This window comes from Lactuca virosa, chromosome 7 (genome assembly GCF_052849685.1).
Source record: "Lactuca virosa cultivar CGN04683 chromosome 7, Lactuca_virosa_CGN04683_v6, whole genome shotgun sequence".
Taxonomy (NCBI): Eukaryota; Viridiplantae; Streptophyta; class Magnoliopsida; order Asterales; family Asteraceae; genus Lactuca; species Lactuca virosa.
In genome coordinates this window covers 36,817,546-36,889,634 of record NC_136432.1, presented here as the reverse complement: position 1 = coordinate 36,889,634, position 72,089 = coordinate 36,817,546, and the positions used below count along the sequence as shown (strand labels likewise).

At 35.2% G+C, this 72,089-nt stretch overlaps 2 protein-coding genes and 1 long non-coding RNA gene across 3 annotated transcripts; all 3 read left to right on the top strand.

Moving 5' to 3' along the window:
* The first annotated feature begins 36,197 nt into the window (after positions 1–36,197).
* On the top strand, positions 36,198–38,987 carry LOC145126549 (uncharacterized). Its single transcript, XM_079061894.1, has 3 exons — positions 36,198–37,003; positions 38,192–38,262; positions 38,365–38,987. Exons 1-3 carry the CDS (start codon positions 36,198–36,200, stop codon positions 38,985–38,987), a joined length of 1,500 nt encoding a protein of 499 aa, XP_078918020.1.
* A 276-nt stretch (positions 38,988–39,263) lies between these two features.
* LOC145126548 (uncharacterized) lies at positions 39,264–40,658 on the top strand. Its single transcript, XM_079061893.1, has 2 exons — positions 39,264–39,907; positions 39,974–40,658. The coding sequence occupies exons 1-2, from the start codon at positions 39,264–39,266 to the stop codon at positions 40,656–40,658; spliced, it is 1,329 nt and encodes a 442-aa protein (XP_078918019.1).
* Positions 40,659–55,510: 14,852 nt separating this feature from the next.
* On the top strand, positions 55,511–56,664 carry LOC145123451 (uncharacterized). The gene is made up of 2 exons (XR_013715144.1): positions 55,511–55,599; positions 56,364–56,664. It is a non-coding gene; the product is annotated as an uncharacterized LOC145123451 (long non-coding RNA).
* The last annotated feature ends 15,425 nt before the right edge of the window (positions 56,665–72,089 follow it).

Below are 72,089 nucleotides of genomic sequence, written 5' to 3'. Positions count from 1 at the left end.
GATGCTTCTATACTTTTGCTTTCCCGTCTAACCTAAAGTTGAGGTATGTGTAGAATCTCCTCCGTAATGGAGAAAAAGACTAGTGGAACTTTGTCACGAAGGATTACTCACCATCAGAGAAGGATGCGGTAACCTGGGAACAATTTATGGAGAAGTTCAGGGAAGAATATGTTCCACTGGTAGAAAGAGAGAGACTAGCTCATGAATTCTTGTCTCTCAAGAAGACAACTGAAACAGTGACGGAGATCACCAAAATTTTCACGGAAAGAGCATTGTTCTCCCCCGAGTATGCATCCTCAGAACAAGTGAAGATGTCTAGATATCGGAGTATGATCAAGGCTGATATCAGGGAGTTTGTGTCAAATAATCGATACAAGACTCCGACAGTGATGAAATAGCACACTAGGAGGAGAGAGATTGAGTTGGAAACTCAGACGAAGGAAAACATTTTTACTTTGAGATGTTAGCTTTAAATATGAAAACATTTTTGTCAATGAATGTTTTCTACATTAAAAACTCACTTGCTCTTGATATTCATACTATAGATTAATCAATCCCATACTTGATTATCATACATGAATGCATATGTGTTTGTTCTTTTTGTTTCTGGTCAACTATTTAAACAAGTTCAATAACTGTTGAAAAACTTGCTAGTTCCAAACTGTGACACATTTAATTTATGGTTCTTTAGCCCTTAAAGTTCCATATTTCTCCCACTTAGAAAAAGAAATTTGTAAGTATACGTCTTCTGGAATGACAATCAGTGGGATTATAGAAACTTTATCCTAAACAATTATTCAGGATAGTCTACATAAATGCAATTAGTGGATGTGAAGTTGAGTTAAGCTTTTGTCTAACATAAGCTCCGTAAGTCTACACCTTTTAGATAAGGATAGAACATAGTGTGATTTAATTATAAATCAAGATGAATCTTGTGTTTTCTACAAAGCTAGTGGGAGAGTAGCAACATTCCTAGTCTTATATGTGATTGACATACTAATTTTTAGAATAAAGATCTATATAGATAGATCATGGCAACTTAAAAGATTAATTAAATTGCATTGATTGTCAAGGATCTTAAAGAGCTAAAGATATAAGACTCTGAGAGAGTTCATCTTGTCAAATACCACACGTCATGATTTTGAGCATTCCTCAAAATCCTAGTACAATGTTTTGAACTAGATAATATGATTGTATTTTGTACGCTGTTGCAACTGGGTTAATCATATATGAGTATGCATGAAGGAAAAATAAGCTGTATGCTTAGAGCATGTTGAATGATACCAGTATAATCCGAGAATAATTCATGGTGTGACTTAAAGGAACATTCTAAAGTACTTGCGAGAACTAGAGAAATATTCCTAATCTATGGAGTATTTGAAAGAAAGCTAAGTTTAAGCTGTTACACATATGTTAAACTTCCAAATAGATTGAGATGATTCTCAATCACAACCAGGCGTGTCCTTATTTCAAATGAAGGAGAAATTTACATGGATAGTGGTTCCATGTAGATTTTAATTACAGTTACACATCAGAGTTAGAGTACATTGTAGTTTGTTGAACCACATACAAAGATGCTTGATGTATAGTTTATTATGACTATGAATAATCTCATTACGCAAGTACTAGTATCTAGCTAAGTCATATTTAAGCATCTGATACATTCTCAAGAATTTTATCTATATATAAGCAATATATATAACTAAAAATGTGTGTATTCTAAAAGTTTATACAAATCAAGTTTGTCAAATCTACTTAACAAAGCTCCTTCATTAGCTAAAGCATGAAAGTCAAGTTGGTGCTATAGTGCCTTATTGATATAAGTACATGTATTTGATTGAAAATTTAGTATTTGGATATTGGAACAGTACAAGCAACATATATTGTAATGAGTTGATATATTTGATATAGTCCTTTATTAAATAAATGTTGTGTTCTATATTAACATGTTTAATCCTTGAATAACTAGGTTATTCTAATTGTGCATAATCGTTCATAGTTGTGGGAGCATCTATGAGGTAAGACTAATATGAGTGGATTGGTTGATTCTCATAGAGATGAAAATAGCAAAAGCTGCTACCAACTTCGTAGGTACTTGATTAGGAGAATAAGTATTAGACCTGACCCACATCAAAATCATTTTATGGATCGTAGTCATGAGTGATGTTTTGATCAAGGTTGTATCTTTATATTCTTAGACCTGATATACATATTTAGGACTTGAACTGTAAGAATTGTTATGCTTTGACATGGTTTAGCATTGTTCCGTAAAACGCATTCATAAGGGCCATCATTAGGTATGACATGAACTACATGATAGATGTATGTAGTCAAGATGTGATTTTTTTTCCTCATATTCATTGAGATCTAGACATCTAAGGCCTTACTAAAAGTTGAACACCAAATGAGATTGATTGCGATCCATATATCATGTTCAACATGAAGTTTGAGACAAAGGAATAACTGATACCACACATTTAGTAACAAATATAACTTAGATCTCCTTGAATTGGTTGTTTATAAGATGTCACCCTTCATATGTTGTTAGGGGAAGTAGCCTGTTGCTAGACGACATCTATTGTCTACGTCAGTCTGTAACGAATCTTGTGCAATTGGGAGATTATTGAATCCATATGCCCAATAATCATTATTGAGTGAGATTGCTAATGACATATGATCCTATAGGGTCACACCTTTATCAAGTTGATATATTTTTTATTTTTATTATTAGTATGATTATTAATAAATAATATCAATTCTTGTATTTAATTAGAAAATAATTATTGTTTTATGAAAAGTAATAATTAAAGAGAGTATATATCTAGTTATTATATCATATGGTATGATATAATAAGTCATGTACAAAGTTTTGAACACTTTGGTTAACCATGATCAAATTAGTGAGTTTGTATACCATGGTTAAATAAACAAGTAAACATTTTATCTCTTTTCTTACATGATAGCCGAAAGTAGAAGAGGTATGGGAGGTTACTTGCCAACCTCCCACCTTATGATCCCCATGCTTACTTTACTAGGAAATACTTTATAGTATTTTATGGGTAGCATTTGACCATGGATGGGACTATAGAAAGGAGTGTTTGCTTGAAAAATCAGTCACTTCTTCCCTTAGAAAATAGCCCAAAACTGTAGCCTCTCTCCATTCTCCTCTCTTGCTTTCTTTTGAAGATTGTTGCAAGTCTTCAGCTCTTTTGAGTTGTCTCCTTTAGTTCTTATTTGAGTTAAGTGCTTAAAGGCTTAAGACACTGAAGAATACAAGAAGGAACTAACATTCCAAGTGCCTTAATCTTGATGGTGGATACTTGTAGAGAAAATCATACTCTTTGATTTTTCTATCTTCATCAACACCCCAAAACCAAGTGGGTTCAAAGGCTCCAAAGGTTGTCACTCTAAAACACTCTATGGTTGTTTTTAATATCATTATAACCTCTATAAATGGATCCTAGATGGTTTGGTTTTGCTATAAGCATGAAAATAAACTAGTTATTTTTAAATATTTCCTTGCCGGTTTTTATGAAAAACTAACTTATATTTTGTATCAAAACCCATCATACCTACCTTCTTTTGGTTGCGTTCTCCTTCAACAACAGTTATCATGCCAACATTGGTATGCCACCTTTTGAGTTGTATGCGAGGAAATTTCGGACTCTGATCTGTTGGGGCAAGGTTGGTCAGCGGGTGATCGGGAGTGACATCCCCAAATTCACGGTCATTTTAAAATTTTTATTTATGCTTATTTGAAAATCAGAGTATTCATTTTAAAGAATAATATTTCGGAATTTGTTCCCCGAAAACATGATAAATATATTATCAAATCATTTCCGAAGAAATGTATTTTCTTTATATTAAAACTTTGGGATGTCATCGTCAATACAGAAACATAAGCATAAACAGACCTTACATTCATTTACACTACTGATTTACATCTCCTTTAATCTCTCAGTGTAATGTAGCTTCATATCGATACCTGTGATACAAATAAACTAAGTGGGTCAGGTTGGGAAACCTGATGAGTACATAGGGTTTTCGACCCACAATAATATAGTTAATTTTTTCTTCACATAATTTATGTCAAACAATTAACTCGATTACCCATCCCTATTTTCTTCATTTAAACTTCCCTAAAGACTCATCCTAAGGGTCATCTCCTACATCGTATTTACCTCTCATCTCTTTACATCACATTTTCTTATATATTTGTTCCTAAGGACTTTTCCTAAGGATCATCGTCTACATCACATAGTCAGTACTGATTCGGGGGTTGCTCCCTCAATACGTGTCTGGTAAGGGTTAGAGTATCATCACATGAATACGTAGTTACAACATCGTCTGAACTCGTAATTCATAGTAAGGGTTAGAGTATCATCGCATAATATGTAGTTACAACATCGTCTGAACTCGTAATTCATAGAAAGGGTTAGAGTATCATCGCATGAATACGTAGTTACAACATTGCTTGAACTCGTAATTCATCACCTACAGGTTATGAGCCTGCTGGTGTTTCCACATGACTGTCTAGAATAGTCGGTGATCGCCACCCATACTTTGGTAGATGACTACATCAACACATCACCACATCGCCGGTCAAGGTTATGGTATCTCCTATCAACTCACATCACTTAGTTATCATTACCTATCTATCATCACCTAATTATCATCACATTTATATCATCGCCTATCTCTCATCACCCGTCGCTATCCAATATATATTTATAAGTATAAAAATACGTATACAGTTTAAATCACGTAAACATGTATAAATCGTTCATCTAACATAGATATCAGGAACACAGATAATATGCACACATAGCACATAATTTATATTAAATACTTCATATCTATGTGTAAGATGAAAGTAACTATGCACTCACTTGTTAAAGTGATGATTCTAAACTCGGGCAGCGCTTCGCTTCTAACGATTCTATTTTCCTTCGACGAAACCTAGTATCATTATCGCTAGATTTTAGTCTAATATTTATTGTGACTATTTACGAGCGATATTGTTTTATAAGTATTAAACAATACTTTTCAACCAGTATGTATAGACAGAGGCCAGAGATGAAACACCGGAGGGCATGACCATTTTGGCATTATAGCACTTCTGAAATCCAACAACCCTATGCAGCCCTTCAAACCAGATTCCCCGTACCGCGAGTAGTTAAAAGATATTATAATAACACTTTTTATATTATATTTTGTAGTATATATATTGTTTATAAGTTCATAATAACATTATTAAACTTAAACATAAGCTATACTTAAAGTAGGGTAAACATATTTCATTTACCGGGGGTTTGGCGAGGAACCAGGCTCTACGGGGGCAGAACCTCCAAGCCAAAAAACTATTTTTTTGGAGCCTTCTGGCACTCCGGGGCTTTCCTCTAGCAATTAGAAGTTACTAGGGCTTTGGGAGAGGTTTAGAGAGAAGTTAGAGAGAGAGAGAGGGAGAGAGAGAGAGAGAGAGAGAGAGAGAGAAGGGTTAGGGTGTGTGGAAAAAGGGTGAGCTTCGCATGGTATTTATAGGCTGAAAAATGGCCCAACTCGGTGAGTTTGAGCCTCCAACTCGTCGAGTTGAGTTCCAAGTGTCACCATCTGGTGGTAAGGCGTGGGGAGGAAGCAATGGTCCAGATTAAGCCACGTTACCCCCTTCGCAGCAGTACCCTTCCCTCTTCTAAATTTTGTAACTTTCACATACGAGCTCCGTTTTCGACGTTCTTTACATCCATGCGTAGGTATTGATAAGATCTACAATTCTCATTTTGACTTCATTGGCTAATTCTCGACCGATTTTAAATTTAATAGTATGAGAATATTACACTATTAACGACCGTGTAAAATTTATAACTTTTAGATACATACTCCGTTTTCGACTGTCTTTATCGTTGAACTCCTATTAATGATATCTTCAATTATCATTTAGGTCGTTTTGGTTAAAAATCACTCGATCTAAAATTCGATTTCCGAGCTGTATACTGCTATGCGAAATCTTAGATAAATCATAACTTCCTCATACGAAGTCAGATTTTGACGTTCTTTTTATGCACGCTCTCAGTTTAATGTATAATTCAACTTTAATTTAGATCTCTAAGGCTAAAAAGTCATTTATCAAAATTCACTTTTTATATTACGCGGTGCCGTGCCGGTTTAGCCGTAAAACTTCGACGGGTCATAACTTATTCGTTATAACTCGGATTTCAACATTCTTTATATGTAGGGAACCCTTGTGACATATACTATAAATTGGTTAAGATTATTCATTATAAATAATCTTCCATAAAAAAGTAAATTTTGACGCTCATTGTCTCTAAATTGACTAGCCCGAATCTGCGGGCGTTACAACTGAGTTAGCGATCAAGACCACATAGTTGATATAACAGGTGTGTGGTAGGCTGCGGATTGTACAAATCAAATAGAAGGGTTATGCATACCGATGTCATTACGATCTCGAGTTTCATGTTGGGGATTTCGTACTTCTGAAGGTGTCACCATGGAAGGGTGACATCCGGTTCTGAAATCAGGGAAATTTGGATTCCAGATACATCGGTCCTTTCAAGATTATTGGTAGGGTGGCCAAGGTTAGTTACCGCTTAGATCTGTCTGCAGAGCTTAGTCAGATTAATAGTACTTTTCACGTCTTACAACTACGCAAGTGTTTAGCTAATGATTTCGCAGATGTTTCGTTGGACGACATTCAGATTGATGATCGCATGAATTAAGTGGATAGACTATTTGCTATCTTAGACATGAAGATGAAGGCATTCCACAACAAGGTGGTGGGTTTAGTTAAGGTGCAATGACAACATACGAAGGATTCCGAATGGACTTGGGAACCCCGGGGAGGAGATGAGAGAGAACTACCACGAGTTATCTGAAGTGACGTATTTCGAGGATGAAATATGATTTAAGTGGGGGAGAGTGGTAACACTTGGTTTCTCAGTAATTATTTTAAACTCTAATTTTTGTGTATTCTGGGTGGCCACGACGTGGTGATGAGGATCACCACGGCGTGACAGCCATTTTGGTGATCGCACATTTTTTTAGTCGCTACGACGTGGTGACGGCTGATTGTAAAACCCTATATTTCCAAGCCTTGAGCCCTATTTAAAGGATGTGATGGCTAGGGTTTCCTCCACCCTCAGCCTTCATCACCCCAAAGTGCTCTTGTCAAAACCTTGGCCTCCTTTCCAAGCTTTTGAGATCATTTTGCTAGTTTTGATGATCTTTAAAGGAAGAAGAGGAAGTTCTAATGCAAGGAATCAAGCAACAACTCATTTTCATCCTTTGTACATCTTCTAGACTCTTTCTAAGTCCTCAAGTTCACATATTCTTAGTTCCTTTCTATTAGATCTAGATTTATTGACATGTTTTGTTCCTTGGTTGAGGTTGGAATGGTTGGGTGGAATAAAATTAGCAACTTTATGATCCATCAAGCTCCCAAGAGCATTGTATCTTCTGGATCTAGAAGTTGAATGAGTTTTTGGAAACCATGCATGAGTTTTAGGTCATTTTCTTACCATTTGACCAAGTTTGAGTGAAGGACATGCTTGGGTCATGCATGTCCATAAATTTTGGATTATTATGAGCCTTTAAGATCACTAGAAGCCTTCTGGAAAGTTTGAGCACAAAGCTTATCAGATTAAGAGCTTAATCTATTAAGTTGTTTTCAGACAGTAACCATAACGTGGCGTCATGTTCACCACGATGTGGCAAGGGAAAACTTTGTGATTGTTTTGTCGGTTTGCTGCCACGACGTGGTGACATGATTGCTACGACGTGGTCGCGGAATTGATCACGACTATTAGGGGTGTGCACCAAACCGCATAATGCGGTTTTCGACGTTCACGGTGCGATTTGTAATTTTTGTAAACTGCAGTATGTGGTACGATTTGTAGTTTATAGCTACAAATCTGCGGTTCAAACCGCACCGCATTGTTTATATATATATATATATATATATATATATATATATATATATATATATATATATATATATATATATATATATATATATATATATATATATATATATAAGATGTATTATTTACAGACAAGTCGCACCAAATTACATATATTTTTAAATGCATTGCATAATTTGTTAAGTGTTGTATTGTATTTGATAAACTCTAGGACGATAACTAGTTCTACAATGTAATCCAAACCACATATATATTCAAAATATTTAATAACGGCTATTAAATATTTAATAAATAATTACGTGTATATCTCTAATTGCAATGGTATCAAACCGGATCTAAATCGTCCATACCACATCAAATCTTACCGAACCGCATAACGTGGTTTAAAGTTTTCACGGTGCATTTTGTGTTTTCTAAAAATGTCAAACCGCACATGCGGTGCGGTTTGCGGTTTTGACTCTAAACCGCACTAAAAAGCATCGTGCACACCCTAGCGACTATGTTGATTAGCCTAGACGTGACCATGGAGTGGCCATGGCGTGGGGACCTTTGACCATTGATTTTTTTAACCTAGTTGACTTTTGGTCAAATTGTTAGTTTTAGAAGGTAGACTAAGGTTTGACCGAGAACGAACCGGTCTAAAACAAGACTGGACCAGAAAAAGACAGGTCCTAAAAAAGATCGGCCCGGAAAAAGACCGGCTTGGGACCGTCTCGGACCGGTTCGAAAAAGACCGGATCATTCCGAGACCGGTCCCAAAAAAGACCGGACCGTTCCGAGATTGAACGAGACCGATTTGGAAAAAATGACCTGTAAGCAAATTTTATAAATATATACAAATTTTAATCACAAATTATCTGACTTATTTTATTTTTTCTTTTATTAAACTTAAATTACCATTCTTAATAAATCTTAATTTATCCTTTTGGTGTTAATCATATACTTTTTAATGGAAAAAACTCGAAACAAAAACAAAAGAATCGAAAAATACAGAAACCAAACAAAAAAAAATCTCGTAAATCGAACCGAAAAAGATGCACGGAAAGACCGTGAGACCGGACCAAAAAAAAGACCGGTCCGAATGAAGACCGGTCCGAAAAAAGACCGAAAAAGACTAGTCCAAAAAAAAAACCGGACATGAAAAAGACCGACGGGGACCGGTCCGAAAAAAGACCAAACCGTTTCGAGACCAACCTCCAAAAGACCGGACCGTTTCGAGACTAACAAAAGACTAGTCCGGGACCGACAATGTGCAGCTCTATCTAACACCTCCGTAATTTAAATCAATGTGTGGTGACTGCCAAAACCCATCCAGTCCACGTATATACAAAAGCCCATAAACCCCATCCAATCCATGTGTATACAGAAACCCAAAACAAGTCCGGCTAAGAAAAAATCTCTAGTCTTATTTTCAATGCAAGAATAAATATATAAACATTTTTATTATAAACAACAATTTATGTTTTAAAGGGTTTGTATATATATATATATATATATATATATATATATATATATATATATATATATATTACAAACCCTTTAAAACATAAATTGTTTTTATATATATATATATATATATATATATATATATATATATATATATATATATATATAAACAACAATTTATGTTTTAAAGGGTTTGTAATATATATATATATATATATATATATATATATATATATATATATATATATATATATATATATATATATATATTACAAACCCTTTAAAACATAAATTGTTGTTTATAATAAAAATGTTTATATATTTATTCTTGCATTGAAAATAAGACTAGAGATTTTTTCTTAGCCGGACTTGTTTTGGGTTTCTGTATACACATGGATTGGATGGGGTTTATGGGCTTTTATATATATATATATATATATATATATATATATATATATATATATATATATATATATATATATATATATATAAAGAATATGTATTTTTTATATAGACAAAATTGCAAAAATGGTCCCTGTGGTTGACAAAATTATGTGTTTTTGGTCCAAAACGAAATGTTGGTGCACCACTGGTCCAAAATTGGATATTTCTATTGTTTTTGGTCTCTATCAAAATAAAAAGACTATTATACCCTTATATTTGTTTTTTATTTTTTATAGTTATTCAAATGTTATTTATTAATTAAAATTGAGAAAAATGTCTCTTTCTCTCTCTTTCTCTCTCTCTCTCTCACTCACACACACACACACACACACTCTCTCTCTCTCTCTCCCTCTCTCTTGAAAGTCAACTTGTTAGATGAAGAAAGACTAGTGAATCCTTTTTTACCTGGTCCACTGTGGTTATACACGAGAAGGTGAAGCAACTGTCTCTTTCTTTTGAACCCATCCACCTCAACTCCACCATCTCTTAACCACTCTTTTGGACAAGGAAACCCACTCAAACACCTCCTCCCATCTGCCTTGCTCCCCCTTTTCTTGTGATAAACCTCCACCCCCAACACCCTCAAAACATCACCATCTATTACCTTCCTCCGGTCTTAGAGTTGTCTCACCGGAAAACCACTAGGGACCACCGGAACATCACCGCCGCCACCACCCATTTACCCTCCTGCCATCGCTGATCAACCCACCAACCATAACCCTTTCCCCTCCTTCCCTCTGGTTGAACCTGTCGGAACAGAAAGACGAAAGTAGTGGAGCTGCCATCTCCACTCACCACCACCATCTTCACCTTCTTGTTTCGCCACTGTTGATGAAAGTCCGACCACCACCTTATACCCTCTACTCTCGACTGAAAATCACCACCAAAAACCATTCCCATTCGTTTTCTCCACTGATTTCGACCAAAACCTAACCAAAACCACTCCCATACGAACACCATCGATTTCGCCATCTTCGTCTTGGAATCAGAATCACAAACAAGAATCAATGGGTCTATATGGATTTGGGGAGCAATGGAATCAGAATCAATCAGTTCTTGGAATCGGAATCGCAAACAAGATGTTAACAAACAAGATGCTTAAGCAGTGATCTACAAAGTGGATGGACGAAAGTCAGATCCGAGGGAGCAATGTAAGCAGCAACAATCGTGCAGGGGAGGACTTTCGGCAGTGGTGCTCGAACGGAGGAGGTGAGGTATGCGAGGGGTGACACTGGTGATGGTGGGGACTGCCCACCACAGCAGCGGCGGCGAGTGGTGGTTGCACAACAGTTCCGCTGCTTCCTTCTTTCCAGTCCAATGGTGATTGACGAGGAAGAGAAACAATAGCAACGATGGATGGTGGTGGAGATGTTCAGGGTAGGGCTTGGTCGACCAAAATAGTGGCGGCAGTGGGTGGTGTTGGGTAGTAGGAAGTGGTGGAGTGTGACCGGAGCAAGGTGGAGGAGGGTCGGTAGTCACTGATCGTCGATGAATCAAGAACTTGAGGGAGTAGGTTGTAATGTTGTATGAAGTCAGATACGAGAGAGAGAGAGAGAGAGAGAGAGAGAGGTGGTGTTATTTTATTTTTTTTAATGAAAATAGTAATAAAAAGTTAAAAATAAATAAAAAAGAATTATTAAAGGGCATATTCGTCATTTCAGGTTGGGTCAGGACTAAAAACACACAAAAATGCCAACTGTAGGGACCAAAATAACACAAGTTATCTAAAATTGGACCAGTGGTGCACCAACATTTCGTTTTGGACCAAAACTACAGAATTTTGCCAACCACAGGGACCATTTTTGCAATTTTGTCTTTTATATATGATACAAAATTGTTACATAAAAAAAACTTTTATTATTTATACAACCATCTATTTTACTAGCCAAAAGTTTTTCACTTCTCACCTGCCTCTGCTCCTTAAAAAAATGACATATCATCTTTTCTAAATAACTAAGTGCATTTTCAGGGGGTATCAAAACATGGATATAATAAATTTGTAGACATTCAAAAACTATTTTCAACAGAATGGCCATTCCTCCGACGTATAAGGCCAGACGAAGTGGGTGCGGTCTAAGTCGCACTCCATTAGCCAAATAAACACAAACACCGCCCCCTGGGTGCGGTCCAGGTGCGGCTGAGATCGCACTATGGCCTTCCAGGGGAGCGTTTCTTCCTTGATTATGATTGGTCCTCATGGTTACCGTTTGCAAACGGTCATTTTTCAAAAAAAAAAATACTTTTTTTTACTAACACTATAAATACCTAATCAAATTAACAAAGAAAAAACACTCACAAACATTTTATTTTTTACCATCTTCTCTATTTTAAAACCCACAAAAATGTCATCCTCCAAAAATCCAACCAACCAAAAAACACCCACTAGAAAAACCATAATTCCAAGACTTTTACTCGATCAACCGGTTTATTCACCTCCTTTCTACCACTACGGGGGTATGCTTCCCTATTTTCCGCAACATATCCAACAACCACAACGTCCTACGCAACCATTTCCACAAACACAACCACAAATTGACCAATATTTTGATCCTTTTGATTTTGGTTCTCAACCAGAGTTTGTTCCACAAACACAATCACAACCACAAACACCCATTTCCGAATCCGAACCAGAATTTGTTCCACAAACTCAACCCTCTCAACCAGGAAATAAAAGAAAAGAAAAGACAGAAGCTAAACCGTGGGAACCTCAAGAAGAGTTAGTATTAGCACAATCATGGATTTACGTTTAAGAGGACGCGAAGACGGGAGGGAACCAAAAAACATGAACGTTTTTGGATGCGCGTTAGAGCTCGATTCCACAAAGGAATGAACCTAGAACCATATCGTACTAAACATCAGGTGTACTCAAAATGGGGAAAGATGAACAAAGACGTCATTTTGTTTAACGATTTATATAACAACATGAAATGGAAATGGAAAAGCGGCGAAAGTGACGAAGTGATTTTGGAGAAAGCTTTTAACATTTATCAAAAGAGCAAAAGAATACTTTCAAGTTTTTTGAAGTTTGGAATCTACTCAAAGGCAACAAAAAAATGGCAAAATCTAAAAATAAGCGACAAGCACATCAATAGTGGATTAAAATGGTCAAGAACTTCCGAATCCGAACACACATCATCGGATGCTCTTGTTGGTTTCGACCTCAACGAGGATGAGTCCGTTCAAGTGTCACCACCCCCGACCAATGGGAAGGGACAACAAAAAACAAAGGCAAGGGCAAAGCGTCGGAATCAGATGACTTAAAGAAATGGATGATAATGTGCAAGGCATAAAAGATAGAATGGATAAATTTTTGCAACTTGCTTCGGATAGAGAGAGTCGGAAACAAAGGAACAACGACCTGAGAGTGCTATCGATGGATGTGACATCCCCATTTTCACGGCCAAAAAAGACCGATTTTGTGTATGCTTTGTTTAAAAATCAGAGTAACATTTTAAATAAAAGTGTTGCGGAATTTGTTCCCAAAATAAAATATGATAAAGATTTATCAAAGCATTTCCGTAGAAATGTATTTCATTAAAAACATCAGGATGTCATGTTCGATACAGATCAAAAGCATAAACAGTACAATATAAGCCTTACTACATTTATTCATATCTACAGGCCTATATCCGTAATCTCTCATCCCAAACATCATATCTATGTTCGTGCACCACTACCTGTAATACAAGAAACTGAGTGGGTCAGGCTTGGGAGCCTGGTGAGCACATAGGGTTTTCAACCCACAATAAATAAGTTTATTAATTTTATCAACCAACAATAACCCGATTACCCGTTCCCGTTATCCTCACTTTACGTCCCTAAACACCTATCATAAGGGACCTAGCCTAAGGATCATCATCGGGATGGACACTACTGCTAAAGGGGTTCCTCAGCAATAAATGTCCTAAAGGCAACCATGAAGGGGATGGAGTACACCGGTGAACACATCGTTCACAAACACCTACAGGTTGTGAACCTGCTAGCGTTCCACTGGACTGTCTAGAAGAGTCTGTGGTTGTCATCCGTACTCCGCTAGATGACAGAATCAACAACAACAACATCGAGGCCTCTCATCATTTTATCACACATCATCTATTACATCTACCCATGTTTTTCCCCAATATTTTTGTAGATATAAAATACATATACAGTTTAAATCATTTAAAACATGTATAAAAAAATATTTCATCAGCATAGACATCAAGTATTCAGACAATATGCACACATAGCACGTAATTTATATTAAATTCTTCATATCTATGTGTAAGATGAAAGTGACTGTGCACTCACCTGTTAGGGTGGTGACTCGGTACTCGGACAACACTTCGTTATCCCAAAACAATTTTCCTTTGACAAAACCTAGTATCAATACCACTAGGGTTTAGTCTAACGTTAACCGCGACTAATTAATAGTCTAGCTATTATTACTATTATATAAGCGTAAAAAATACTTATATAACCCATAATAATAGCCCAAGTACTTATTATAAGTTCCTAAAACGTTACTACAATTAAATAAAAGCTATATTAAAAATAACGTTGGCGTAACTCACTTACAGCGGGTTTTATAGAAAACCAGGCTTCGCTTGGAGAAGCGTTTCTGAACCGAAAGACCCTTTTCCTCGGGACTCGAGGAGCCTCGGGGCTTCCTTCGGGTGCTAGGGGGTTTACCTAGACTTTAGGGGGGGGGGGGGGGTTTAGGGGGCTTAGAGAGAGAAACTAGTGAGAGAAAGAAAGAATGGGAAAAGTGTGAAGAAAATGAGGGTGGGAGAGGTTTTATTTATAGGGTGAAATATGGATGAACTTGGTGCCATATGTCACCATCTGATGGCAAGACTTGGGGAGAAAGCAATGGTCAAGATTGTGCCACGTCACCCATTTTCACACAACACACTTCCGACTTCTAAAATCCGTAACTTTCACATACGAGCTCCGTTTTTGACGTTCTTTATATCCACGCGTAGGTAAAAATAAGATCTACAACTTTCATTTTTACTTCGTCGGCTAATTCTTGACCGATCTTAAATTTAACAGTACGAGGAGATTATACTGTTAAATGTTCGCGTAAAATTCATAACTTCTACATACGGACTCTGTTTTCGTCTGTCTTTTTACCGTTGAGTTCCTATTAATGAGATCTTCAATTCTCATTTAGGTCGCGTAAGCCAAAAACCGCTCGATCTAAAATTCGAGTTTCGGGCTGTGCACTGCTAAGCCAAATCTTAGAAAATTCATAACTTCCTCATACGAAGTCAGATTTGGGCGTTCTTTTTATGCACGCTCTCGTTTTAACGTATACTACAACTTTGGTTTAGATTACTAAGGTCAAAAAGTCCTCTATCGCAAATTCACTATTTACGTCACACAGCGTCGTGCCGGTTTTGTCGTGAAACTTCGGTAGGTCATAACTTCTTCGTTATAACTCGGACTTCGGCGTTCTTTATATTTCCGAAATCCTTGTCACGACCAATACAACTTTCTTCATCGATATTGGGTTTATCTAACACTTTAAACTTTTACGTTTATTTTTATCCTTTATTTATTATATCATTATAAATAAATAATAAGCATATAAAGGCACATAATTCACATAATACTCAAATATTTCATCTTTATTATCTCAAAAGAGTTACAATAGTTGACCTAGACTATTACATCATCTGATAATGTTTAGCCCCGAAACCCGGGCGTTACAATGGACACGTCGAATTTGACCGGAGATGTGCTTCAAGTTGTTTTTCAAATGAAGGAAGACGTGAAAAAATGTTAAGCTAATCATGATTAATTTGTAGTTGTTTTCCAAGTTTTTAATTATTTGATGTGTGTGTGTTTAAGTTGTAGGTTTAAGCTTTCTAGTTTTTTATTTTCTAAGTTCCTAGGATTTTTTTAATGTCATGTTTTTTTAAGTAATGTAATAGTTTTTATTTTTAATTAATGAAATCTTTTGTTTTTAATTAAAACTAAAAATTTTATTTATTTAAAAATAAATATAATTAAAGGAGTGTGGCATCATTCCTTGGGTGTGGTATGAAATTATATTTTTATGGTAAATAATAAGGTGACGCCTACATGTCACTGCGTTTTCATGAGGGAGCACTCCCTCCAGCCCAACGTTTTAACATCTTTCTCACGGTAAAAAGAGACCAAAATTAAGGGTAATTTCCCTTTTCATACTTCCTTTTAATAATCCACTATGTAGTTAATTAATTAATATATTAATGATCTTTCCATTTATTTATTACTTTAGGGAAATTTGAATTAAAAATCTAACAGTTCTCATATCTTAAAAATATATGAATAAAGAGAATATCTACATATTGAACATGATAAAATTAAATGGTTAAAAGTTGAAAAATATCGAAAGTAATTGTGTTTTTTTTTTTGTTTTTTAAAAGAGAAGTAACTATGTTATTAATACTAAACATGAAATAATATTTTTTACATTAATTTATTATGGGAATTTGTAATGATTTTGAACTATATTATAAAATCTATTAAAATTATATCATTTAATGGTTGCTACTTGCAACTGACATTTAAATAAAACTAAATATAATTATCGATTTAATGTTACTATTAACATCATGATTAACTAATTTAGAAATTACGTATTTGATATTTTTTTCTAAGGTAACGTAATGTAATTTATAAGGTTATGTTATTTTTAACTATTATAATTATTAATGGTTATGATTTAAAAACCAGTTGTCTAAAAATATTTCAGTTATTATAAAAAAAATTTATTTGGATATTTTTAGTTAATTCGACATGTCGATTTAATTTTATATTTAAAACATTTAAATATTTTAAATTGTTTTAAAAAATAAATTTTGAATACCTTTATGTTTATTTAATATTTTGATTTAATATGATATCAAAGTTAATATTTTAAGTATTTTTATTGATAATTCAAAAATCTACCATTAATATGACAATATTTCATATTTAAATATCACATGTAAATTATATATATATATATATATATATATATATATATATATATATATATATATATATATTAGAATGAAATATGAAGAGTTTGGTATTTCAAATGCATGTTGTGAAAGAAAAAATGTTTCTTTTATGTTGCGTTTGGTTTGCTAGAATGAAGTGGAATTCTAGGGAAAAGTAATCCAATTCCACCATATTCTAATGTTTGGTTCAACTTTATATGATGAAATTTAAATCCTAAATGAAAAACTTTCCAACAAATAAGGGAAAACACTTCCCTTCAAGAACATGATGAAAGTAATTCCCTATTATGAAGGAAAATAGTATTACCTTATCACCATTTTTTTATTTCACAACATAACCTTTACCACCATTGCCCACCACCACCCACCATGTAACATCGTGAATTTTCATCAATTTTTTTTATTTTTAAAACATCACTTAATGGAATATTGCAACGGAAGTCTCTTTATTAGTTTATTTGAAAAACCTTACGTGAGTATGAAGACAACCACTTTCAAAAGTTTCCAAAATTCATCAAACCAATACCATCAAGTTTTCAAAACAAAAGTAGATAAAATCTCAACGATAAGTTAAAGTGGTATCATCATTAACAATAAACTAATGTAACTACCCTAAAAGGTCCACATCCTCTTCAAGGCATCATATCATGCAACTTGTTCCAATGCAATGCAAATAATAAGCAAAAGAAACAAGTGTCAACATAAGCTAAGTGAGTCAATTATTGTACAGTGTTATAGAACACACATATTCCAAATGGGTTAAGCAACATCATAGTTACATGCAATCAAAAACTCACATAACATGACATGACATCATATACATCACATAACCAACACAATTTTGCTCAATTATTATTTTTCTTCTTTTAGAGCTTTTACAATTAGTTACTCTTCTTTATTCATCATTATAACTAATTACTACTTCATTCATCACTATAATATTATGGAATAAAAATAACCATATTTTTCTTCTTTAATAGTTACCCTCTGCTAGTCACCTTTGTAATTATTACAATAATACTTCCTATTTATGGGTCTAATTATTCATCAGAAACCCTAAGCCAAGTATCACATTTACTACTAACGTGACTGACATGACCCAATACACTAGGTGAGGCGTGAATCTCACACGTAACATTGCTCCCAGTTCATTGTGTTCGCTACTCCAACGTTGCATATACAAGTACATGTGCTGTCGTTAAGAATTGGTACGGGTGGTGCCAATTCCAACTTGTTACACCTCCCAAATCCCATGTGATGTTTGTGTTGGCCCCAGCCGCTTTGCCAACATCACTCCAATCCACCCACCGCGAGGACCATGTCTGGAGTGATTGTCTAGAAAAACCACTTGATGCCTCTATTGGCTTAAACTCTTATCCTATAGGTACCTTTCAACCTACTGGGCCATCAAATAATTTGGATAGGGTACACACCTATGTCGAGGTTGCTACCCTTCACCGCACTAATGTATTCCCTTTCTAATTAATTTATTATTAATTCATCTTTTAAGTAATTACACATTTGACCTCCTTAAGTAATCTTGCATATTTATTAACATCTTTTACTAGCATATTACTTCACAAGTTCTTCTTATGTAAACATGCAAACTATTAATTACAAGTTATAACATTTTACATCACATCCAATTTTCATGCACATATCATCTTTATGGATATCACCTCACTAACATGTTTTGTCCTAAATCATCACAGACAAATATTTCCAAAAAATCATGGCATACACAGATCACATAAAATCAATACAAAGCACTTTTTCTATCATGATGATTTTCACCTTGGTTAGAGACAACATCAGGTCCTGGGAAAAATCAAGGACAAATTAGACTCAAAATTTAAAGTTTGAGATTTTACAGATCTTAAAAACGACTCCCAATGATTTTTCTAGATTTTTTACAAAACAAGAGAAGAATATGCATTTTCCTACAATTCCTAGCTTTAAGTTTTAAGGGTTAGTTAACATCTTAACCCATTAAGCCATAACCAAAACTGACTATAAAGATGAAAATTGAGTTCTTAACAGTAGCAACATGTCATGGAGTCAAAAGGACAGTTTCAACTTCAAACCATGACTCAAAGTACAATGCTTTTAGGGGAAAACAAAGTATATTGCTAAAAGAGAAAACACCACTTGAGGTCTAAGTTTCCTTCACTATTAAGCCACCTATAAAGGAATTTAGGGAATGTTTTGAGAGCCTTTTGGATGGTTCAAAACATGACATTTATTAAGAAAAACACTTTATATAAACTTACAAGAATTGAGATAGAAATAAACATGAATTCTAGCAACAACAAAGAAGGAAATGATTCCAAAACTTTGAGCAATTCATGTATATGAACAATAACACTCTTACTAATCATGTATGTATAAATAACGAGAATGCCCTTCTCATCCTTCTCATTAAAAATAGCCATAGAAAGATTTTCCCATCCCTTCCGGTCGAGTCTCATATAACATACGCAACCTGATAGATTCCTATGGTGTAGTAACCTAAATATTTCATTGAATTTACATAGGGCTTCATTACATAGATGTGTTTTGGTATGATATTAGACGTATATAGACCTATATATAAGTGACAAAAACATGAGGTATAAATTATAATCATACTATTTCCAACATGTTACTCTAATCGGACTCTCATTGGCTATTTGATTTCAAGAGTCCCACACAAAGACCTTAATTTGTTCAACCACAATTCCTGAGGCTCCACCCCCAGCTGCCTTCATCTGATAAAGAAACTTAATGGCTTCAACAAGGCATCCATTTTGTATAAAACTAGTAAACATAGAGTTCCAACATGCATTATTTCTCTTCACTCCATTCATATCAAAAACCCTTTTTGCATCTTCAATCAACCCAAATTTTCCATACATGTTAACCAATCCAGACTGCACATAACTCTTGGATGCTAACCCTAATTTAATGGCATTCGCATGAACTTGTTCACCACAGTTTCCATCATCACTTATCTTTGAACATGCACTAAGAACACTAGAGATTGTAAAGCTGAAAGATTGTAAGGAGGAAGAAGCATGATCAATTACACCAATTAGAAAGCAATTCAAACATGTTTTTCATAAATTCTCAAGTAACTGAGATATTACCATGAGAGGAAGAAGAAGTAAAGAGTTTTACCAAGATTGGGATTGATTTCACAACTCCAAAAAGCCTTCAAGGATCGACAATTGCAGCCCTACTTCACCCCCGTCTCTTCTCGTTACGTTCTTCCCCTCCCCACACCAAAATCGCCATTTTTATCCTAACGTGCGACGTAACTCACAAGGGGCAACCAATGATTGATCAATTTTTTTGTTTGTTCCTTCCAACTGATCGACGCACAAAACAAGGGACAGAGGCTTGATTTGGATTGATCATCCCACAATTAAGCTGAAGGAAAAAAAAGGAACTCATCAAAACCTCATTCACGTCAATTGTAATTTATGGATGATTTAATTTATTTTTTGCAACTTAGTCCCTCCATTATCATGATTAAATTCCAAACACATAACCTTAGGTAATATAACATTTTAAGTTTCTTTATATGTTTCTACAAATGGAAAAAAACAAAAACTATTTTAGCCTAACAGTCATCGTGACTCAATACATTAAATCCAACAATTTTATAAGGAACAAAAAAGGGTGAATGTCATATTTTCCCATCGAACTTTCGTCATTTATTATAACTGGTCATTTATGTTTTTTTTTGGGGTTTTCTAAGGACCTAAGCTTGATTTTGACCTGTTATTTGGGCCACTCAACCCATTATAGTCAGTTTAAGTCAACCTTCCACCATCTCACATCAAATTTTAGAGGACCTTGCCCCTTTCCTCTACACTACATAACAATTACTGTCAAGAAAACTCACTTCCATTCCTTCCACCACCATTTAACTCCCACTACCAACAAAAACTGTTTAGTTGCCACCACCACACCACCATCGTCCATCTCGACGACAGTCGTCACCAATCTTCAACCATCTCTACAAGTATTTAACATCTACTGTAGAAAGGAAATTTATGGAAGCGTTTCATCTCACCACCATCACCATGGTCTCGGTCAGGCACGACTAAGAAATCTAAAAAACCAACTGCATTTTCTATCAGATTTGGTTATATTCCACTGTTTTTTTTTTTTTTGCGATTTTGTTACTGGGGATTCCACTGTTTACTAGTTTGCATTTCTTAAGTTGTTCAGATCGCTTTTGCTTTATTGTCATGGTCTCCAGCTTCCAGCCACACAACATGATTTGAAATGATTTCAAGGGATTCTCTAATGTCCCAAAAACCATAGTAAAAAATTTCATTTTTAAAACCATTTAATAACCCATTAGTCTTACAAAACATTGTTTTCAAAAGTCATAACCATAAATCAGAGTATCCCAAAATCATCTATCAATAAAATATCCAAAGGATGATGTGTACGATCACGCCTTCATCTTGCCCTAATCATTTGATGTACCTGAAACGATGAAACCAAACTATAAGCCAAAGCTTAATGAGTTCCCCCAAAGTACCACACACAACCAAATAAATATACATATTCCATGTTGGGTCCATAAACTCTCCCGATTGGATTACCTTGCCCCACAATCACCCGATTGGATTGCCACTCTAGCCCACAATCTCCTGATTGGATTGCCACCGTGTAACATGATGATTTTCCACCCAAATTTTTTGTTTTATTTTTAAAACATTTATTTAACAGAATATGTTAGCGGAAGTCTTATTCAAAGTTTAAAGGAAACATCCCCAAAGTTACATTTATTTTCAAAAACATCATTCATCAAAATATAGTTCATAAACCAGTTCAAAAACAAGTTCTCAAAAACAAGTGTTAAGAAAACTCAATGACATGTCCAAACGGTATCAATACTAAGTCATAAACTGGAATGTAACTACCCAAATTCCCCATCCTAACCATGTCGTCAAACTATGCTACATGTACCAATGCAAGGCAACAACAAGCAAAGAAACAAGTGTCAACAAATGCTAAGTGAGTCAACCATAAGTACAATGTTAGAACACACATAACATATCATCACATACATCACATGTGTCACATACATCATATATACATCATTTACATTGCATGTTTCTCACTAGAGTATCATTAGGGTCTACCCTTATTATTTATCTTTTAGTATTAGATAATTAATTATTATTCCTAGCCCTGAGTCCATCACTAACCCGCAAGGAAGATTCCCTACACATGGGTCCATCACTAACCCGTAAGGTAGACACCTCGCATGTAAGTCCATCACTAACCTGAAGGAAAAACCCGTTCACTACTAAGTGATCGAACCAACCCTACCCCACTGGGTCCATCACTAACCCAAGAGGTAAAAACCTTATTCACTACTAATGTAACCGAATCAACCCAATGCACTAAGTGAGGCGCGACTCTCACTGGTACCATTTATCCCGGTTCGCTGCATTCGCTACTCCGACGTTGCACATACGAGTATGTACGTTATCGTTCGAGAGTGGTTCTTGTCATTGTTCCCATCACCAGATAGGGTATACACCTAAGTCTAGGTTGCTACCCTTTACGCCCCACCAAGTGTATTCCCCTTTTTAATTAATATATTATTAATTCATCACATAAAGATTACACTACAAACCTCCCTAAGTAATCATGCTCAATTTCTATTAATATTAAATGACATATTACTTCCCTAGTTCATAATATGTAAACATGCAACAAGACATCAAGTTAATGCATTTTACATCTTTATATAATCATGCACATATCATATTTTGATCATTAAGGCATATTATATCACTAGCATGCATTGTCCTAACCAACATAGACCAATATTACCAACAAATTATTGCATGCATATATTCACACACAATCAACACAAAAGCCTCTTTCTATCATGGACCTATCACACCCTCACATCAAAATAGCAACCAAAAAGTATAACATGAAGGTAACATCATTCAAATAAAAATAACATTCATAATTGGGGTACATGCAACCTAAGCAACCTAGGTTCATTCCAATCCCTCTAAGATGTGGAATCCCTAACAAGTACTTTAAATAACCACAAAGATTGACTCACCTTTGTCAAATAAGCACCCTTTCCACACTTCAAATCTTGTAGGACCTGAGGTATTGAACCTTACCCTAGTTAAACACAAATATATGTATTACTAGAAGTTTACATGAACAAATTATGGCAATTTACTACCCAAACATACATATAGGTTATTAGGTCAAATTCTCAGATTTTGACCTTAAACAACAGTCTGTTCAAGGCCACTTTAGCACCACTTAAACCTGTAACAATTTTAACTTTATTTCATATTCAGGTATATCATACTTTTATCTTTAAAATTACTTCTTGCACAGGTCCAACCGATTTTTCTACAATTTATTATGAATTTTGCAAGACAGCCTATCCGTGCAGCTAATTTCTGATCAGTCAGTGAAAAAGACGATTTTCACCTTTGTTAGAGACAATACCAGGTCTTGGAAAAAATCATGGATAAAGTAGACCCAAAATGAAAACTTTTAGAGTTTGCGGATCATAAATACGACATCTGAGGATTTTTCTACATTTTTTCCAAAACAGGGACAGATTGGTAATTTTTCAGAATTTCTCAGCAATGCATTTTAAGGGTTAATTGACAACTTAATCCATTAAGTCATAACCAAAAGCACCTACAAAGATAAAAATTTAGTTCTTAACAGTAGCAACTTGTCAAGAAACATTAATAGCAATTTCATCCTCAATTCATGATTCAAAGTACATTGCTTATATGGGAAAACAAAGTACTTTGCTAAAAGAGAAAACACCACTAAAGCTAGAGTTTTCTCCACCATTAAGCCTCGCATTAAGACCTTTTAGGGACTGTTTTGAAGACCTTTTGGATGGTTCAAAACATGGTCTTTTATAGAAAAATACCTCATGAAAAATCACTAGGATTGACATAGAAAGAAGCATGAAATCTCTCAGCAAAAGAAAGACATTGATTCCATGATTTTGGAGCAATTCTTGAACATGATTAACAATACATTAAGGTGTGTTCATAAAAAGATTTTGACAGCTACAAATAATCAAAACACAATCAAATATGGCTGGGATTTTGGTTACATAAAAGTCATATGGTTGAAGGTAGAAAGAAGAAGATTGATTGAATCAAATCACTAGCAAATGAGACATCAACACATGAGGAAGAATGAAATCGAGAAGCTTACCAGTTGAGATCAAATTTTACCGCTTCAATTCCACACCAAATCAAACCCGTCGACTCTATCTATCTCGATTACAAACACTTGTCCAACCCTTGCCGTACAACCGAGATATTCTGCCACTTTTACTCCTCACGATCGTTTTTTTTTTTTTTTTTTTTTTGCTTCTTCTACCGATTGACGCTCAGCAACAACCACAACCAAGAACGAATTGGAAAGCTCATGAAACGCACGTATTATGCGAACGATTGAGGCTAATAACAATTAATTGCGTGCATTTAATTATATTATGCGAGTTATTGTCATATTTACAATCTTGATCCCTTAAGCTTGTTTATAATAACACTTTAATCCCATGTAACAATTATTTGTATTTGATGATACATTGAATTGGTTTTAAAGCAACTTACAATATTGATCCTTGTGCTTTATATATTTGTTCAAAAACCAACATCCACTTTGGTTTGAATTATTTTCAACATTAGGTATCTTATATATACATAATATTATTATTATTATTATTATTATTATTATTATTATTATTATTATTGTTGTTGTTGTTGTTGTTGTTGTTGTTGTTGAACATATAATTAGCATAACGTTAAACAATAAACACACGTAAAACTTAATCCTTTAAAAAGGAACACTAGTTTCACTAACGGAAGGAATTCAGGTTGTTACAATTCTCCCCTACTTAAAATGATTCCGTCCTCGGAATCAGATACCGATGTGAACAACTTAGGGTAACAAACCTTAATGTCTCCTTTTTTTTACCACCTAGGTCACTTCTGACCAATATCCGTCCTTCCATTAGACTGTGACAGGCTTGACTCGCTTCACTCTTCGTTGCTTGGTCCCTCTCTAACCAGGATAACCGCCAACTCTCCCTTCACGTGCCTCAACTCATCAACTTGTAACTTGTCTAGCAGTAAGAGACTCCCCACTTAGCTTTCCTCGACCACCAAAATGAATAATTATCATCACTAAATTCCTGGACCACCTCCACAAAAAGGTACCCACTGAATTTCGTGAACTCTCCACCACATGAGCCAAGGAACCGAACACCTCCTCACTTGACACTTTCTCCCCACAAAGCACAAACGAAAGAAACGAACCCTAGAGTTCTCTCATCACAAAGCATACATACCCTCACACAAAACGTGAAACTCGCACATACTTTTAGCCTAGAGAATCTTAGTCTGACTGGCAGATAGCCAAAACATATCCATGACGACATCGCACGAATTGATCCTGATCGGAGTCCAATTCGAAGGGAAAAGTGTGTTCAACCATCACATTAGAACACTCATCATATATTCCCCACACATGAAAATAAGATTCCCTACCGCTGTCACAATGCCTAACACAAAATTTCAAAAAACTCTAAACTAACACAAAACAAGCACATGAAGCAGCAAACACAAATGATCTACCACTACTAGCATCAAACATAATTACACATAGCAACAAAACACTTAGATGAAAAGTTATGAGTACCTCATCGTCGCGTCTAACCATCTTGATGAAAATCTGAAATGCTCACGCATGAACTCTTGGTGAATCAGTCTTCATACCACTGCCACTTGGATACACTTTAGGATTTGTGCACTGCCCACTCATGTGCCCTATCTTCCGACAATTAAAACTGAGTGGCTCGTCAATCTTACACTCTGACTGCTTGTGGCCCAATTTGCCACAACGCATGCAACTTGTAGTACTATCACTGCACATCCCCTTGTGTAAGGAATGACACCGCATACCGAAGCCCGACCTGTCACCTTTTTTTTCCTGGTGACCCTTCTTTGTCCATGAGGATTCAGACGAACCCTTACACTTCCTCTTCTCCCCGCTCTTTGTAATAGCACGCCTCGGTGTAGCCATATCCACTTTAAACCGAATAGCCTCATCCATGGCAGCCACCAAGGTATTGCGCTGCCTCACATTAGCCCGGTACTCTGCCGATAACCCCGCAACATAATGTTCCACCTGTTTTGCATCAGTGGGAAAATAATTTTTCCCGAACTGTAACTTCTCTGAGAACAAGGAATTGTATTTCGCAACTGACATTGTTCCTTTTTCCAATGCAAGGAACTCCCGCTCAATCTTCCTCATCGGTCCTGGAGGACAAAAACGCTTCTGAAGCCTTTGGCTGAAGGCTTCCCAAGTCATGGCATCAAGTGTAGCCTTAGGAACAACAGAGTCCAACGCCTCCCACCATTGAAGAGCCTCGTCATCCAGCTTCAACTCTGTATAACTGACTTTATGTGATTCTGTGAAGTCACCTGAATGGAAAATTTGCCTCATCTTGCGTAACCATTGCATGCACAATGATGGGTTATCACTGTTGGGTTTTGAGCATTCTAACACTCCTATGGTGTACATGCAACCCTATAAACCTTGGATCTATGTTTTCTCTATTATACATGCAAATATTAACTATTCCAAGGTTTCATCCTAACTAGCATATTATGAAGCACCTATACTACAAAGTTCTAGTTAGATGACATACCTTTTGATGTAGCTTGATGTCTTCAAGCTTTAAGAGCTTAGTCCCAATAGTGTGGAAGCCTCAAATGGAATCACAAATCACCAAAACACCTTGGAAGAACTTGAGAGAATATGTATGCACACTAAAATCGGCCCACTCTTATTTTCACACACTTGTGTCAATTTTGTGAGCCAAGGACCCCATTATGTATTATGGAGGATTAGGGTTACATCCATGTAAACCCTAATACCCATGACCTTTCATTTACATAGGATCCATGGGTTAAAAGCTCCATGCACTATCCATGAAAGCTTAGCCCAACCTAAATGAACTTGGCACATTCCATATATATAAGAGTCCATATTTAATTAGTTCTTTTTGATCACTTAATTAATTCTAAATTAATTCTTGATCAATACTAATTAAATAATATGATTCCATATTAATATATTAGAACTTATAATATATTAATATAAATCATAAATATACTATTCTCAAAAGACTATCCATATAAATTGTGTCGGTGAAGTGCAACCCAAATGGACCATGCCGGGTCGGGTCAAGTACATACCAAATATAGTTATGGACTTAGACATTAATCCAACAATCACCTCCTAAAAAGACAGGGGGTTTGCGGTCCCTGAATGCTTTGAAGGAACTACCACACCCCTCATCACGATCTCTAGTGGTCTCCTTGATCTGCTCACTGGTAACTCACTGGTAACTGAGCGGCTCTCAGCTATCGCCTCTCGTGGCTCCTCATTCTCATCCTCTTCATCCTCCAGGGGTAAGAGACTAACATCTCGCATAGCCTGCTGCATCCGATCCATGGCTCGATTACGTCTCTTCAACTCAGCATCACATGCCTCAAGCTGCTCCTGAAGATCTGCAATGATAGCAGTACCTGCAGTGCTATGCTTGCTACGGGCTGGATGAACTCGCGACTGACGACCAGCAGGTGGGTTCTGAAAAATAAACGGTGGCATCTCTGGTGTGCGGTTGACCTGGTCTCCGCCAGTACCCCCAATGGTAGCATCCTCATCAGCGCGCGACATGTTCCTAAATAATGAAGAGTTTTAGGTATACAACAATTCCAAGAAGGAAAGTCCAAAAAGTTACATATAACTATCATGTATCTCTCAGCACACACCCTCCCCCTTAAGATCCTAAAGCAACCTAATTGACCCACTCTACACAGAGAGTCTGAACATCGGTCTCTATATTCAGTTCACTCACAGCATGGCTCTGATACCAACTTGTAACATCGTGATTTTTCACCCAAATTTTTTCTTTTATTTTTAAAACATTTATTTAACAGAACACGTTAGCGGAAGTCTTATTCAAAGTTTAAAGTAAACATCCCCAATGTTACGTTTATTTTCAAAAACATCATTCATCAAAATATAGTTCATAAACCAAATCAAAAACAAGTTCTCAAAAACAAGTGTTAAGGGGGTGTTTGGTAGGCAAGAATAAAGGGAGGAATGAAATGGGATATTCAGGGGTAATGAAAAAAAACATGTTTGGTACGTATAAGGAAATGAAAGCCCTATTCTTGAAGCAATCCCATTCCCCCAAAACACGGGATTTTCATTCCATGGGGTACCCCCGTTTTTTTTTCATTCCATTCCCTCCCTATAATTGTATCTTCCGAAATTGCCCTCTATCAGCCTCTCAAATCGGAAGCGTAGGCACGATATCACTAAAAATCAGCATCACATCTTCAACTCATTGAGGAAAAGATATCGATTTTGCACTTGGATATCATAATCGCAGCGTTTTCCCTCACAAATGCCGACTAATTTCCAACGAAATCATTATAAAATTGTTTTCTATGAATCATTACGTGATCGGCCACCAAAGCTTCAAGACAATTTCAAGTATATTTCATCACAACTCCAAGATTCATCACAGCTCCAAGAATTTCGAGGTTAGTTTTTTTTTTATGTTTGTTGTATTCTCTGTTATTGACATTCATCTGATAAGGTTGTTCACTTGTTAGTGTTCCTGAAATTATTCTGTATTCAATTTGCTATTTGTGTTCTTGTTATCTATCTTTTTGAAGCTACTGTTATATGTTTTTACATAGGAAAATTGCGGTTATATGTTTGACATGAACATACATACACAAATTAAACAATGATAGGATTGCAAGTTTGGATTTTGATCAGGGGCATTAGAATTTGAGCAGGGACGGATGTTAAAATGAACATCCAAATTTTAAATCCTTTTAGTAGTCTATTTTTAAATCCATTAAGTAGTCCTTTTAAAAGTGCTCGTGACTTGGTGTGATAATGCATCTGCATTCACTTTTATGCTCATTTGAAATCCTTTAATGCAACAAGTACCTTCAATGCAATTTTTCGAATCGAGAGAGATAAAGAAGAGCTACGTAAAAAACTGTATTCTGAGATGAAAAAAGTTGTTGGTTTAACTGTCCGTGACTGTAACAAGGTCGTGTGTATGCTTTCAAAGAATGATGAGTTGATGGTAATCTTCTTTACGGTTGAGGACGAAGACAATTTTGGATGGGTTGATGACTTGCTTCAAGATGATGATTGACGTTATTTATATGATTTTTTTATGATATTGCAGTTTTTTTTAAGTTATGAACTTTACGATCATTTTTTTTGTTAATGTTGGTTTGATCCTGGTATGTTTTTATGACAAAGTTTTTTATTATGAATAAAATTTTATATTTCTATAAACCATTTATGTTCATGTAATAGTTTTTGTTATTAGTTATAGAAACTAGAATTTTTGACTAGATAATGTTGAATTTATTGAATTATGTGATCTTTGTGTTGGAAGGGTATTTTTGTCATTGTAAATTATTTTCATTCCATTCCTTTATCTTTTTTGTACATACCAAACAACATGGATGAATGACACATTCCATTCCATCAGAGTAACCAAACATGACAATGGAATGGTAATGAATCATTTCATTACCTCGTTCATTCCATTACTTAGTTCATTCCATTCATTTCTTATTCCATTCCACCCAACCAAACATACCCTAATAAAACTTCACGACATGTCCAAACGGTATCAATACTAAGTCATAAACTGGAATGTAACTACCCAAATTCCCCATCCTCACCATTTCGTCAAACTATGCTACCTGTACCAATGCAAGGCAACAACAAGCAAAGAAACAAGTGTTAGCAAATGCTAAGTGAGTCAACCATAAGTACAATGTTAGGAAAACACACATAGCATATCATCACATACATCACATGTATCACATACATCATATATACATCATTTACATCGCATGTTTCTCACTAGAGTATCATTAGGGTCTACCCTTATTATTTATCTTTTAGTATTAGATAATTAATTATTATTCCTAGCCCTGGGTCCATCACTAACCCGCAAGGAAGATTCCCTACACATGGGTCCATCACTAACCCGTATGGTAGACACCTCGCATGTAGGTCCATCACTAACCTGAAGGAAAAACCCGTTCACTACTAAGTGACCGAACCAACCCTACCCCACTGGGTCCATCACTAACCCTAGGTCCATCACTAACCCAAAAGGTAAAAACCTCATTCACTACTAATGTAACCGGATCGACCCAATGCACTAAGTGATGCGCGACTCTCACTCGTATCATTGCTCCAGGTTCGCTGCATTCGATACTCCGACGTTGCACATACGAGTATGTACGTTGTCGTTCGAGAGTGGTTCTTGTCATTGTTCCCATCACCAGAACTTCCCACTCAAACGTGATATTTGATCCAGCGCCATCACTACGCCAATATCACTCTAGTCCTTGAACACCTTAGTGTCCATAAACCATGTCCCGAGTGGTGGTCTAGAAAAACCACTCGACGTCACTAGTGGCTTAAGCTCTTTCCCTTTAGGTATATTCCAACGAATAAGGCCCTCACAAGTAACCAGATAGGGTACAAACCTAAGTCTAGGTTGCTACCCTTTACGCCCCACTAAGTGTATTCCCTTTTTTAATTAATATATTATTAATTCATCACATAAATATTACACTACAAACCTCCCTAAGTAATCATGCTCAATTTCTATTAATATTAAATGGCATGTTACTTCCATACTTCACAATATGTAAACATGCAACAAGACATCAAGTTAAGGCATTTTACATATTTATATAATAATGCACATATCATATTTTCATCATTAAGGCATATTATATCACTAGCATGCATTTTCCTAACCAACATAGAAAAATATTACCAACAAATTATTGCATGCATATATTCACACACAATCAACACAAAAGCCTCTTTCTATCATGGACCTATCACACCCTCACATCAAAATAACAACCAAAAAGTATAGCATGAAGGTAACATCATTCAAATAAAAATAACATTCACAATTGGGTACATGCAACCTAAACAACCTAGGTTCATTCCAATCCCTCTAAGATGTGGAATAAATAACCACAAAGATTGACTCACATTTGTCAAATAAGCACCCTTTCCACACTTCAAATCTTGTAGGACCGAGGTATTAAGCCTTACCCTAGTTAAACACAAATATATGTATTACTAGAAGTTTACATGAACAAATTATGACAATTTACTACCCAAACATGCAAATAGGTTATTAGGTCAAATTCTCAGATTTTGACCTGAAACAACAGTCTGTTCAAGGCCACTTTAGCACCACCTAAACCTGTAACAATTTTAACTTTATTTCATATTCAGGTAGATCATACTTTTATCTTTAAAAGTATTGGTTGCACAGGTCCAACCGATTTTTCTACAATTTATTATGAATTTTGCAAAACAGTCTATCCGTGCAGCTATCTTCCGACCAGATGTCAACGGGGGCAAACAGGACGGGGAGTACATCTCCCGCCCCCACCCCCGAAATTCTCTCGTTCCCCCGCCCCTGAAATGTCCAACCTTCCTACCCCCACCCCGCCCCCGAATCCCCCTTATTACCCCCGCCCCCGCCTCCGTTCCCCCGCCCCCGATTGATTTTGGGCTGCCTTTTTTGGGCTAAAAGAAGTTGTTGTTTAGGCTAAAAGAAGCTATTTTTTTTGTAACAAATAATTATTTATAACATAATTTTACATGTAAAAAACAAAAAATTATGGCATCTTAAAAACATTATAATAACAACTTAAAAACATATTTTTTGTTGAATTTTGAAAGTTCGAAATTATATTAATGTTTATTATGTTTATATAATTAATATATGTAAATATATATAATCTATTAACAGGGGCCCCATGGGGGTTTCGGGACGGGACTGCCCCATGGCAAATGAGACATCAACACATGAGGAAGAATGAAATCAAGAAGCTTACCAGTTGAGATCAAACTTTACCGCTTCAATTCCACACCAAATCAAACCCGTCGACTCTATCTATCTCGATTACAAACACTTGTCCAACCCTTGCCGTACAACCGAGATATTCTGCCACTTTTACTCCTCACGATCGTTTTGTTTGTTTTTTTTCTTTTGCTTCTTCTACCGATTGACGCTCAGCAACAGCCACAACCAAGAACGAATTGGAAAGGCTCATGAAACGCACGTATTATGCGAACGATTGAGGCTAATAACAATTAATTGCGTGCATTTAATTTTATTATGGGAGTTATTGTCCTATTTACAATCTTGATCCCTTAAGCTTGTTTATAATAATACTTTAATCCCCATGTAACGATTATTTGTATTTGATGATACATTGAATTGGTTTTAAAAACAACTTACAATATTGATCCTTGTGCTTTATATCTTTATTTTTTTATTTTTTTATTTTTTTATTCCATGAGAATACTATGTGATATTAACGAATTAGCCTTGCATTAGGCTTAAAAATAAAATGAAGTATAGGGAAGTAAACTAACCAGAAAGATGAATCCAAGATTGCTGTATAGTAAAACTTTGATACTCCAAACTTATTTCAAACTATTTATTGCAGAAAGATTTTTTACAGGGGGAGATCACAAGAGAGAAAGATAAAATGGCTCCATGCCTGTCTAAAACATAAGAAAGAGGCTTCTTAAATAGATCAGAAGGCCTCAAAAACAAACAAAACCTAAATTATTACATTTAGCATTGGCAGACAGCTTTAAGAAAAGTAGAAATGACTCTTTGTTTGATTCTTCTGGCTTTAATAATATCTGACGAATATTACTTTTTGTCTTTAATAATTCCTGAAGAATATCATCCTCTTTTATTTTGGTCCATCCATCTGTCACCTTGAGTCTATTGTGGTGATGTCCTTTTGGTTTTGGAAAGATTCTTTCTTTGAGTGATTGACTCCTCAATCATGTCAATCATGAAATCAATGGGGAGGTCTCCTTCTGGAATTTCTTCATCATCTGGCTGGGATTCCCCCGCCAAACATTGTGACTGGCTTTGGTTATCACCGGACATATTATCTGAAATATCTTCACTTGAATCTTCATCTTTTACATTTTCCTGTTTTGTAAACCGTTTAAGGTTTTCTTTCAATTCAAAACAGTATAACCTCAATGACTTAATCATTTCTTCTTTAGTTAGATTAACTTTTTGAGGAGTTGAGGAGGCTTTTTCTGTTGAGGAGGCTATTTCCGAGAAATTTTTCTGGTCTTGGTATTTCTTAATTTGTTGATTGATATGGTCAATTGTTTCCTGGGCATTAAGAATTTTTGTTTCTGGATCCCTGTGAAGCATTTTAGGCCAGAATTTGGTAAAGTATGACCTTTGTAGAGAAGGAAATTTAGAGGGAGTATAATCCACATGTGGGGACCATTTCCAAATCCAAGGAATAGAAAATTCCATGAAAAAATGCATAGAAGATATTGCCTCTAATCCTTCTGATTTCAAAGGAATGGCTTGGTTTCGGTATCTTGGAGAGACAGGTAACCATTCCCTATATAATTTCCTGAATGGTTCCTCAGGGAGAATATCTATACTTGGGCCATATGAAATCCACCAATTTGTGAACCAATTTGGTATATCTTTACTTTGGTTATAAACCTTTTCACATACTTTAAAGAACCAAGTATGTTTCCTTTGAGGGTTCTCATATAAGAAGGCTTTATGAAAACTTTCAATATAATCCCAGTATGTAAATTTCATCGGTATCTTCGAAGGAGGGAGTATAAACTCTTTTTCCTTGAGGGTACTTAAACCCCATTCCTCAGGTGATATGATCTTTTTGATAATGGCTTTGCTGAAATTGTAAACACTGGTATTACCTCCGGATGTAAAATGAGGAAATTCAACTGATCCGGTTATTTTCAAAATATTCTCATAATATAATCTTTGTTTTTAAGAATATCCAGCGTATGTCGCTGTATCCAAGTATCTGGTCATTAAAAACCATGGATCATGATTGTTTTCAAAATAAAGCATTATATCTTTATGTTCTAAAATAATAATATTATCTTTATGAGATGATTCTTTGTATTCAAAATTATCGTTGATGGTTTCACCATCTGTGATCATTTGGGCGAAACTAGGAGTATTTTCCCTTTTTGATTCTAAAAATGCTTTAAACTCCTCATATAATGGGCTTCCAGGAACTGGAAGAGACTGATCATTTGCTTGTGACGAATTTCCAGTTCTATAAGAACTGTTTGAAGCCGTAGGATTTCCTCGACCTCTATAACCACCCCTGTATGAAGGATGGCCTCTTCCACGATTGAAATTCATCCTGCAAATTAGCATGTGGTTTCTGAGATTTTCCTATGAAGATATTTGAACATAATATTATATTGTTGCATGTCAATTCTTGTTATTGGTCTATCTTTTTTATTTCGTTTGATAAACGATTCTAAGACCCTGATATGTTTACAATGAAGATTATTCTTTACTTGTAATTTTGAGTTACTCATAAGAATTTTACCTGAAAATGTCAATTTAAGAGTAATATAAGTCTGTTCTCAAGATTCTTGAGCTGAATTCTTAATCCAATCAGTCTTAATTTAATTACTGTTTTCCTAAAATATGGTTCATTTGTTAAGTTGGCTAATTCAACTTCTGCCTCTTTAATTGAATTTTTTATTTCGATAATATCATGAGATAATTGTCTTAGATGGTTGAGACTCATTTAGAAATTCTCTAGTTAAAAAATCTGGAAGACTATTATCACTTCCTTTTTTATATTGAATTTCAAAATCAAAACATGCTAATGTAGCTTGTCATCTAGTAAACATTTGTTTGGAAACATCATGTTTAAAATCTTTATTAAACATAAATTTAGCTTCTTGACAATCTGTTTTTATAATGAAATGTTGATTATATAAATCATCTTGAAATTTAAGAATACATTTTACTAATGCCAAAATTTCTTTAGCAGTAGTAGAATAATTCTTTTGACTAGGAGTTCATTTTCCAGAATGGAACCTAACTAGGAATTCTTGTCAATTAGTAGGGTGAATTTGTTTCAAGATTCCTCCAAAACCTATTTCAGAGGCATCTGTTTCAACTATTTTTTCCCAATTTGGATTAGCCAAAGATAAACATGGTAGATTTTTTACTTTATTTTTTCTTCTTTTGACTGCTTGGGTATGATTTTCAGTCCAAGCACCAGGGTTCTTTTTCAATCTGTCATATAGAATTGCACTGTCGGTTGATAAATCTTTATAAAAATGTGATATATAATTCAGGCTACCTAAAAATCTTTGTAGCTGAGTTTTATCTTTTATCTCATCTGGGAATTTTGCAGCAAAATCTATACTTCTTTGTATAGGAATGACTTGTCCTTTTTCAATATTATGACCTAAAAATCTTACCTTTGTTTGAAATAAAGACATTTTAGATTGTGATATTACTAGACCATTGTTTATTATTATTTTTTCAAAAGTATGCAAATGATTAAAATGATCTTGAATATTTTTCGAAAATACTAAAATATCATCTATATAAACAATAATAAAATTGCTATAAGGATTAAATATATCATTCATTATATTTTGAAATTCTGAAGGGGCATTTTTTAGACCGAATGGCATAACATTCCATTCGTATTGTCCAAAAGGAACATTGAAGGCAGTCATATATCTATCTTTGTTATCAATCTGAATTTGCCAATATCCTGATTTTAAGTCGAATTTTGAAAATATCAAAGAGTCATGTAAACGATCTAATAAATCCTTTTTATTAGGAATAGGATATCTAATCCATTTTAAAACCTTATTAAGTGGCTTATAATTTATAACTAGCCTCGGTACTCCTCTTTCTTGTTCTGAATGTTTGTTAACATAAAACGCAGTACATGACCATGGAGAATTTTGTGATCAGTTCGGAATAGAGACTAGTAGAAAAAAATAGATTTTAGCCCTGGTGTTAATATTATTATTATTATTATTATTATTATTATTATTATTATTATTATTATTATTATTATTATTTATTATATTAAAATTGTGCTACCCTTAGGAACAGTAAAGTTCTTAAAGGGTTGGCACAAAAGGTCATTGTATTATTCTTGGTCTTTTGCTTTTGGATACGTTTTCTTTTCAGGGTATTTTATGGAAGTATTCTTGATGTTTGTACACGTGTTGTTCATCCTGCATGGTCAGTGACTGTATTTAATGCTTATCCGTTTTTGTTACCTGTCTTCCGTCTTCGTCTCCGTTTCCTTGGTTTCGTCTGTTCTTTAGATTTCAGGTAACTGTATGTCTTCTTCAATTTTTTTTGTTCCGTTTGTTTCGGTGTATGTGTTACTGTTCTTCGGATTCTTTTCGGTTGCGCTCTGTGGCTATGGGTCGTGCTGGTAAGCGGCCTTGCACCGACGTCGGCTCCTCCTCCAGTGCACCGTCTCTTAGCACGTCTACTGACCGGTCTAATAGCTCTACGGTTGTTCGTCGTCGGTTGTCTCGACAAATGCATGGTTCGGGTGTTCTTCCTGAATATGTAGACTGTGGCGATTGCGATGGTGTCTGCGAGTTTTGTGGGGCTTTTTTCTGGTTTAGCGAAAGGTATCTGAAGCTATCTACTGCTCAGCATCCGAGATATCATCGTTGTTGCAAAGGAGGTTTGGTTGTCCTTCCTTACCCTTCTAGAATGGCTGTTGAGTTCCACACCCTTTTTCGTAACGACAACTTTTTACGGGACATTAGAGCTTATAACAGTATGTTCTCGATGACGTCTTTTGGAGCAAATGTTGATGACGATGTGAATGATAATCGTGGCCCGTATGTGTTTAAGATTTCTAGACAGATCAGCCACAAAATTGGTTCCCTTTGTCCTGACCCTGAGAAAGGTCCACGGTTTCTTCAGCTTTATTTATTTAACACAGAAAATGAAGTGGATAACAGGTTTAGAGTTTTTAATAGTCCAACAAAAAGGAATTTGGATGAGGGTATAGTCACGTTTCTGGTTTCCTTTTTCAGGCTGAACAATGAGTATGTACGAACATTCAAAATTGCAAAAGATGTTGTAGAACAGCATAATATAACTTCTTATTATGTTCGTTTGTTTAACAATGTTCCAGATCGTAGGTATGATCTCCCTTCACCTGGATCATTAGGCTGCATAGTTAGTGGTGATGACAGTAACTGTACAAGGTATGATATAGTGGTACATTCTAATTCCGGTCGGCCATAGCATATTAGTAAGCTTCATCCCTCTTATATGCCACTGCAATATCCCATTTTGTTTCCATATGGTGAAGACGGTTGGTCTCCACGTTTGAAATTGAGAAATGATTGGTTCGGATGCTCGAAATCTTACAGTTAACATGTATTATGCGTATCATATTCATGCTTGGGAACACATATGGTCTCCAATTTTAAATGCATGTCGGCTGTTTCAACAATATCTAGTCGACGCATATACTTGTATTGAGGAGGGATGGTTGGAATATATTGATAAACATCAGGAGAGCCTTCGTTCCGAATATTTTGGTGGTCTATATGATGTGCTTTCGAAGGGGGAAAGAGAAGCGCGGTCTGTTGGCAAACGAGTTTTCTTACCGACCTCTTTTACAGGAGGCCCTCGGTACATGTATAGTCACTACCAAGATGCACTAGCCATATGTAGGGTATATGGTAACCCACAGTATTTCATAACATTCACATGAAATGTAAAGTGGCCAGAGATAACACGTTATATGGATGCACATCGATAGAAGGATCCACATAGTAGGGCATATATCATTGCCAGAGTTTTTAAAATGAAGGTCCACGCGTTTATTAACTTCTTGAAGCAAGACAAAACTTTTGGTGTTGATGCATGTACACTATTCCGTTTGTTTATTACCTTAAATGTTTTGTCTATTCAGATTATTTCAGATTCAAATATGTTGTCAATTCTTTTACTTTGGTTATCATAAATTTGTGTTTTTACCTTTTCTTTTCATAGACAAATTGCATCTATCCCTGGTGTTATATTATGATTGGTTATGTCTACATGTTGCCACATTGTTTCCGGATTCTTAGATTGTGATTGTTTTTCGATTGAATGGTTTCTCAATTTTGTAGGTGTTTTCTTTCAATAGTTAAACGCTTTACATAAATATGTAATTTCAGATTGTTTCAAATATGTTGTCAATTATTTTACTTTAGTCATCATAAGGTTGTGTTTTTACCTTTTCTTTTCATAGACAAATGACATCTATCCCTACTGTTATATTATGATTACTTATGTCTACATGTTGTCACATTGTTTCGGGCTTCTTAGATTGTGATTGTTTTTCAATATCATAGTTGTTTTCTTTCAATAGTTAAATGGTTTACATAAATATGTAATTTCAGACTGTTGCAATTGTATTGTTACATTGATATTGAATTAGATTGCTTTACGTTTTTTACAGCTTTCCTGTTAGGTAGATAATAATTTTTCCATATATATCATCCATATAAAAGTAAATAGTTGTTCTTTACTTATGTGACATGTGTGATTCTTATGACATATTTGTATACTATAGAGTTTCAAAAGAGAGGGCTTCCACATTGTCACACACTATTATGGGTAAATAGTGCATCCAAAATAAGGAATGTTGACGATGTAGATATGTATATAACTGTTGAATTGCCAGATCCGGTTACAAAACCTGCATTGTATCAAACAATAACTGCATGCATGATTCATGATCCATGTGGTCCACTAAATGAAAAAGCTCCATGTATGAAGGATGGCAAATGTAACAAACATTTTCCAAAGCCATTTCTTGAGTCTACGTTTTTTGATGTTGAAGGTTATGTACGTTACAAACATTCTTCAGCTTCCCGGCACACAACACCACGTGGGATTGTCATAGACAATGGGTATATTGTACCGTACAACAAAAGGTTATGTTCTCGGTTTCATGCACACATTAATGTTGAATATTGCGGCTGGAACATGATGATAAAATATCTCTTCAAATATATTTCGAAAGGGGCTGATCGTGTTAGATATGCAATCCAAAAAAGTGAAACAGACGATACACCTGGCCCGAGTGTTGTTACAAATAATGCAGTGGGTGCAAAAGGGAAAGATTCTCCGTGCATAAATGAAATTCAAAATTTCTTAGATGGAAGATACATCTGTCCACATGAGCCTGCATGACGTATTTTTGACTTTCATGTACATCACCGACACCCACCTGTTCAGATCCTGTCCGTTCATGGAGAAAACACGCAACATATTGTCTTTAAAGAAGACAGTACAATACAAGAGGTTCTGTCCAACCCATCCGCCTCTAAAACAACCCTTCTTGGGTGGTTTGACAAGAATGCAATAGATCGATCTGGTCATGATCTGACATATGTTGACTATCCAAAATATTACAAATGGGACGTTCCTTCTAAATCATGGGAACGTAGAGCTGATGAGCCATCTAGAATGGTTGGTCGGCTTGTGTTTGTACATCCATCATCTGGTGAGTTATTCTATCTCCGAATGCTACATTGCCATCAGAAGGGTTACACATCATTTGAATATCTACGCACCGTTTCTGGTTCTGTTCATCCAACCTATAGAAGTGCTTGTAATGCATTAGGAATAATTGGAGATGACATTGAGTGGATGACTGCATTCACTGAAGCTTCACTCTGGGCAACATCAGCACAGTTGCGATCCCTTTTCTGTCACCTCCTGCTTTTTTGTGAAGTAGGTAATCCACGACTCTTATGGGAAGTGCCACATGAGAAGATGTGTGATGATTATCTGTATACAATGAAAAACACAATAACAAATAAGTGTTTCTCTTTCACAGATGATCTGATAACACAACAGCTACTTCACGGCTTAGAGGATACACTTCGTTCTTTTGTCCCATCCAGATCACTAAGTGATTTCGATTTGCCAACACCATCATCAGATATCCTTTCTGTAATTCATAATCAGCTTTTACTTGAAGAGATGAGTTACAATAGAGAACAGCTGCACCAAGACCTTCATGAACTTCTACCACGGCTAAATGCACAACAGATGTCAATCTATAAAGCCGTTGTTGGCTCTCTTCAAAATAAGAAACATATATTGATGTTTGTATATGGTCATGGTGGTACCGGAAAAACATTTCTATGGACTACCATCCTTTCTTAATTTAGATCGATTGGGAAAGTCGTTCTAGCTGTTGCTTCATCTGGAATTGCATCATTGTTGCTTGCATCTGGAACAACAACACATTCAAGATTTAAGATTCCAATTGACTTGACGGATAAAAAATGTTATGATATAAAAAAGAGAACATTTTTAGGTGATCTGATGCGTCATACATCACTCATCGTATGGGATGTAGCACCAATGAGTGATAGGAGATGTTTTAAATTTCTTGACAGGTCACTACAGGATGTACTAGAGTGTAATGAACAACCATTTGGTGGTATTTCTCTCCTCCTTGGTGGTGACTTCCGAAAAACACTTCCGGTGGTCCCAAAAGGCACACGTTCCCGAATAATAGCCCTTACGCTGCCAATGTCATATCTATGGCCCTTTTTTCAAATTAGGGTGTTGAAAGAAAATATGTGTTTGCTTTCTAACACAGATGATCAGACCCACACATTATCAATAGCATATTTTTCCACTTGGCTGCTCAACATCGGAGATGGTGTACTTGGATGGCCTGACACAGATGATCCGCAGGACACATATTGGGTTCAAATTCCGGATTCATTGTTGATACCACCTGGACCCAGTTCGTTACATAATCTTATACACTTTGTGTATGGAGATTGCATACTCAGCAACCCAACAGCCATAGATCTTTCACAACGGGATCACAGCTTCTGGTAGAGTATATAACATCACGGATTCAATGCAGCCAAACGGGAAACACACATATGATCTAGAAGGCCTGTATCCTATAGAATACTTAAATGAACTAATGTTTCCAGTAATCCCACCTCATGCACTTCACTTGATGCCAAAAACACCAATAATGTTGTTGAGAAACATCAATCAGAGAGAGGTATTGTGTAATGGTACACGGTTGATTGTTTCGTAGCTTCTCCCAACTATAATTGAAGCAACCATAATGACGGGGACTTCTATTGGAAAGCATGTATACATCCCTCGCATAAAATTCATTCACACCCCGTCGGATTTTCCCTTCAGTTTTTCACGAAAAAAATTCCCAGTCAAGATCTGTTATGCCATGACCATCAATAAAAGTCAGGGACAGACATTAAGAAAAAATGGTGTTTATCTATCTCAGCCAATATTTGCACACAGACAGCTATATGTAGCCTTCTCTAGAGCAACATCACCAGGTTCTATAAAAATTCTTATACAAACGAATGACCAAGGCGTATACATTAAGACGAAAAACATTGTCTACAGGGATCTACTACAGAAAGTAACCCAGAAGGAGGTCTATAGTAGCCGTAACAACCAAATTTATAACAGTCATATCATTGTTATTTATATTACTATAATTGTTGTCCAAACAACCTTCTATATTTATTATATCTATTACCTAACCTTCTTACTTGAATGAACTCTTCTCTTCTTACCAGTGAACACATAGTAGTCATGAACAGTATATCCGATCTGAAATGCGAGGGCGTTGGAAGTTCTTTACAAGTTAGAATCATCCGCAAATGGAGGCATGATGTTCGTCGGTACGAGACATGGTACTTAGTTGTTGACAGATTTGTAAGTGTGCAAAAAAGAGTATCTGAAACATATATGCACAAAAATGAGATGATATGGATATTGTTTAACATTTATCTTATTGTATAGGGATATGCCATACAAATTCTTGGACAGCGGACCAATCAGGCTTATATTGAATCAGTATTGAATGTATCGGATTGTTATACCATTTCAGAATACAACTGCCCATAACTTGACAGGCACCAAAAAGTTTTAGAGAATGATTTCTACATTGATGTCGGTCTCATCTCAATTACTAAGCCACTTCCGGTTTGTTTCTAAATCACATCTCATAGAACTTGGAGAAAAACCACCTTATTACCCAGGTATACACGTCTCTGGTTCATTCAATATCAGACAGATTACCCAGCCAATAACATTTATTCTTCTTCATACTTTATTGGTGTTCTATCAAAAATCAAATACTGTGCAAAACAAAATGGAGAACCATATGTTTTTCTGATCCTAATGGACAACAGGTAACCCTTATATGATAGAATATATATTCCTTATCTATTACACTTGCATGCAGTAATAACATCACATATTAAACGTTTAGTGGCAACGAACTTCCAATAAACCTATGGAAGGAATACATTACAGTCCCCACAAAATTCAATCGTGATGTACTCATCCCATTGCCCGCCATTATGGTTGTTGCTGTTACAAATCTAAAACCTTCTGTTTCTGCTGGTAGTCCACTTGTGCCTTGAAACTGACAAAAAAAATACCATTATCATATATTAATCTCTACTAACCCATATAATCCCATTTTGATTTTTAGGGATGTTACGCCATGGATCATCACACGCCACTCACGTATATGTAAATCCAGAAATACCAGAAACAACATCTATTACCGATATGTATGTCACATGTCTCATCTACAACTTTCATGTTTTGTTTGATAAAAATACCGTTAACCAAATTACCAACTTATATCAGTTTCAGTGGCCCGCTGAGACCGGTATCGATTCCATCTGGAATACCAATTACACTGCAGGATATGAAAACAAAAACCCGATTAGAGTTATCGGTAATATTATATCACATCTTTTTACATCATCAGATTGAATCATAACCACAAAAATCCACTCCTTAAAATTGGAACTATATGTTTACAGGATAAGACTTTCATGGTCAAAGCAACAATCACAGATATTCCGTTTCAGGACAACTGGTATCACACGAAATGTCCCAATTGTAGAGATTTGATCTACAAATGAGGCCCACAATGGTACTGTAGTGCACATGCTGTCATAGAAAAACCAACATTTTCGTAAGTACATTTCACCATATGCTGAAAACACACCTGTCCTATATCAGATCCTAACAAGGTCATTATCGATACAGACATAAATTCACTCTCACACTAAACGACACAACCGACACAATATCCGCAATCATATCCGATACTTCATGTCAGAAACTGCTCAACTCTACCCTTGAAAATATTATATCAAACAACAACAGTATCAACAGGAAAACCCTTCCACCCTTTATCACTCAACACAAAGGGGAGACCAAAAACATGTCCATTCAAATCCTAAAAGCATCTGCTCCAGACAACTTACGCTTTAGAATCGTAGACATAGAAGGTTCCAAAACTGTGCCCCAAACATGCGTTCCAACAACTCCAGAACAGGTCCCAATCAGAAGGTCCACATTGCAACAAAACACACCCGATCCTGCAATATCTATAACACGGGCTGCACACACTCTATCATACAACACCACCGGTATACATATACCTGTTATTACTATCACTCATGCCTATATGTTTTCTCACATTTACTTTTTGTTGGATACAGATGTCACAGCACCATCAATGGACACAAAGCGTAGCCGGAAAAAAAGATGCCATGCCATCTACTTCCCATTTTCAAAAATGTCTCCTTTTCTTCCATCCTTAGTATCACATGTTTTATAAACATTTTGTCTCCTTTTTTATGTTAACGATCAAATAGTTTGTCCTAATATATGAAATATGTAACCTTGTATGCTATAACCTTTATGAAACGCACTGCTTATGTATGGTTTGAATATATAGAGAACGTTCTACTAGAATGACTATTTTGCCCCTGCCTAAAATATATACTTTCTACGAATTCCTTTCAGGAAATACATTCAAGATGTGTACCATACTTATGATAACAAATAAAACACCATTGTTTTTGACATATTGACAACAATGCTTTCATTTTTACGTATTTACCATAATGATGCCTATTTTGACAGTTGTATACATTTCGTCCATGTTGCAAATAAACACATGAATGGTGATTATAGTCCACCCAATCTGACTCTGCAATATTGTTCCTATTAATTTAACATAAAACGTATATCTATTATTTTCACTTTTTAACAGTATAAATTCCATTTTCTATGCAGTTTTAAAACTACTTGCTATTGAAGGAAGCTACTGCAATGAAAGATACAATAGAACTAACCATACTGGTTCTTTCATACTAAATCTAATACAGACAAAATTTTAACATGGGGAAAACAAACCACGTTTCATAGAAACATCCATACCTATCCCTTATTGTTTACCATCCACCTAACTTCTTAATCTATATATGTGCTAATAGACGAAGTGAATATAATAACGTATAGTCGTTAGATGTAAAATGCTGATTTTCGGATCCATTGTCTAAAACAGAAAACCATTATATTACATACCACAAAGTACATACATACGGTTCGCTTCCTATTACATATATCCAACACACCAAAAGAAAATAGACGGTTTTTCACCATAACCATTTATAACCATAAAAGATCATATCCATGGTGAAACAAAAAAGCAAAACGACCGTCTCTGTTAAACTATCACCTCAGTCCACATAAGATCAATCATCCTCTAGAATCTTTTTCAACTCTTTCTTCAGCTCCTCCATTCTCATCTTCGCTTCCCTCTTCAGCTTGTAGATGGTATGGATTGCTTTTGCTGCTTCATATGTGTTATTCATGAGGAGCTTTTCCATCTGCAGGTAGTTAAGATACGTAGGTCCCCGATTCATCTTTGCTTGTATTTCCTCTTTTGTTTCTTGGTTCATAAAAAATCGTTTTCAACATTTGCCAGCGCAACGGTTTCATCTTCTGCTTACTTGATCAGAACATTGATGATCCTTTCCATTTCTTGCGGCTTCATTCTTCTTCCTGGTCGATTTGTATGACCCACCTTCGAAAGTGATGTGTACGAAAATGGTAATCACTTTAGGGGTTTTATAGAACAGGTCTTATTCTTGATGACAGTTCCTTTCCCGTAGTTAATGCACTCATCATTTCAGATGACGTAGATGACGTTTTACTTACCGCAATGAATGTGTTTACCTGCCCAAGCCGGCTACAATTAACACCTGTTAATCATTCCCTCATATCCCTTCAATTCAATTATTTTTATCCTCTAAATTTACCATATATATACATATTACAAAATAAAATATCCAGTAAAGCACAAATATTATTTGCTGCTACACACTAACAAACACAAACACCAACCACACACTACCTATCACTATACCACATACATAACCGAAAAACAAAAGAGTAAAACCCTGGTCTTAACCGAACCCCGCGGAGCGGGGTTTCACACCTAGTTATTATTGTTGTTGTTGTTGTTTTTGAACATATAATTGGCATAACGTTAAACAATAAACACACGTAAAACTTAATCCTTTAAAAAGGAACACTAATTTCACTAACGGAAGGAATTCAGGTTGTTACACACTGGCCCATAATCTCCCGATTGGGTTGCCACTCTGGCCCACAATCTACCGATTAGATTCACACTGGCCCACAATCTCCCGTCTGGATTGCATGGGTTTGTTGGATGATAGCAAAAAGTAGTACAACCTCAACCCACCCACACTATGTCGACATATGTAACAGATAAACATATAACTAGCAAGTACAAGTACTCATATAGATATACCAATCTAACATATAATCAGCATATCATCATCTTATATACTAGGATACATAATCTAGTAGGCCGACATTAGTGCCTTCGACCCACGAGTACAGTGAGAAGAAACTCACCAGAACCACTCGACAGAATCCCATCAGCTATCTCAACGTTTGAATAGTCAACCGAAGCTTCCTAAAACCAAACTGAAACCATCCCATAGTTAAATACGCAATCTACCCAAGTTTGACCAAAAGTAAACCAGTTAAAAAGTCAACGGTCAAAGTCACATCGTGACCAATCTGTGGTCATGTCGTGAGAATGAAACGACAAAACAATTGCTATTCAGGACACTGTCACGTCATAAGACATCCTATGTCACATCGTAACTTCTGGTTAGAAGGCCAACATCTTCATTAAGCGCTAAATCTCTTTAGACCAATGCCAATAACCTCATATCTAGTTCCTAAATAGCTTCATAATGGATAATGTTTCCAACTTTATCCATTAGGATGGCCCGAACAACCAATATCTAGTCTTTAAGTCCAATAGAACCAAGAATGCATCTTTCTCAGCTAAATCCATTAAGTCCAAGTCTCCAACCTTCATATCTAAATCAACATGATGTTTAGATGGATAAATTTTCCAACTTTATCCATAATAATGCCACAATCATTCAAGATCTAAACTTCAATACAACAAAATGGTCTAAAGGACCGAGATAACTTGCATGGCTACAAGGGAAGGCAAAAGATCATAACTTTCCTAGTACAAGAGGTCCAAGAAAACATTCTAAACTGATCAAAAGGTGTTGGAGTCCAGATTTGAAACGTACAATGTTCTTGGGACCTTGGAGAGTAATAAAGTTGCAAACTTTATTCCCAACTCTCACTCAAAACTCATTAAAATGGACCAAAACACCAAATACACTTAGATACAAAGATGAAATGCAATAAAGGTTGGAACTTTATAACTTACAAAATGTCTAGAAGGTAGATGAAAGTTAAGATCTTCTATCGCCAAGCTTCAAGGATCAATATTGAACTGGATTTCGTCCTCGAAATCCGTCTTGGTTAGGATCTTTGAAAACAATGCCAACACATTCCATAAGCTTCCGTTAACCACCTCGAAATCAAGGCATCTTATAAAGAAATCTCAAGAGACTACTCGGAAACCCACAACTACCAACAAACAACACAATAACTTGAAGATACTCAACCGTAACCAATATCTTTCTCTCCCTAACTGAAAAACTAAACTTCCAGTGAAAACCACTCAAATCGGGAACTCAACTACAACCACAAACCAACTCCATCAATATACTCCCTATAACTGGAAACCTATCAGTCTAAGCTTCAGAAACCATACCCTAAGATTGATGATCATCCATTCATCATACCTACCCATAGTTCCCGGACTAGGAACACCACCAAATCATGCATAAAGAGTACTCAAAACATCTTGATCGTGAATTCCACCCGATCCCAAATCCGAAAATTGTGCCAAAAAGAACCTTAAATACACACTTGACTTCCTGAAAAGTCATCACAAATCCACTGCTCCCACGAGCATAATGATGGTAAATCCAAGAATCTAACGTTGCATCCAAATCCCTCATCAGCTCATGTGTACATCCACCTGAAAAATCACTCAATATATTTACAACGGATTTTATGACACGAGATTTCAGAACCGATACCCAACATTGGTAACCAAACTCCTAATAAACAGCCTGCAAGCAACGAGGATCAATATGTAAATATTCAGCAAGAGACTTCTGATGCACCATTAATGCTCCCAACCTACCTTTTACTGACCACATAATCCAAACCAGCTAGTCATTGAGTCACCCGGATCCTAACGATGCACTAACACCTAAACATGCCAGAAGACTAACGATCCGAGACCTAAGAGTCTCAATCAAATGAATAACGAGTCGCACCTATATGAATCATACAACCACTAGTTCACGATACATCATGACACCTTCTAACCACTAAAATGACAAGCTCACAGTACTACGATGATCTTTCCGTCATTCCATCTCTGGCCTAAAAACTTACGACCAACACCTCATGGGCCTAAAGATACTACAACCATCAACCCACCGACTTGCAGGAACCCAATCAACATCCCTCTCAACACAAGCCGAGACCTACCCTTCTAGAACGCATAATTCCTTTCACAACACAGACTGCTACCAACGCAATACCAGACGAAAACATAGTCACACAAAAACATAGAATGAGATGGGTGGTTGCACTCTTGTTCCAATTGATGAGCTAAAAACCAAATAAGAACCATGTCAATAACCCGAGCCAAGTGTTCTCTTGCTGTCATACTTAGTTCAAATACAACTCCCCCTTATGACCATATTTGATGAACTACCACAATACACACCTCCAAGGGAAACACATAACCAACCCTAGATCTACTGCATCCCTTCTTCCTCGCAACCTTACCCAAAGGGTGAGGTACCAGTAGATCTAACCAAAATGACAAACCTCAATCACTAACAGAAACACCCTCATGAACGATCGATACAAGATCCCACACCTCGATTGTAACTGAACAGATCAGACCAATACATAACTAGCTCGAAAAAACTTCAAAACTTATCCATAAATGTTGCTAAAACCCTGGTCGGATCAATCCAAATACCAACCCTATCGACACAACATGCCAAAATTGGATTTTGCATAGATCCAAAGCCACACCTAAAAAACTAACAACACCACCCCGACATTCGAACTCCCAATAACTAAGGATATCCGCCAAACTTGAGCCTGCTATGAACAATACTTCCATAACCAACAATTAAGGGTACCTATACCCAGAAACCAAAATGTACAATGTATAAATTTTGATGGTACGTTGACGCATCCATTGAACTTCAACTGATAAAGCTTGAAACTTTTGAAGAACCTCAACTACTGACGATGAATGAAATGACCAACGATCGAGAATGCATTGACAACTAATCTAATGACCCAATAAAGTACTGAACAAAACCCATGTGAAACTAAACTTATGAAACTCTGAGGCTGATTTACTGATCAAAAAACGCCCAACCTAGACTATGGATAACAATCTATACAACGAGCTGATAAATCCCTCAACAACCGATGCTCAACCTGAGCGACCCAAACATATCTTGACCTATTCATTGGCATTCCCGAAAGGAACCACTGACTACAATGAGCTCCTTGTCCACAACTTCCTTCTGCGAAGTCAACTCATATATTCCTGAGCAAATATTTCTGATAGCAACTTCATCTGTGCCCCCGGCCCGTCTTGACCAAATCTTGAACCAAAGTCTCATATACTCGAAACGTAGATCCCTATGACCCATTATTTTGAAACCATAAACTTGAATAGATCGGTTATTCCTCCAAGTAGAAAACCCAGTTCTCCCCCACTTAGGGTTCAAACTACCACCCACTGACAATGCAAACAGGTCAAAACTCAAATCGGCTCAACCAGATACATAACATCCCTGACCCTTGGGATGTTTAACACAATGCAAGATGATATTCCAGATAAAGACCAAGTAAACTCATAGAAATTCTGAATCTCATATGGAGACCTCGAAAACTCCCCAATCATAACCGCTTCTAACATCAAAAATCCCATGCAGATGCACAAGCAAAAATCTTGTCCATTCATAACACTGATTCTCTATCTAAAAACAAATAGACTACTACACACCTTGTCTGCAAATCCCTAACCATCAATTCATCGCGATAATCGTTCATAAATATAAGAGGCATCATTCTCATAGTTGGGATACATTATAGACAACAAAAGTTGTCATTCCCGATTCACTTCCCTGATCACCTAAAACAATCAACTAGCACCTGACCTTACTATATTCAAAGTAAGCAGAACCTTGATCTCATCTCAAGGCAACCATACCGCAAGGATCCACTTGTGCATTCCCACACTGCCATACTTGCTGCCAAAAAATGCAACTATCTAGCCCCATTCTCGGTCAACATCCTAACTCTTAAAATCACATGTTTTCTCTTTCTTTCCTCCAAACATGGAAATCTGGAAGAGCATAACCCATGTCGTGGATAGTGACATCCCATTCCATCTTCCAATCACTCAGCCTCCGAATGCAATCCCCGAGCCGATCATCACAATCGCTTCCTTCTTGAGTCTCGCGAATCAAATGACACTACCTCGAGCAAGGCCCTCGAGACCTAAAATCAACTAACTCACCTAGGTCTGCACCATTCAAACCCAAAATTATATGGCCACTAAGGCCCAAACAATCACCAAACCCATCCTCATCCTGAACAACCATAACCGATAAACCGAATAAGGTGGAAGCACATTGTAACGAACCATGGTATGAAACCATGCTATCTACCCTCAACTAGCTCGTTATAATCCTCGTGACTTCCTTTGATTCGAGTATGGATCATGTGCTTCCAGTAGTATGGGCCCAATACTACCTTCCACACCTATCCATACTTTTCTCAAGAATCATCACGAGTCCTCTAAGTCACCTACTCATAATAATACTCCCAATACCCGGTAAACAATGTAACACCCGCACTAAAGCACTTCCCAGACTCTCCTAGTATCCCCACCTCACCCTGTCATCAACTGTTGAAAACCCCCTATTAATGTCAACTAACCACTTCATGAATACAATTACATGCAACAAAACTTAAATAATTTTTCGACTAAAAGACCCAACCCTACAACGGTTAGAATCGGACGAGAGCTGCGCAATAGGGCCGAATCAATCATTCTAAAATTATTTAACCTGTGCAACATGTAACTTAACATATTCATTTAATAGTTAACTCACATCAATATGAGTCATACAAAGCACTAGGCCCAAGCATCTAGGATGCACATACATCCTATATCTACTCCTTCAAGAGTGGCTAATCAATCATCATGTTGTCCTGTTATAAACTATACTCACTCGTGGAACTTCCACCAACCCTGAAGCCGCTCGTGCATGCTAATCATACATAACGCTAGATTCCATAGACATTCAAATACTTGATTCTATCCTAAGCCCACAACCATATAAGGAACATGAAATTAGGCTAAATCAAACATTCTCAAGCTATAAAATCTTAGTGATGTACAATTATGATGCATACACTAAGCAACTACAGTAATGATGTCAACTCGACCTAGCATACAAGAAATCTCCTAGGCTATCATACATCATATTTCAGACAATTATATCATACAATTCCTGAAGATCCTTAGCCTACATACTAGCATGAAATGTTACCATATCAACAATACACGAACAAATGTTGTATCTTGGGGAATCACTTTCCTTGGCTCCGACTGATTGTACACACTCAGTGGCGGAGCTAGATGGGGCGTTGGGGGTACTACAGTACCCCCAAAAAATTGTTATATATATATAATATTATTTGTAAACATGTTTCATGTTATTGTACCCCCAACTAAAGAGATTATAACATGTTTTTTAATGCCCGATATTAGATAACTACATATAATATATTGACAATGTTTGTACCCCCATATCAAAATTCCTGGTTCCGCCACTGTACACATTGCATCCTTTTTGTCGGTACTTTTAGAGTTAGATTTTGAAAACTTATCGAAACAGGATTTTGCTTGGTCCATTTATTGTCCGCAATCCTAAAATAAGAAACTTCTCGAACAAGATGTTATATATTCAATGTGTTCCAAGATGGTAGCACTTTTGATCTAGGTTTTCTGGAAAATCGGATGGTTGTTCTTTTGTGTTCTTAGTGCATGAGATCTAGATTTTTTGCTAGCTATGGGCTTTTCTAGTTCAATCTTTGTTCTAATGGATTATTTCTAGGTTTACTTTTGCTGGTAATGGATATCTTATGGGTGAATTTTTATCTGAAGAATATGAAAGAGAAATCAAGATAGTGGTGGTGGATGTTGGTGTAAGGTGGTGGTTTTGAAAGGTTCAAGAACAAAATAATAATAATAATAATAGTAATAATAATAATAATAATAATAATAACTAATAAAAAAACCACATGGACGTTGACGTGGCAGTCAAACTTGCTGATTAGGAAGATAATTTTAGTGACTAGACAAAAACTTACCGGTTTACCCACTCATTTTCTTAAAAATGACCTTTTAAACTCCTAATTATGGACTTAATTCCTCTAAAGTGCAAAAAAGAAAAATATGAGTGATGAAGAAAGTTGGCAGGTTTAAAATGATATTTTCCCAATAAAAAAGGATAACAAACAATATTATGAAAATATGTTATCATGTTATATGTCCATTACAATTCATATATTATGGAAGAATCAAGAAAGTGGACAATGCACAAAAATGAACATCATAACTGTGCAAATAATATAATAACAATACCAATAAAGTTGTAGAAAATTTCGATAAAAAACTTGAAAATAGTTGTATGTCTCTCACATGCATCTTGACAGCATATTCATTCATATGATTTATCCACCTTCAATCTTTTTGTTTGAAACCTTTAATCTAACACCAAACCAACCCTAATTCTCAAAACTCAACCAATAAAATCTACTAATATGATATATATATATATATATATATATATATATATATATATATATATATATATATATATCAATTGGTGTCATTAGTACCATTAATTATCATAAGTTAGAAAACTTTTGAGTGACTTTTATTAATTAGGTAAAAATGAAAACTTATATAGATTTTAAATGAATATGATGCAAGGATATCACATATTTTGAATCATATTCATTTGGATGATCACATTTATAAGATTTATAAAGATAATGATTATATATATATATATATATATATATATATATATATATATATATATATATAACTAGAATGACACTATACTTTATTTGTTTTCTACTTATTTTATGTAGATTTTTCAAATTGTACTTCTTCAATCCTTAATATTTACACCTCACATACGGCTACATAGTTTTTACTGCATTAAATATTAATGAAATTGGAAAATAATTAACATAAAGTTCAAAATATTGAATTTTCGGGTGCTACACATATTTGTTATAGTCGTCTATGTCTGTTATTGTCACTGGCCGACGTATTGATGTGAAAAGTCTTAAGTAGAAGTAAGAGTTTTGTAACAATAAAATACAATCTCATTAGTCACCACTTTATAATACACAATGTTATATATTTCCTATCCTGATTATAAATAAAAGCATTTGTTTTCACTTCTCATGTTCCTACATTTGTTTCTCTCTAGATATGAATGAAACTTCTTTGGTGTTCCATTGATGTAGTGTTTCTTGTGTTCCATTATTACTTAGTAGTAATGTTGACTATTGTTGTGTGTTTCAAAAATAATATTGCAATGACAACAACTTCAAAATACTTTTATATTGACCCAAGTATTAACAATTGTTTGTAGTGATTTCATTTGTGATTTCTTAAGACATACACAAGGGATTTAACAAAAAAAAAGTAATTAACCAAAAGTTTGTGAAGTTTTTGCGAAACTTCAAAACTTGCACTCTATGGGCAGAGTCCACTTGCAAAAACTAGTAATATAGTCCCTCTCTCTGTAACATCTTGAAAATCATGACATAATTTTTCTTTTGTTTTTTGATTGATAACTTGATAATACCTATCTTTTCCATACAACAAAGGTAACCAAGATTTAGCAAAACATCATCAAATCAGAGTAATTCACAGATTGCGGAAACATGTGGTGTGTGCTCTGCAATCATCCCAAGCTCTTCCATTTGAAAACTAGAGTACCTGATACATAAACTGAAAACCGTAAGCACGAAGCTTAGTGAGTTCCCCAAAATACCACATACATACAACCACCGAATATCATGCGACATACATACAGGTGTCATGCCCCCCATGATCTTTACCTGGAATGCCATGGGCTTCCCCCATGGTCTTTAGCTGGAATGCCATGGGTTCCCCCTCATGGTCTGATATTCAAGTGTCATGGGCTCCCCCCATGGTCTTTCATGCAAGTATCACATAGACAACTAGCATTCCACATAAGTCATTACATACTAACTAACAAAACCATTGCATATAAACTATTAAGACCACATATCAAGTAATGGGCCGACATTGGTGCCTTCGACCCATGGATATAGTGAGGAGACTCACCTCGACAGCTGAACCCATGAATAAATCTCTGACCGTTGATCCGCTAGAAACCCTGCACTATCAAACAAATAACACCCAATCAGCAATTAGGTTCCAAACCAAATCCAATAATCCATGCATGGGGTAAAAGGACCATTTTACCCCCTCACCTAGTTGGGTCCAAGATTAAGGCCCAAACTCACCATCATAAAGGCCCACAAACCAATAATCATCTAAAGCCCACTAATGGCCTAATTTTCCAAATTGGTCCCAAACCCTTACATGGGCCTTACCCTAAAGCCCATTAATTTTTCCTAATCCAAAACACATATTCTCAGTTGGCCCAACAAAGCTCCAAGAAACCAAGCCCAATAGTTAGTCCACAAGGTGATGATTCTGGATCCAAAGCGTTCCCACCAAGCAAAACAACTTCAAACTTCTCTTCTTTCCTTCCCAAGGGCAAAAATAAGCATCTAAGCCTCCGAATAGCTCAAGAACACCTCCAAGAGGCTCTAAGAACGATTTAGGGTTTTTGGAGAGTGGACTGACTTAGAAATGAGGGAAAGGGGTTAACATTAAGCTTATATAGTGTACAAATGCAAAAATTAGGGTTTTCTCACTGACCCTCGTACGCCCAACGTACGAGTTCTCACACCCCTATCGCAACTCCGAAGTACGCTAAGCGTACACTCCACTACGCGTGGCGTAACCCTCTTCGCCTTGGTACGCCCCGCGTATTAGGGTTTTCCCCAAACCCTAATTCCTTCTGAAGGCCATAACTTCTTCGATACAACTCCGATGTCGACCAACCTTATATCATGAAAAGGTATCAAGAAGCTCTACACTATTATCAACTCATAGTTGACTTAAAGTTCCCCGAATACATAATCCAATTTCCATAAATCCCCGCTGCCAATTTACCTAAATGCCCCTTGGCACCAAAACCAATACTGAATGCCCGAACCATCTATATTCATCACCCCCGCTCAAAAGGGTAACCATCTGAAACAGGGTGTTACACACACACACACACACTCTCTCTCTCTCTCTCTTTCTCTCTCTCTCTCTCTCTCTCTCTCTCTCTTGTTTTTGTTTTTGTTTTTTTTGTTTTGTTTTGTTTTTGTTTTTTTTTTGTTTTTCTTTTCTTTTGTTTTGTTTTTTTTTTGTATTGAACAAAAAATGCATTAAAAAGAGAAAATATGAATTATAGGACTAAACAAAAAGGATAATTAAAAAAACTTATTAATAAATTAATTTCGTAAAATTAAAAAGATTTCATAAATAGTTTCATAAAAGTACATAGTTATTTCACAATAATTTTGATATTTTCTTTTGTAACGCCAGGTAAAATATTATTAAAACAATAGAAAACACAATTAGTTTTGATGATACAGTTTCTTTGTAGCAATCTCCTTCCATTTTGTTATTTTAACGTATAATAAAAAGGTATAGCCATATATAATAATTTTCAATTTTTGTTTATTATCACATAGATTTCAGTAATTATCCCCTCAAAACCTAAAAGTCAACCACTTTAAGTAAATTTATTTTCCTTGTTACTTTATTTCTAAACAATATTTTTATGATACGTTGAAATTGTGTATATAACGTGTACAAACTAAAATAAATTAATTAAATGAATTGACTAAACATATAAATGAAAAATAATTTCTCTTATTAAAATCTGTAAAAGGATGGGAGTGGTGACCTAAGCAACTTACATAATAGGAGATAACATATACTTACAGGTGCCTATTTTCAGAGTAATATTTTTTAATTTCAGAGCAACTACTCTTCAGTAACATGTACTTTTTTAAGTAAATGTTGTACATTTTCTTGAATTTAGTACTTTCGACTCTCTATATAAGGCCAGCTATATATAAGCATGTTGAAATCCCACACGCAACCTCTGTCATCCAGCCAGCTACCTAACAAACTACACGCCTTCTCAACCCCCCTACCCCATCCCACCCCACCCCACCACACCCTTACCCCACCCCACCCCCACCCGACATCTTCTTCTTTAACCCCTCTCTTTACCCCCCAAACCTTCTTGAATCTCTTCTTCCTCAACTCATACTTGTAAGTCTCTTTCTCTCATTCATGCATCATCATCTTGTATCTATATGTTGTATATCTATGTATATACATATGTGTATTCATATATCTATACATATGCATGTGTGTATGTGTTTACATGTATCTATGTCATATGAATGTGTGTATCTTGAATTTTCATTGTTTTTTTGAGAATAAGATTATGCATGTTGAGAATTTTCTGAAAAATATGATTCTTCATCATCATTCATGTGTTTTAACATTCCTTATAGACACATAGGAATGTAAAGGATGTGTATAAACATACACATATGTTATATATATGTAGGTATATGCTTCTTTTTTCTTGGTTTTATTTAGGGTTTTCTTGAAAATAAATTATCCTTTTGTGGGTGTCTTTTATTCTACTTTATTCTAAAAAAAGTTTTGAAATTTTTTGTGAGTCAGATAAATGCAGTTATTCTTCTCTACTTTTAATGTAAATAAGTCTAATGGAAGGAGAACCGTATTCTAATTTTAATTAGATTGTGAATATGAATACCATATACAATGAGTTTAAGTGATTATATTTGTAAACTTTTTCAAAATTTAGTTTGATATGTATTTTTTAGATAATTTAGTTTAGCCATCTTTATAATCTTTACATCATTTATATCTTTTTATTATTAAAACGACAAAACAAGAGATGAGTTATTACTCCTTTAGAAACATTAATATCTGAATTCATTTGGGTATAAATTATAAAACCAAGAACATGAAATGTCTAATTTTGATTGTATGATTGACAGAGGAGGAAGGGAGGGCTGTCATCTTTGCACGTGTCCCAATAATCTTCTCCATTGATCAAGAGGGAAGATGTGAGGAGGACAAAAATGGAATTATCAAAGATTTTTGCGTATGGTTACTATAACTGGCAATGGATGATCCAATGGCGTGAAGATTTCTCAGTATTTCTTCAGAGGTGAAATTACCATTTTGCCCCGTCATTAGGGGCAACTTATGAGAGAGAGGTGTGGATTGATTAGTACCAATGATTGATTGACTTATTTCATATATATAATAGTAATATATTGGTACCCTTTTGTTTTATTGTGTGCTTTGGTTGGATATTAGGTAGTTCTTTCTTTACATTATGTCCTTTTCGGTCATTTCCTTAAACATACCTTTTCATTTAGATGAATTGTCCAAAACAATAACTTTTTCAAACCATGTTTTTCAGTTTAGAAATCTTGAATTTTAAAATTTTAATTTATGTAGATGAATTGTCCAAAAAAACAACTTTTTCAAACCATGTTTTTCAGTTTAGAAATCTTGAATTTTATTTTTTTATTTTATTTTGTGTTATTATTTATTGAATTGGTATGAAATACGATAGTGGATGAGTGACAAAAAAAATATGATTATTTGAACGCTTTATTCAGTTTTAGATATTTAACTTTGCAGTATTTAATTTTCATCTTCTATACAACAATGTGTTGAAAATACTGGGTTCCACCCCTTTTTGTTCATGAAAAGAATAATTCCATTTGGAGTTTTGGTTGGATGATATATACATCACCCCTTTCATGACTATTGTCATGGATTTTGGTTGATGCATAATAATCCTTTCTTTGTATGAACATTAGGATGAGCTCGTATTGCTGTCAAATAGTTGCTTAGTTTGACCATTAGAATTCTATGCAATTAATTCTCGACTTTATCTTACTATTTAAGAATTCATATATGGAAATCCTACGAAATTATAAGGTACGTAGATAATAAGTCAAGTCTTCTAAAGATGATGATGTATTAATACCATATATTGTTGGAGTTAAGGTAAAAGCTTTACTATACCTTAGACTGCAAGGTGTCGTAAAGTGTTTACCAGCGGTATCCGACGTGGCACATTTCATTGCTGGTGAACACCGGGCCGTGAGATTGTTTTTACCGCCGGTGAAATACCGGCGATGGCTTTCTACCGGGGGTGAATGTTTGAATTTTTGACTGTTTGGGGGAGTTTGGGGAAGGGAACGTTGCCAGACGGTCGACAACGGCTATTTGGGCAATTTTCCTTTTTAATAAAAAACTACTATATATACAATTCATATTTTCAAATTTTAACTACACTATATACTTTCAACAAACATTTTTCATTGAAAATGTCTTCCAACAATTCAAACTCTCCCAATCAAAATACTCCAAACCAAAATGTTAACTATTTCGCACTTTTTGACTACGATCCGTCATCACCACCACCTTATTGGCCATAAATGGATGGTGTTCTTAGCTATTATGCACAACTCCAAATGCCCCCAACAATTTCATTTCCAATCTTAACCCCAAACCCAACCATCTCAAACCTAATTTCCATCCCAACCGCCTTTCATACCTTTAACCGAAATTGTTTATGATTTCGAACATGAAGAACAACAAGAACAACCTCAACAACAAAAGAAAGGGAAGGCGGATCCGAGAAGATGGACACAAAAAGAAGAAGTTGAGTTAGTAAAGGCATGGTTGACATATCCGAAGATGGTGGCATGGGAAAGGGTCAAAATCGTGATCAATTTTGGTTACGTATCACAGAGCGATTTTGTAAGGGAATGGGTCGAATTCCGGATTATCGGACCTCCGACCAATGTAACTCCAAATGGAATCTTATGAACAAACTCGTCACACATTGGAATGAAATTTACACAAACTTTGAAAAACAATGGGCTAGTGGAGAAAGTGAAGCGAGTTTGTTGAAAAAAACACTTGTTACATTCCAAGATGATATGTTAAAGTCTTTTAAGTTTATTCATGTGTGGGGAGTTGTCAAAAGAAGCATTAGGTAGAGGGAACTTGCAACACATGAAGAAATTGCTAATCCTCCAAAAAGAAGCCGAACATCTTCATATTCGAGCTCACAACATGTCTCATCAGATGGTCACGTAGGCGTTAATCTTAATGATGATAACGACAACATCGAAGAAATAAGCCCGCCTCCTCCTCCAATGAGAAGGGACAAAACAAAAGCTCGAGCAAAAGGAAAAGGGAAAGCGACGTCTTCAAATTCGTCAGTCGGAACCGAGTGGTCTGCTACATTGGAAGAAATGATGACACTAATGACACAATTGAATTCTACTTTGGACAGACATATGACTGGCAGAGTATTCGTTGTTAATTGCAAGATGTGAGACAACTCGACCCGAAGATCAAGAGACGGCTAAAGCGGTGAAGCTGTCGATTCGCGGAAAATATAAGCTAAACAACAAATGAAATTTCATGTTATGTTTTTTTCTAGTTTTTATTTTTTATTTATTATTTATTATTATTTTTTTAATTTTTCACTTCATGTTTTTTTTAGGTTTTTAATGTAGTTTTTAATTTCATGTTATTTTTTATTTTTAGGATTTCTAAAATGTAATTTTTAGTTTTATGTTATTTTTAATTTTATTATGGTTTTTAAAAAAGTTCTTATTTTTTATTGAAATTAAAAAACAAAGAAAAATGAAAAAGAAAAAAAAACTCATAGGTAAACCATTACCACACCCTAGTCCGTAGGTATATAAAAAATATGGAAGTTGACGTGACGCCTACATAACATATTTTTACCATTGGTAAAAAAACACCACACCCCTTAATCTTAGATAGAAAAGTTGGAGTTGACATTAGTCTTAGTAATAATTATATTCTATTAATATGTTTCCTAATAATATCCAACAATTCCACCTTAAAGAGATTTACATTATAGAAGTAGGAGAAATTAAATATCCTCCTACCTTTTGATCTTACCAATCCTCCTACCCATTTAAATGATGACATGTGTCATATTAGTATCCTAAAATATCATTAAATGAACATTAAATGTTACACATGTCACGATTTTATTGGATAGGAGGATATGTAGGAACAAAAAATAGGAGAATATTTAATTTCTCTAGAAGTAGTTAACAAGGATTAGCTGCCCCAAATGTGAATTTGAAGGTCAAGTAGAATATGAGTTAAGTTTGGAAAGATTAGAATTCCTTAGAAAAAGTCAAAAAGATAATGTAAAAGATTTGCACGTCTATTATACTTTAGAAGTATGTATAAAAGCTTATGAGTAAAAAAAGTATTATCATTATTAATTATTATCAAGAAGATAAAACTTTACTAAAAAGTATTATCATTATTAATTATTATAAGAAGATAAAACTTTACTTTTGGTATCGGAACAACCTAATTTGGAAATTTCGATCTATTTAGGGTAAATGAGCTTTATATGGGTAATTTTAAATTTTTAGGGGTAAATTGACTTAGGTGCTGACCACCTCTGCAACCCTCTGCAGTAAAAGAGGTGGACCAAACGGTTGCAGACTGTAATAAGAAGTGCGTTTGTTTTTTTAACATCTGCATGCTGCTGCAGATATTAAAAAATTAAAATAAACTGATTTTATAAACCGAAATAGTTTTTAATACCGAAAAATTAATAATGTATGACATTTCAGCAAGAATTTACGATATTTCAACAAAAAATAATGATATTTCAACAAAAAAATAAAGATATTTTAGCAAAAAATAATGATATTTCATCAAGAAATTATCATTATACAATATAAAAAATCGAAAAAAAAAAGAATTCAACAAGAATAAACAAAAAACGAAAAAAAAAGGAAAAATAAGATTTCAGCAACATATAATCAAGATTTCAGCAAGAAAGAAGAAGAAGAAGATGTTGGAAGAGACTGGAAGAGGCAATACAAGTGTTGCGTCAAACAGAACACGCACATATGTTTTTTACTCTGAAGGCTTCCAAAAACAACCAGCTGCGAGATTAAAAGTGTTGCACGTGTGCTGCGCAACACAACAATAAGAGGTTTGAAGAGGTTTTTTTACAAAAAAACAAACAACACTTTAGTTAATCAACCATAAGTTTGTTTGGAATGACAACTCTTCCCATTCCTTGTTGCAGAAATGTAAGAATTTAAAATTTTAAAAAAGTGAAACTTAATGGAAATGATTATGTTAGTTGATTAAAATTAAGTTGGAACATTGAATTCCAATATTGAGTTGGGAACTAGTAAAAATAAGCATTGAACACATAAAAAGTGGTTAGACTTAAGTATGATATGTGAAATTCAAAGTCTGATTAAATTGATAGAATATGACATTTAGGTTTCTTTGTGATTATGGAGACAAAATCATTTTAAGGGAAGATAATTGACAAAATCATTTGAAGGACAGATAATTATAACATACATATTTAGAGAAATTTTTGTATGACCTTTACTTACATGAGATGAAGGACTTAAATGTTATGAAAACCAATAGTTAGACGTTAAATTCTAATTTTCTAAGTTGGAAATACTTATTAAAGTTATTATGGGAAATTTAAGTATTAGGGATCAAGCTTCCCAAATTTGCTAAATATAAGTTTGACATGGTATGGCTTAATTTATAAACAAAAATGTTACGTGTTTGGTTAAGGGAGCTGATTTGTACACAATAATTTTTCTCCATACACAACAATTGATGCTTTAAAATGTTGTATTGTACAACTCTATAATGCATAAATTGTAGTGTATGACAAAAAACTGTTGTGTACGATGGGGTTTATATTGGAAGAATGGAAACTTTGACTAGTTTTTAGACTTAAATGGTGATCACTTTAGACGTAGAGAAAATAGATTTAGGGGTTAATGTGTAAATAAACAAGTATATAAGGTAGTTGCTCTTTTTCTTTCATCCATACGAAAACAATCATGTAATAAGCGTAGAATAGGCGTTTTTTCATGTCCAATGGAGATTTAAAGCTCATTTTTTTAATGAAGATTTAGCTATTGTTTCATCATTTTCTAGATTTGAATGTAGTTTTTTTTAACCGACAAACTAACCTACTCCTAAAACCATCTATGTCTCCTAACAAGACTTGAACCCATGACATCTCATTTATCCGTTAATATTTTCAATTTCATTTCTAGGACTTTGAGTTGTGTCTTCAAATCCTAAATTCAAGCTTGATTGTAGAGTTTAATGAAGTTACAAACTTCTAGGGTGTGTTTGGTTGGGTGGAATGAAATGACAAAGGAATGGAATTGACTAAGTAATTGAATGGATGAGGTAATGGAATGCTTCATTACCTTTCCATTGTCATGTTTGGTTACTTAATGGAATGAAATGACTCATTCATCTATGTTGTTTGATATGTACAAAAAAGAGAAAGTAATGGAATAAAAATAATTTACAATGACAAAAATACCCTTACAACACAAAATTCATAGAATTCAATAAAATTCAACATTATCTATTTGGAAATTATAGTTTCTATTCTAAATGGTTTATATAAATAAGAACTTTTATTTATAATTAAAAAATCTATCTCATAAAATCATATCAAAGTCTAACCAACACTAACAAACTAAAATTATCATACTTTTCATAACCCCCAACTCAGGCTTGAACACTCCAGAAACGAACCCTAAAGAAAAGACAAAACTACCCTTACTCCACCAATCAATTCCAGCTACGTACAACTTCATGGTTCCTGATTCTTTTTGCCTTTCTTGGTCCTCCTTTGATACACGAACAAGGATGGGGGCTTATCATATACACAACATATGTTCATCCCCTTTTTACAAAAATCAAGTTTTCTTATCATATTTATACAGCAAACAAACAATAATTTACAGCTTTGGTTATATGATATCATTGGCACACAGAAAGAAGAACACGCAATGAATAGAACAGAAATTAGGTAAACAAAAATAAATGCAGAGAGATGCTAACCTTCACAAATGACGTTTCTTGATGAGTATAACTTCAGATCAACTTGAAAGAAATCTTAAAAAAGGGATTACCAGTAATAAGAATGGTCGAATGAAGCCCTATATAGAGACGATCTGCTGCCATACGTGGCTGATTTTATGCGATTTTGGAGATTTTGGTTGCTAATTTGTTTCCGATTTGGAGGGAAATCGATTGATATCTAGCTGATTTTTCTGCGTCCATGATATATTCCAGGGGCAAAATGGGAAGATGTGTAGTAACGCTTGAATGGAATGAAAAAAAATCAGGGGTACCCCCTTGAATGAAAACACCGTGTTCAGGGGGAATGGGATTCTCTTTTGAATGAAGATATCCTTTCCTTACTCCAAACAAACACACGTCTTGCCATTCCATTTGAATGCTTTATTCCTTTCCTGCCTTAATTACCTCTTACCAAACGCGCCCCTATTTTCTTTCCGGATTCATTCTCCAAGCAACAACTTCCGTATTCGATGCTTAATTACAGTTTTGATGGAGTTTTTTTTAAGGATTTCCAACCATAACTCCCTTATAATTGAGAAATTATAGTTTTTAGTTTACATTAAGTTATTTTGTGTGACATTCCCATTTTTACGGTCAGTAAACACCTTTTTATTTATGTTTATTTTAAAACAGAGTTATTTATAAATACAGAATTTGTCCCATAAAAAGTATGAATGAAGAAATGTTTTTCAATGATTATTAAAAATTTTGGGATATCATAACTGATACAAGTAATACAAGTATAAACATAATCATTACCGGTCTTACAATATCTAATGACCTACATTTCATTTAATCTTTCATCAGATCCAAACATCAAATACCTTCATATCGATACTTGTGATACAAAGAAACTAAATATGTGAGGTTGGAAAACCTGGTGAGTACATATGGTTTTCAACCTACAATAATATAGTTAATATGTTTAATTATCAAACAGTTAACCCTGATTACCCATCCCCATTTTTCTTCTATATTTATTTCTACGAAACTAATCCTAAAGATTATCGCCAACATCACATTTTCCTGTATTTTCATTGCTATGGACCTCTCCCAAGGATCATCGCCTAACATCACAAAGATAGTACTGTTTTGCAATACATGTCCATAAGGGGTAGAGTACATCGCATGAACATATAGTTCATCACTTACATGTTTTGAGTGTGCCAGTGTTCCACTGGACCGTTAGAGTGGTCCGTGGTCACTATCTATACTCTGTTAGATGACTACATCGTAATCATCACGAGTAAAATTCATGATATCTGCTAATCATCTCTCATCTCTCATCACTACCCGATATTTATATATATATATATATATATATATATATGTCACACCCCCAAACCGAGAAAACGACGGAAACATTTGGGGGTGGATGACTTCATGTACAGTATCATAACAACTGAATAATAGAGATCAAAGCATTACAACCATCATATTGATAATTTATAAGTTTTTACATTGTATTCGAATAATTGTTTGTTTGATTGCCAAATACATGTGACAAAAATATGTAATGCGACGTTGCCACGCCTCATCTGCAAAATCCTTAGAAGTACCTATTTACTGATTTCCTGAGAATACAAGTAGTTTTGAAAAAGTGTCAACAATTAAGTTGGTGAGTTCATAAGCGTTTGTATAAGAAAAACCTGCCATTTTTCCTTGTAAGATGAAAGAGTGTTCTCCAGAAAATCCAATATTTTCTTTTAAATGTAATGTAGTCTTAGAAACCTTAAGACTGAAAATGATTCAAGTATTGTTGTTTTCGGAAGTAGTATAATGTAGTTTTAATATTTATAAAACCATTTGAATGTATGTTTCCAGAAATGTAAGTTGTACTGTACTGGAAAATAATGTACTGTAGTTGTATCTGTGTAAAACCCTTTGAATGTATGTTTCTGAAACAATCAGTTGTACTGTAAAGCTGTGTAATGTAGTTTTATTATTAAATAAAACTGGTTGAAGATAAGTTAGTCTCGTAAACCAAATGTATTAGTTAATACTTATTGTGAGTGTTTATTTTAACCATGCTAGCGACTAGTGGCCTGATACGACGTTCTTACGGCGTCGGAAATGGTACGACATTTGTCACCCCATACATCCCAGTTTAACTGTAGCTAACAGTTTAGGTGCGGGATTGCCAGTCCCGTATAGATCTATACACAAGTTTCACGCTCTCCCTCCAAGAGACTCTGGTTATAATTCAGGACTTTAGTGTGTACTCTGGTAGGTACGATGAAGATAGTGGCTCACAACCTTGTATCAACAGATTTACGTATAGTGTAATGAAATCTCTTTTTCTTGTAATTGTATGTATTACCCTTTCATAGTGTTTACATAGCGTAAAAATAATTATACTTTTATATAATTATTTCGTTGTCCCCAAAAGGGTAAAATAGTGTGAATGCCCCATAAACTATACCTATTATAGTTTATAAAATTTGTTTCGCTGATATGATGAATCCTTAATATGTACCATATATATATATATATATATATATATATATATATATATATATATATATATATATATATATAATAACATAGTGTATTTGTACTTTGTTTATCGTAGCGTTTCGTTTTTAGTCAAAATCCTTGTATGTATATGTTTCACAAATTTAGAAATAAAACTGTTTCATAAATTTAGCATCTTTGTATAAACGGTAAGAAAATGTATGTAATCATTTCGTATTTTTAACAAAAGTTTTCTTGTGTTTTACTTTTATTCCCCCCCCCCCCCTAAAACATTGAAAATCTCGAAAAATGTGGGGGTATGAACTCACCTCGAGTGTGTTCTTGGCTGGATAACGAAGTGATAGGGATGTTCTTCAAGTTAAAATACGTGAAGGTGTTCGTATCCTACAAGTATTTAACACACGATATTGTGTGTAAATTAGTTGAACTAATATGTAAGTGTTGTATAAATACTAAATTTAACAAGGAAACTTACAACAAGTTCCTAAGAGTCAAATGAAGAACTAGTTTTTCCTGGGAAAGCTTGAAGGTGTTTTTGGGAACTGTTTGAAGATTTGAAGATGCATGAACTTGAACTTGCTTCTTTGAGAGAAAAGTGAAGGAAATTTCGAAGATGTAAATGAGAAATGGGGAAGTGTTTTCGGCCTAATACTTATAAAGGGGGTAAGGATGATGTGATATTTGCATTGGTTTGTGGATTATATCACTTTGGGAAAAGCACCACCTCTTAAACTAGTGATTTCGGCCTATCCTCATCGAAATCACCTTGATTTCGGTCCAAGTGAAACCGAGAACACCAAGTCTTCGGTCTAGATTGATTTTGGTTTAGGGGGAATTCGGTCAAGACATGATTTTGGTTCTATGTTGATTTCGGTCTTAGTATGGCATGAGATTTCGGCCCATCACAACCGAAATCTCATGGTTTTTGATTCCCAAAACCAAAAACCCTTAAAGCAAGGTATAATTCATGCTTTATTTCTTAACCATTTGACTTTTGTTGACTCTTTTGACCCTTGTTGACTTGTTTGACTTTTATTGACCCGAAATAACCGGTTGTCACAATGCACAAGTACGAAAATACTTATATAATTAAATCAAGTAAAATCTTGTCATATAGGTTCATCCAATACATATTGTAGATAATAGGCACATATAACATTTAATTATCTAAATACTTTATTTCTATGTGTAAGATGAAAGTAACTATGCATTCACTTGTTAAAAATGGATGACTGATGAATTCGGCAGCGCTTCGCCTAACACTTTCAATTTTCTTTTGATGTTTCCTAGGTATGAATATCACTAAGTTTTAGTCTTATATTCCTGGTGACTAATGATAGTCTAGATTCCTCACTAATCCTAATGTCTACATCAAGATCTATCAAGTAAGGAACAACCAGGTAGGTTCATTTCGGAGGTAGGGTCTGATTGGTGTACAAAGTATTATGTTTGGAAATCCCATTTTAAACACCTCACTAAATCCAGCCCAAACATTATTCCCGTAAGTAGATCAATCTGTATAGTGACTTGGAATCACTGATAAATCTTATTTATAGGTTCATAATAATGACTATGAACATAAATATAAGTTACACTTGGAAGTAACTTGGAATAAAATAAGTGTAGCTTAACTTACATGGATTTTAGCAAAAACCAAGAAATTGCAAGGGCGGAATCTCGACCCGAAAGCTTCTATTTGTTGGACTCTCTGATGATTTAGAGCCCCGCTAAAACACTCTAAAAACTAAGAAAAGTCGGACCAAAAGCAGGGAAAACATTTAAGAGAGAATGAGTTTGAAATGTGTGAGAAATGAGAAGATTTCGAGGGGTATTTATAGGGTTCTAAGGCCAGGCGTGTCGCGCATCTTATTGGGCGTGCCACACCTTTCAATGACGTGTCTCCTTCTTTTCCCAACACATGTCGCATGCAGATTAGTCCACCTCAACATCTTCTAGAAGGTGACACGTGTCACCATTTCATGATGTCACATGTCACAACCTTGTGAAGCCATGGCATCATGTCTCTCAGAAGAAAGGGGCTGCCGACATTTCCTTGTGGCGCCTCTTGGTGGTGCCATGTCATCAGCCCAGACAGTTTCTTGCAGATCTTTGGACAACCATATCTTTCGCGTAGGAGTTCCGTTTTCAACGTTCTTTATATTCCCAAAATACTCTCGACGAGCTCTACAACTTTCATTAAGTTCTCAACAACTAATTATCACTCTAACTAAAATTCATTCTTAGACCGATTTAGACTGTTAAAGTCCATGTGAAATTCATAAATCCTTTGTACGAACTCTATTCTCGACTGTCTTTATATCGTGGGGTTCATATTCACGAGATCTTCAGTTCTCGTTTACATTGTTTCGAATAACAATCAACCTATTTGAATTTCGATTTCTGTGTCCGAACTGCTATGCAGAAACTTTGAAAAATCATAACTTCCTCATAGTAAGATTTGGATGTTCTCTATATGCACGCTCTCAGTTTTATTATTACTACGACTTTCATTTAGATGGATTAGACTAATAAGCAACCTACCTAAAATTCACTTTTTACGACGCATGCAGCCATGTTGGTTTAATCGCGAAATTGCGAAGAAGTATAACTTCTTCATACGAAGTCAGATTTCAGATTTTTGTATATGTACGGAATCCTTGTCACATATACTATAACATTGTTTAAGGTTATTTATCCTAAATAACCTTCTATCAAAATTTCATTTTTATCGCTTATTTTATTTTAATTTTCTAACCCGAAGTTGCGGGTGTATATTTTATCATCAATGTAAGTTAGAATATGAAATCATACTTAAGTTGGTACTTAAAGAGGTCAAATGATGTTTTGGAGTTTCTAACAATCATCCATGGAATTTTGAGTTGACGAGGATCAATGTTTGTACTTAATTCTCTTATTATCATCATATAATTGCATTTTTAAAGTGATTTGGTCATATGGAAGTTAATAGGAAGAATTCTAATGGTTATTGAAAAGTATGTTGTTATTTGAGGTATCGTGTTTCAATTGAGGTTGCTATTTTTTTGGAAGTGAAGATCATTTTCTCATGATCTTCATTTTGTGATGATTAATACTTGTAATTAATATTATCAAGTGTTCAATCAAGTTAGGGTATATATAAGGTCATCAAAAGTCATTACAATTAGAATTTTAGAATTGGAGTGGTTAAAGTCAAATTTGATAAGTTAAATGGCCATTTTTGGAATATTTACGCAGAATGAGAAATCAAAATTTACAACCTTACATTTTATTTTCCAGACAATAAATTGTTTACATCCATTATAGTATTTTGTATAGCTCGTATATTTCTTTACAGAAAGCTTATAATCAGATGAAAATATACAAATTTACATTTTATGTTCCAGACTATACATTTTTTGTACAACCCTTATATTTTATTGTATAGTATATACAATCGAAACTCACCAAAGTAGATGGTTAAACAATCGAGCTCATGAGTATACATCCATCGTTTTCTCATTTAACAACTAGGCACTAGTCAACCATCACATTAGGCCACACAAGGGGTAACTAGCCCTACATGTGTGACGTAAGGATTATTTAGAAATATACTCACACATTTCTATATCGATACCTAATTGTTAAACCCATTTAGGTATCATTAGTGACACCCATAGTCTCCCATCCTACATGTATTGAAACATCCCAAAAATACGGTTCAAAAATTTCGTTTTAAATCATTATAAAATAATCCAATCATCTCATAAAAACATAAGTGGTATTATCTCAAAACATCATGTCAAAAACACTGTAACCAAATCATATATTCAAAACATTAGAGTAAATCCTCCTAGGCTAAAGCGTTGTGGTGTGTGCAATGCAGTCATCCCGATCTCTTCCCTTTGCTACGGGAAGTACCTGAAACCAAAACTGAAAACTGTAAGCACGAAGCTTAGTGAGTCTCCCCAAACTACCACATACCATACACATAACATGCAACTAGGAGATACAGGCCCCACCCATACTCAATGAGATACGGGCCCCGCCCACACTCAGCTACTATGAGATACGGGCCCCGCCCACACTCAGCTAGTCATGAAAATAACATACAAGTATCACACAGACAACAAGTATAACTAAACATATAAATCTGTACCATATCATGCTATCTATGAGATATGGGCCCCGCCCACACTCAGCTACTAAACATATCACATATACGGGTCGGCCTTGGTGCTGTAGACCCGTTCCTACTGAAGGAAACTCACCTCGCAAATCTGACTGTGAAATCTCGCAGTGAGGAATCTCTGACGGCTGCTCCAACGACTCCCCGTCTATCATTATCACAATAACACTTGGTCAAAATCTGATAATCCTTCTTAGGGTAAAATGAACATTTTACCCCTGGTTAAAGTCAACATTCTGGTCAAAGTCAACGTTCTGGGTTGACTCAACTCGCCGAGTTCTATAAATCAAAAACCCTAAAGTCGCGATACAACTCGTCGAGTCATCCCCCTGACTCGTCGAGTTCCCTGGCTACTCATAGTCACGACTTGGCGAATCAACTCATCGAGTCCCTTCACTGACTCGCCGAGTTCTAACTTAAACTGAATCGAGACAACACGACTCAACTCGTCGAGTCCTTCTCTAGACTCATCGAGTCCCTCAGTCTGTTTGGGCCATCTTAATGGATTAAGCTCGTACTCTTCAGATCCAAGCTTCTTATTCCTCCTATGCACTGAATATGTCCTTTTAGGGGCAAAGTTTCTAACTTTACCCGTTAATAGCCCTTCCTAAAGGGTTTAGCTAAAACCCTAGTTCTCTAGGACATAGATCTTGATCCAAAAGCCATGATACTCCAAACTAAAGCATACAAGCATAGATCTAGGCCTTAAACATCATTTGAACATGTAAAGCTCCTAACTTTCCTTCCATGGATGGCCTTTTAGGGCTTAAAAGGCCATAATACCACCTTAAAGCTTGCATGGGGCCTCCATGGTCATAAAGTTTGCACCTTTATGCCATGAAACCCCTTCTAGATCCCAGATCTGGAAGGTATAACACTTGGGACGTCCATTTCCCAAGGACTAAGCTTCTTGGACCAAAAACCCCATAAAGTGGTAAAGAAGAGATCTAACAAGCTACCAAGCAAGGTTGAGACTTGATTAATAGAAAATGAAGAGGATGCGATGTTGCTTCTGGATCTACAATCTTCTCCTGGAATCCTCTAGCTTCTTCTTCTTCTACAAGCTTCAAATCACACAAACTTCACTCAAAGAATGGCTCACAAGTTCACACAAAGGTCTAGGGTTTCGTGGATTAGGTTTTGGGACTTGGAGGCTGGAAATGAGGCCAGCAAGTGGGAATTAAGATGCTTAAATAGGGTGCAAAACCCCAAAATTAGGGTTTCATTCTGGCAGACCTACTCGTCGAGTAGGCAACTTAAAATCCTGCGGCCAAACTCGTATCTACTCGATGAGTTTGGGGCTCCCAAATCGTCAAGTAGCCCTTCAAAAGTGAATAAATTATAATTAAATGCGTACCAGGAATCAGGCGTTACATGTATGCAAATAAGGATGCTCTAGAAACCTTTCTAAAACTATGCATAGATTTTCTCAATACTATATATATATATATATATATATATATATATATATATATATATATATATATAAAGTAACAACAAGTATCATTTGTAAACACATAGAAAGCTAAATCGTAAGACATAATATCAATCAAAGCCACCAGAAATCAAAACATAGAGTCAGTCACTAAAGTAAGTATAGGAGGCTTGTGCTCCTAGTAAAATCACCTCAACAGGTTAGCAATGAAACAACTTTTTCTTCTAAGTTTGGTGCTTTTAAAAGCCCACCTATTGATTTCAAACATAGGTTCATTAAAAGACCAAAATACTCCTACATGGTTAGGTCAAATAACCCCTTTTATAACCTATACTCATCATATAAGGAGTAATGATGGTGATGAGAAGCGAATATGCTATATCCTAAATTATACATGTTTTAAGGGATACATTTAATATGTGTTTACATGTTTTTAAGGTTAAAATGATGATTAATTGTTATATTTTGCAGATAAAAATGACCATGTGATAAATTGAAGGCTAAAAAGACATATTTTAGGCATATTTTCATAGCTTAAAGACTAAGCAAAGTTGTTGATAATTTATATGAAAATATTTCCAAAGAAATTAAAGATTTCGAAGATATTTGCTGAAATACGCAGATCATGTTGGGAATGTTTGTCACACCACAAATTAAGTCAGTTACAAAACCCTATAAATTAAACTCATATTTCGTCCAAAAGAGATATACATGGGAGAAACCAAAAGAGAAGAGAATCTTGGGCATAAATGTGGTCTATTGATCAATAGTATATATAATATTGGCCTAAAAAGTAGCTCAATGATAGCAATTTGATTTCTATCGTGAGAAGGGAATCTTGGGCGTGAAACAACTCAAAAATTGGATCGTCTACGATGCCTAGGAAAAAAACGTCATTAGACGCTTAGAAACACGCCCAAATGTTGTCGATTGGAGAAATTAACGCATAGAAACACTCCCATAAATTTTGAATGCCCTTAGATAAGAAGTAAGAATTGGTTTCTCTCTAAGTGTTTATTAGTCGGTTGACTTATTTCTTAATACTCCAATTTTAGAAATTCTAGTAATTTCAAGTTCTTATTTCTCTAATTCTCGACTTATGTTCTAGTGGTTAAGTGTTGGTTTCTATCTGAGTGATACAATCTAATTCGTGGTGGTTTAATGGACAAGGGACACCGAATGGCGGAGTGGTACGATCCGATTCTAAAGAGAGAAGACCGGAGGCCTCCAGGAGGTATATTGTTTTTATCTCACTAATATGCAATCTAATTACTGATTTTGACAGTCATATTTGTATTTTGATTCTTTATTCATGACATCTCATAGTGGTATTCTGATTTGATTCCTGAGTTGGAGTTCGAAGATTTATGTGAGTTGGAGGTAGACTGTCATCCGCTATCTTATGAATATGACAAATATTTGTGTTCACAATTTAATAATTTTAGTATTCTATCACATTTTATGGTCTCAACCTTACCGTCATCTGCTTGAGAAATATTTGTTTTCACTATTTAACTTCATCATTAAGTTTCAGCAAGGATTTAAGTTAGAAGAGATAATCCAATCGAGAATGGAGATCGTTTATAAGAAGTTGTATGTATTTATTTTGAATGAAAGGTGCTTTTAAGCAAAGTTATATGTGTGGATTTTGATCGTGTTGAATAGGAGATGATTAATATGTCTATTTCA

Coding starts and splice junctions, on each gene's coding strand:
- LOC145126549 (XM_079061894.1), top strand. CDS start 36,198: ATGGGTCGTGCTGGTAAGCGGCCTTGCACCGACGTCGGCTCCTCCTCC. Junction 37,004..38,191: donor GATGACAGTAACTGTACAAG/GTATGATATAGT, acceptor ATGTAATTTCAG/ACTGTTGCAATTGTATTGTT. Junction 38,263..38,364: donor TTTTACAGCTTTCCTGTTAG/GTAGATAATAAT, acceptor TGTATACTATAG/AGTTTCAAAAGAGAGGGCTT.
- LOC145126548 (XM_079061893.1), top strand. CDS start 39,264: ATGGTTGGTCGGCTTGTGTTTGTACATCCATCATCTGGTGAGTTATTC. Junction 39,908..39,973: donor AATAAGAAACATATATTGAT/GTTTGTATATGG, acceptor TTCTTAATTTAG/ATCGATTGGGAAAGTCGTTC.